Here is a 72,089-nt window from a genome sequence, read left to right as displayed (position 1 = left end):
GCCCAGTCCACTGTTCCACCCTGTCTGAAGTCCGCAACCATAGTCCCCTTGCCCAAAAAACCCCACATTTCCAGCCTCAACGACTACCGGCCAGTCGCACTCACACCAGTGGTGATGAAGTGCTTTGAAAAACTGGTCCGGGGTCATATCACATCACTCCTGCCCCGAAGCTTTGACCCCCACCAGTTTGCGTACAGAGCGAATAGATCTACAGAGGACGCTGTAGCCACAGCTCTCCATGCTGCACTGTCCCACCTGGAGCAGCGGGGGAGCTACGTGCGGATGCTCTTTGTGGACTACAGCTCTGCCTTTAATACCATCCTTCCCCACAAACTGGTGGACAAACTGGGGGACTTGGGACTTCCACACTCCACCTGCATGTGGATAAATAGCTTCCTGTCGGGTCGCAGCCAGAGAGTCAGAGTGGGCCATCACACATCCACGGCCCTCAGCCTCAGTACCGGCTCTCCACAGGGCTGCGTGCTGAGCCCCCTGCTCTACACCATCTACACACATGACTGCACCCCCGCCCACCACAGCAACACCATTGTCAAATTTGCGGATGACACTACGGTGGTGGGACTCATCTCCGGGGGGGACGAGTACGCCTACCGGGATGAGGCGGAGCAGCTGACAGTGTGGTGTGGAGAAAATAACCTGCTCCTCAACACCTTAAAGACAAAGGAAATAATAATAGACTTCAGAAAGAATAAAACGGACATGGTACCATTAATTATCAGAGGGGACTGTGTGGAGAGGGTGGCGGATTTCCGCTTCCTGGGAATCCATATTGAGGAGGACCTGACGTGGAGCGTGAACACCTCTGCGCTGCTGAAAAAGGTCCAGCAGAGACTGCACTTCCTGAGGGTGCTCAGGAAGAATAACATCACTCAGAGACTGCTGCTGTCCTTTTATCGGTGCTCCATTGAGAGCATCCTAACATACTGTGTATGCGTATGGTACACCAGCTGCACAGCGGCTCAGAGGAAAGCGCTCCAGAGGGCCATTGACAACGCCCAGAGGATTGTCGGCTGCCCTCTCCTTACCTTGGAGGACTTACACAGTTCCCGCTGCATCAAAAAATCCCAGAGTATTATAAAGGACATTTCCCACCCCGGACACTCCCTGTTTGAACTGTTACCGTCAGGCAGACGGTACAGATCTACAAGGACAAGGACAAACAGACTTAAAAACAGTTTTTACCCCACTGCTATAAAGGCACTAAATGTAGCCGCCAAGGAACGCAGGGGCGATACATACTAAGAGACTGTGAAATCGACAGAAGGATGTAGGGCTGGGTGTTTATGCGTGCTATTTTCATGATATTTATTTTAGTTGTTTATCTTTTTTTTAATATTTCACCTTGTATGTATCGTTAGCTTTTAGAAATGTTTGAATGGTGCACTGACTGGCTGACATTTTACAATTTCGTTGTACATGGTTCATGTTACAATGACAATAAAGAAACTATTCTGTTCTATTCTATTCTATGAACTGGTTTTCGTCTACAACTCTCCACAATTTCTTGCAGTCTTAATAAAGACGGATGGGCTAATCATACTTTGATACCATCAAAATGAGACATCTGTAGGATTTTACTCTTGTTGTTTAGTTTAGTTTAGTTTGGAGATACAGTGCCGAAACAGGCCCTTTGGCCTACCATGCTGACCAGCGATCCCCGCACACAACACCATCCTAAACACTGTGCACAATTTACAATTTTACCAAGTCAATTAACCTACAAACCTGCACGACTTTGTAGTGTGGGAGGAAACGGAGCTTCCCGGAGAAAACACACGCAGATCACGGGAGGAACGAACAAACTCCGTACAGACGGCACCCCTAGTCAGGATCGAACCTGGGTCTCTGGCGCTGTAAGGCAGTAACTCTACTGCAGCGCCACTGTGCTACTCAGCTCTTATTGCTTTTAAGGAGATTGTTAACACTGGTTTCTGCTTCTTACCTCATACACTTGGCATTGACTAGATGTTGTCAAAAAGCTGGCAACATAACTGGCTCATAACAAGAGGCTCATAATAAAAGCTGGCTCATAACAAGAGGATTTCAGTATAGGGGTAAAGAGGTTCTTCTGCAGTTGTATAGGGCTCTGGTGAGACCACATCTGGAGTATTGTGTACAGTTTTGGTCTCCTAATTTGAGGAAGGATATCCTTGTGATTGAGGCTGTGCAGCGTAGATTCACGAGATTGATCCCTGGGATGGCGGGACTGTCATATGAGGAAAGATTGAAAAGACTAGGCTTGTATTCACTGGAGTTTAGAAGGATGAAGGGGTCTGTTATGGAAACATATAAAATTATAAAAGGACTGGATAAGCTAAATGCAGGAAAAATGTTCCCAATGTTGGGCGAGTCCAGAACCAGGGGCCACAGTCTTAGAATAAAAGGGAGGTAATTTAAGACTGAGGTGAGTAAAAACTTTTTCACCCAGAGAGTTGTGAATATATGGAATTCCCTGCCACAGAGGGCAGTGGAGGCCAAATCACTGGATGGATCTAAGAGAGAGTTAGATAGAGCTCTAGGGGCTAGTGGAGTCAAGGGATATGGGGAGAAGGCAGGCACGGGTTATTGATAGTGGACGATCAGCCATGATCACAATGAATGGCGATGCTGGCTCCAAGGACCGAATGGCCGCCTCCTGCACCTATTTTCTATGTTTCTATGTTTCTAAGGGTTATTGGCCAGACAAATATACTCTCCCTATTGTTTCCAACCATATTATTTTACACAATAACACCTGAGGCAACTACATCGGCAGTGGCAACTCCCGCTTCATAGAGAGGGTCAGCATAGTGTGTCTGGTCTCCCTAAACCATTAATATTAAGATAAATTAAGAAAACAAATGTTTCTACTGCCAATGATAAAGGAGCAACAATCCGTCATGTACTTTACAGTCATCAAGATATTACCTTCTAGAAAGCTCCAACCAAGCCCCTTTCAACTTGTTTTTCTAAAATTTCTTGAAAAACCGGATCAATGCAACACAATTTTAAAATAAATATTGATACCTTGCAAAGAATGATTGTCATCTCTGTAAGCACATGCTTATACTTTGTGAAAATGCAGTATGGAAATTATATCATTATTTTAACTGGTGAATTATGGAGAGCGTCATAGAGTCATACAGCGTGGACTCAGGCCCTTCGGCCCAACTTGTCCACACCGACCAAGATGTCCCATGTATACTTGTCCCACCTGTCTGTGGTTTGTCCATATCCCTCTAAGCATGGACACAAATGCTGGAGTAACTCAGCGGGACAGGCAGCATCTCTGGAGAGAAGGAATGGGTGACGTTTCGGGTTGAGACCCTTCTTCAGACTGATGTCAAGGGAGTAGGCGGTACAGAGGAAAGATGTAGTCAGAGGTAATAAGACTGGTCGGAGAACTGGGAAGGGGAGGGTCTCTACCGGAAATGTCACCCATTCCTTCTCTCCAAAGATGCTGTCTGTCCCGCTGAGTTATTCCAGCATTTTGTGTCCATCTTCGATTTAAACCAGCATCTACAGCTCTTTCCTACACATTCGCTCTATACATGCCCTATCCATGTACCTGTCTAAATGTTTCTTAAACATTGTGATAGTACCTGCCTCAACTACCTCCTCCGGCAGCTCGTTCCATACACACAAAAGTTACCCCTCAGGTTCCGATTAAATCTTTCCCCCCTCACCTTAAACCTGTGCTCTGGTTCTCAACTCCCCAACTGCAAGAGAAACTGTTCATCTACCCGATATATCCCTCTCATGATCTTGTATACCTTGAAAAGATCACTCCTCATCCTCCTGCGCTCCAAGTCGTAGCCTGCTCAACCTCTCCCAATAACTCAGGCCCTCGAGTCCCCACAACGTCCTCGTATATCTTCTCTGCACTCTTTCCAGCTTGACAACATCTTTCCTATAAACTTGGTGCCAACATCCTAGGCAACTGCAACATGATGTCCCAACTTCTACACTCTCTACCCTGACTGATGAATGCAAATGTGCCGAAAGCCTTTTTGACCATCCTACCTGTGATGCCTCTTTCAATGAAATATGTACGTCTACTGCAAGATCCCTGTCCTCCACAACATTCCCCAGAGCCCTACCGATCACTATATAGGTCCTTCCCATGTTAGTGCTCCCAAAATGCAACACCTCATAGTTCTCTGTATTAAATTTTATCAACCATTCCTCAGCCCACCTGGCCAATCGATCAAGATCCTGCTGCAATTTTGACAACCTTGACTATCTTCACTATCTACAAAACCACATGCTTTATTTACCATCTGAAAACTTGCTCATCATGCCAGGTACGTTCTCATCCAAGTCATTGATGTAGATGACAAACAGTAATGGGCCTAGCACCGAACCCTGAGGCACACCACTAGTCACTGGCCTACAGTCTGAGAAGCAACCTTCCACCATCACCCTCTGCTTCCTTCCGTTCAGCTATATCTCCTTGAATCTTGCGGGATCTAACCTACCAGAGGAGCCTACTATGCAGAACAGTTGGATGTTTTTCTTAAATCCATGTGTACAATGTCTACATCATCGACCTTTTTTGTTACATCCTCAAAAAACACAATCAAATGCATGAGACACGACCTCCCGCGTACAAACCATGTTGACTATCCCAAATCAGCCCTTGCCCATCAAGTGCATGGATATCCTATCCCTCAGAATATTCTCTAGTAACTTTCCAACTACAAATGGTAAGTTCACTGACCTATAGTTCCCAGCCTTTTATCTGCAGCCCTTCTTGAATAGAGGCACAACATTTGTCACCCTCCAGTCTTCCGGCACCTCGCCTGTATTTAATGACAATTCGTAAATTTCAACCAGGGCTCCTGCATATTCCTCTCCAGCTTCCCACAGTGTCCACGGATATATCTGATCAGGCCCTGGGGTTTTGTCAGTCTTCATACCCATCAGGACCTTCAGCACCAGTGTGACCATAATACTGACTGCTCTCAAGTTGCTTCCAGTGACTACCCCAAGTTCCTCTGTCCTCCTTCCCTTCTCCACATTAAAAACAGAGTGAGAATACTCGCTGAGGAATTGGCTATAAGATGATCACACTTCTCAAAAATGTCTCAAAGCATTTCCCAAACAATGATTAGTGATTGTTACACAGGATGAAAAACCTGTGTTGTTCCATTCTTTCCTCGTTACTCAGATAGCTGACAGGTGGGATTAATGTCATATTTCTTTGTTATGCCTCCAACACTTGAATGCGCCTGTTATATTTGGCAACCAGTATTGAAGATGCAGTCTGACTGAATAACGACCTAATTTATAATCTATGGTTTCGGCTTTTTAAGTTCGGCTATTTGGCTTTGATACTGTAGTTGCTGCTCATCTTTGGTTCGACATGCTTAACTTTGAGCACTCAGACAGCAGGACTTGCTCTTTCAGAACTGAACTGCAGTCTGGTTTCCTTCCTATGCATTATATTCAAAGTAAGGTGGAGGAAGTGCTTGTGTTCAATCAACTTGTGTAGAATTGTGTGTTTCTATGCTGTAAGATTTAATGTATTCCCAGATACCTGCCATTGTTCTACCCCCATTTAAGTCTTTAGTTTAAGACGAAGATAGACACAAAAAGCTGGAGTAACTCAGCGGGACAGGCAGCATCTTTGGAGAGAAGGAATGGGTAACCTTTCGGGTTGAGACCGTTCTTTAGTTTAGTTTAGTTCAGTTTAGTTTATTGTCATGTGTACGGAGGTACGTTGAAAAGCTTTTGTTGCGTGCTAACCAGCCAGCGGAAAGACAATACGTAATTACAATCAAGCCAATAGACAATAGGTGCAGGAGTAGGCCAATTGGCCCTTCAAACCAGCACCGCCATTCAATGTGATCATGGCTGATCATCCCCAATTAGTACCCTGTTCCTGCCTTTTCCCCATATCCCCCGACTCCACTATCTTTAAGAGCCCTATCTAGCTCTCTCTTGAAAGTATCCAGAGGACCGGCCTCCACTGCCCTCTGAGGCAGAGAATTCCACACTCACAACTCTCTGTCAAAAAGTGTTTCCTCATCTCCGTTCTCAATGGCTTACCCCTTATTCTTAAACTGTGTCCCCTGGTTCTGAACTTCCCCAACATCGGGAACATGTTTCCTGCCTCTAGCGTGTCCAAACCCTTAATAATCTTGTATGTTTCAATAAGATATCCTCTCATCCTTCTAAATTCAAGAGTGTACAAGCCCAGCCGCCCATTCTCTCAGCATATGACAGTCCCGGAAAATAACCGTGTAAACCTACGCTGTACGCCTTCAATAGCAAGAATATCCTTCCTCAAATTTGGAGACCAAAACTGCACACAATACTCCAGGTGTGTTCCCACTAGGGCATTGTAGAACTGCAGAAGGACCTCTTTGCTCCTATACTCAACTCCTCTTGTTATAAAGGCCAACATGCCATTCACTTTCTTCACTGCCTGCTCTACCTGCATGCTTACTTTCATTGACTGACCCCCAGATCCCATTGTACTTCCCCTTTTCCCAACTTGACACAATTTAGATAATAATCTGCCTTCCTGTTTTTGCTACCAAAGTGGATAACCTCACATTTAATATTCAACAAATCAACATTAAACTGCATCTGCCATGCATCTGCCCACTCCCCCAGCCTGTCTAACTCACCCTGCATTCTCATAGCATCCTCTTCACAGTTCACACTGCCATCCAGCTTTGTGTCATCTGCAAATTTGCTAATGTTACTTGTAATCCCTTCATCTAAATCATTAATATATATTGTAAATAGCTGCGGTCCCAGCACCAAGCCTTGTGGTATCCCACTAGTCACTGCCTGCCATTCTGAAAGGGACCCGTTAATCCCTACTCTTTGTTTCCTGTCTGCCAACCAATCTTCTATCCATGTCAGCACTCTACCCCCAATAACATGTGCCCTAATTTTGCTCTTGCGCACCTCACAACTCGAGTGTGGACCAACCCAAAGCTGGCAGTGAAGACATAGATAGCAGTCTACAACGCCTGTGTCATCAGCACGTTGCTAAATGGCAGTGAGACATGGACTACATATGGCAGGCAGGAGAGAAGACTCAACACCTTCCACCTGAGAAGCATCTGCCGTATCCTGGGCATACCCTGGCAAGACAGAGTGTCCAACGCCAAGATCCTGTCTCGCACTGGCCTTCCCAGTATGTACACCCTACTCAGGCAGTGCAGACTGCGGTGGCTGGGCCATGTCCACTGCCTAGAGGATGGCCGTATTCCAAAAGACATCCTCTATGTAGAGCTGACATCTGGGAGGAGAACCATTGGCCGCCCCCAGCTACGTTACAAGGATGTCTGCAAGAGAGATATGAAGGCGCTCGACATTGATGTGGAGTCCTGGGAGAGTCTTGCAGCTGACCGCATGAGGTGGAGAGGTGCCCTGAACCAACATCTCAAAACGGGGGAAGAGAAACTGTTGAACGCAGCGGCAGACAAGCGGGCACGCAGAAAGGAGCGCAGCAACTTCAACAGACCAGAGACCCCACACAAATGTGACCTTTGCCACAGAGACTGTCACTCCCACATTGGTCTCTTCAGCCACAAGCAACGCTGCTCCAGCCGAGGTTTGGAGCAAGCAACTAGGATGCATCACCCATGGTCAGTCATGACCGAGGGGGACCTACAGAAATTTTGCCCACTAATCTCCTATGTGGGATCTTATCAAATGCTTCCTGAAAATTGAGGTACACTACATCCACTGGCTCTCCCTTGTCCATTTTCCGAGTTACATCCTCAAAAAATTCCAGAAGATTGGTCTAGCATGACTTCCCCTTTGTAAATCCATGCTGACTCGGACCGCTCATTGCATTTTTATTTCACTTCCATTGCCATTGCAGTTTCAAGCACAGGGCAGGCCGAACAGCTCATTGCATTTTCATTTCACTTCCATTGCCATTGCAGTTTCAAGCACAGGGCCGGCCGCACAGCTCATTGCACTTTCATTTCACTTCCATTGCCATTGCAGTTTCAAGCACAGGGCAAGCCAAACAACATTTCATTTTCATTAAGGGCTAACAAATCATTTATTGCAAGCACATTGCAGACTCACAGTTCCGTTGATTCACAGCCTAGAATGAGTCGTGTCCTCTCCCTCACGATCTTGCAGAGTGACTGAGGCATGTTCAGGCATCTGGAGTTTTATAGTCCGCCCCCCCCCCCCCCCCCCCCCCCCCCCCCCCGGAAGGGGCGTTACCTTCATCGCAGTGATTGATAGGTGAGAGGATCTCAAGGTTTTTTAAACACTCGTACCTTTTTTATTTTTCATCGATGGGAAAAATCTTCGGGATTAACACTAACACTATCCAAAACACACTAGGGACAATTTACATTCTACCAAGCCAACTAACCTACAAACCTGTACATATATGGGGTGTGGGAGCAAACCGAAGATCTCAGAGAAAACCCACGCAGTCATGGGGAGAACGTACATACCCTGTGCAGACAGCACCAGTAGCCAGGATCGAACCTGGGTCTCTGGTACTGTAAGCTTTGTAAGGCAGCAACTCTACCGCTACGCCACCGTGCCACCCTAATTTCTCCTTAAAATGGCATCCTTCCCTGCCTTGGACATAATCACAGTTTCAGCCTCAACTGCCTTCTCTGGCAGCTCTTTCCACATCCCCACCATGTGTGGAAAAAAATATTTGTCCCTCAGGTTCTTCTTAAATCCTACCCTCTACACCTTAAACATTTTCCCCTCTCACCTTCCATGGAATCCTATTGAAGTCCTTGAAATCGTTCCCCGCTCAGTGCGTTATTTTAAGGATGTTAGGAACTGGATTCAGTCACCATTTCTGTGTCAGCTGTCAAGTGCAGATGTGAACTGACATTGCATTCCATATCTCTGACACATGACAGCGTTCAGACAAGAGCAGTAACATTTGTCAATGTCATCAGTGCGGGGTTTCAGAGACATTCTTTGGCACGCATTCCTGAAATATTAACGCAAGAAGCCTTCTATGAAAGCAAAATTAAACCATGGATTTGTTGTTGTAGCAAAGTGGTAAATAACTTTGAAATTGTTTAATGGTTCCACATGTCTGGCAATGGGTTGTGCTGAGAATTTCACATAACAGTGTGCTGGAACCAACTGCTGGTTGCTCATTCAAAGAGGGGCGGGGGAGGGAGATGTCAGACTAACTTTGTTTCAATAGTTTACATCAAAAAATTGTGTTTATTGAATAACAGCCATTGGAGGATTGCCATTTTTTTCTGCAATTTTAATTATAATATTTGTCCATGCTGACTCTACACTGTCTGCACAGCTTGACAGTAGATCCCAATAACAACGAAACTCTGCAGCCCATTATGGTAATGGGTCCGAACATCATCAAGACTGTAACTTGCTTCCAACTCCCTGCTGCATTCCCGGCACGTTACAAGAGCAAGTCTTCCCTCACCTGTAAATAAACTGTTTTACAAATTCACCTGGACACCTCTCAAAGGATCTTCTCACCCAGAGCAGATCTATTGTGTAGACTCTGTATTATTGTTTCAACCATTCTATCCTCTCATTTTATTTTCTAGATGTTATTTCTCTGGTCTTTACGAGGATGTTGCCAGGCCTAGAGGGTCTAATCTATAGGTAGAGGTTGAGTAGGCTGGGATTCTATTCCTTGGAGCGCAGGAGGATGAGGGGTGATCTTATAGAGATGTATAAAATCATGAGAGGAATAGATCTGGTAGATGCACAGAGTCTCTTGCCCAGAGTAGAGGAATCAAGGACAAGAGGACATAGGTTCAAGGTGAAGGGGAAAAGATTTAATAGGAATCTGAGGGCTAACCTTTTCACACAAAGGGTGGTGGGTGCATGGAACGAGCTTCCAGAGGAGGTAGTTGAGGCAGGACTATCCCAACGTTTAAGAAACAGCTGGAGAGGTACTTGGATAGTACAGGTTTGGAGGGATATGGGCCAAACGAGGTGGGACTAGTGTAGCTACAACATGTTGGGCAAGTTGGGCCGAAGAGCCTGTTTCCACACTATATCACTCAATGACTCTAATACGATTTTATACCATTATTTAAAATGGAATCATAGAATTGTACAGCACAGAAATGGGCCCTTCGTTCCATCACATCCCTGCCAACCTGATTGCACATCTATATTCATCCAAATGGGCCTCACAGGTCTGTATCATTTTATGCATTCTCTATTGTCTTGTTGTGGTTGTCTAAATGTCTCTTGAGCACAGTGGGCAGCACAGTGGTGGAGCAGTAGAGTTGTTGCCTTATGCCCCTGTCCAACTTATGCCCCTGTCCCACTTAGGAAACCTGAACGGAAACCTCTGGAGACTTTGCGCCCCACCCAAGGTTTCCGTGCGGCTCCCGGAGGTTTTTGTCAGTCTCCCTACCTGCTTCCACTACCTGCAACCTCCAGCAACGACCTGCAACCTCTGAGTACCGTACGGAACCCTTGGGTGGGGCGCAAAGTCTCCAGAGGTTTCCAAAGTGGGACAGGGGCATTTACAGGGGTATTACAGCACCCGAGTTTGTTTGTACGTTCTCTCTGTGTACACTGGGGTTTTCTCCGGGTGCTGGACTGTGGTGCCGCATGGCAGAAAGGTCCTTTGGGGAACGGCCACACCCCGGCAGCTGGCCAGACTGGCCAGACTGGCCTGCCGCGTAAACGGGAAGCCCCCCAGGGGAGGGAGGCTGCCGAGCCCGACCCCTGCTCATCCCCGAGGACCAGAGAACCAGGGGGGGTGGTGCAATCGGTCGGCACGGCAGCGGACATAAGGACATAGGATCGGTAAGCAGAACCAGGGTCTCACCTTCCTCGCCCACAAGGTCGGCTGCAGGGGGCACCCCCGGAGCACAAAGGCCGAGTGGTGGCCGGGCGAGGAGAGGGACGACAGTTCGCTGGAAGACCCAGATGGAGGCGAGGACTGTAATTGCCCTTTATGGCCAGCTGCAACTTGGACTTTGAAAATAGCGCCAAAATTGTTGTGCGGCACGGTGGCGTAGCGGTAGAGCTACTGCCTTACAGCACCAAAGACCAGGGTTCGATCCTGACTACAGGTGCTTGTCTGTACAGAGTTTGTACGTTCTCTCCGTGACCTGTGCGGAATTGTTCTGAGATCTTTGGTTTCCTCCCACACTCCAAAGACATACAGGTTTGTAGGTTGACACAAAAAGCTGGAGTAAATCAGCGGGATAGACAGCATCTATGGAGAGAAGTAACGGGGACGTTTCTGCTCGAAACCTTTCTTCAGACTAGGGGACAGGGAAACGAGAGATATCGACGATTATGTAGAGAGATAAAGAACAATGAATGAAAGATGTGCAAAAAAGTAATGATGATAAAGGAATCTGTTGCGACTAGGGGGAGGGAGAGCAAGGACAGAGCTGCGGGGTACCAAGGAGACGCGACTGAGGGCCTCATTTATGATGGTAGAGGGGAACCCCCATTCCCTAAAGAATGAATAAATCTCGGATATCCTGGTATGGAACACCTCATCTTGGGCGCAGATGCGGCATAGACGGAGGAAGGGAGTAGGGGATAGAGTCTTTGCAGGAAGCAAGGTGGGAAGAAGTGTACTCGAGATAGTTGTGGGAGTTGGTGAGTTTTTGAAAGACTGGTGGGATTGAGGGCTGATAAATCCCCAGGGCCTGATGGTCTGCATCCCAGGGTACTTAAGGAAGTGGCTCTAGAAATGGTGGACGCATTGGTGATCATTTTCCAATGTTCTATAGATTCAGGATTGGTTCCTGTGGATTGGAGGGTAGCTAATGTTATCCCACTTTTTAAGAAAAGAGGGAGAGAGAAAACAAGGAATTATAGACCAGTTAACCTGACTCGGTGGTGGGGAAGATGCTGGAGCCAATTATAAAAAATGAAATAGCATTTGAATAGCAGTAACAGGATTGGTCAGAGTCAGCATGGATTTACGAAGGGGAAATCATGCTTGAATAATCTTCTGGAATTTTTTGAGGATGTAACTAGGAAAATGGACAAGTGAGTGCCAGTGGATGTAGTGTACCTGGACTTTCAGAAGGCATTTGATAACGTCCCACATAGAAGATTAGTGGACAAAATTAGGACACATGGTATAACCATATAACCATATAACAATTACAGCACGGAAACAGGCCATCTCGACCCTTCTAGTCCGTGCCGAACACGTATTCTCCCCTAGTCCCATATACCTGCGCTCAGACCATAACCCTCCATTCCCTTCCCGTCCATATAACTATCCAATTTATTTTTAAATGATAAAAACGAACCTGCATCCACCACCTTCACTGGAAGCTCATTCCACACAGCCACCACTCCCTGAATAAAGAAGTTCCCCCTCATGTTACCCCTAAACTTCAGTCCCTTAATTCTCAAGTCATGTCCCCTTGTTTGAATCTTCCCTACTCTCAGTGGGAAAAGCTTATCCACGCCAACTCTGTCTATCCCTCTCATCATTTTAAAGACCTCTACCAAGTCCCCCCTTAACCTTCTGCGCTCCAAAGAATGAAGCCCTAACTTGTTCAACCTTTCTCTGTAACTTAGTTGCTGAAACCCAGGCAACATTCTAGTAAATCTCCTCTGTACTCTCTCTATTTTGTTGACATCCTTCCTATAATTAGGCGACCAAAATTGTACACCATACTCCAGAATTGGCCTCACCAATGCCTTGTACAATTTTAACATTACATCCCAACATATACTCAATGCTCTGATTTATAAAGGCCAGCACACCAAAAGCTTTCTTTACCACCCTATCTACACGAGATTCCACTTTCAGGGAACTGTGCAGAGTTATTCCCAGATCCCTCTGTCCACCTGCATTCTTCAATTCCCTACCATTTACCATGTACGTCCTATTTTGATTTGTCCTGCCAAGATGTAGCACCTCACATTTATCAGCATTAAACTCCATCTGCCATCTTTCAGCCCACTCTTCCAACTGGCATAAATCTCTCTGTAGAATTTGAAAATCTACTTCATTATCCACAAACCCACCTATCTTAGTATCATCTGAATACTTACTAATCCAATTTACCACACCATCATCCAGATCATCGATGTACATGACAAACAACAGTGGACCCAACACAGATCCCTGTGGCACCCCACTAGTCACTGGCCTCCAACCTGACAAACAACCATCCACCATTACTCTCTGGCATCTCCCATTCAGCCACTGTTGAATCCATCTTGCTACTCCACCATTAATACCCAACCATTGAACCTTCTTAACCAACCTTCCATGAGGAACCTTGTCAAAGGCCTTACTGAAGTCCATATATACAACATCCACTGCTTTACCCTCATCAATTTCCCGAGTAACCTCTTCAAAAAATTCAAGAAGATTAGTCAAACATGACCTTCCAGGCACAAATCCATGTTGACTGTTCCTAATCAGACCCTGTTTATCCAGATGCTTATATATATTATCTCTAAGTATCCTTTCCATTAATTTGCCCACCACTGACGTCAAACTAACTGGTCTATCATTGCTAGGTTTACTCTTAGACCCCTTTTTAAACAATGGAACAACATGCGCAGTACGCCAATCCTCCGGCACTATTCCCGTTTCTAATGACATTTGAAATATTTCTGTCATAGCCCCTGCTATTTCTACACTAACTTCCCTCAATGTCCTAGGGAATATCCTGTCCGGACCTGGAGACTTATCCACTTTTATATTTCTCAAAAGTGTCAGTACTTCCTCTTCTTTGAATCTCATAGTTTCCATAGCTACTCTACTTGTTTCCCTTGTATTGGAGGTAGAGTGCTGACATGGATAGAAAATTGGTTGGCAGACAGGAAATAAAGAGTAGGAATAAACGGGTCCCTTTCTGAACGGCAGGCAGTGACTAGTGGGGTACCGCAAAAACAGGAAGGCAGATTACTATCTAAATGGTGTCAAGTTAGGAAAAGGGGAAGTACAACGAGATCTGGGGGTCCTTGTTCATCAGTCACTGAAAGGAAGCATGCAGCAGGCAGCAAGAAAGCTAATGTCATGTTGGACTTCCTAACAAGAATATAGGAGCAAAGAGGACCTTCTGCAGTTGCTCAGGCCCCCAGTGATACCTCATCTGGAGTATTGTGTGCAGTTTTGGTCTCCAAATTTGCAGAACGACATTTGTGCTATTGAGGGAGTGCAGCGTAGGTTCACAAGGTTAATTCCCGGGATGGCGAGACTGTCATATGCTGATAGAATGGAACGGCTGGGCTTGTATATTCTGGAATTTAGAAGGATGAGAGGGAATTAAGGGGTAGGCTATTTAGAATGGAGATGAGGAAAAACATTTTCACGCAGAGAGTTGTGAATCTGCGGAATTCTCTAGTTCTGAATGAGGCTCCAGAGCTTGTTCATTTCCACCCCAATAATAAAACACCCAGGCACTTTAATAAATGGAAATCAATAAAACTGCAAATGCTAGAAACACTCAGGCAACATCTACGGAATGAGAAACCAAATATTCTCAGTTTCAGCTCTTCTTCTATTCAAGTCTGTGTTGCCTCAGGACCTACTTACTAGGGCTTGGACCAGAAATATTCACTTTCTTTTTCCATAGATACTCAAGTCAATTTTATTTGTCACATACACATACAAGATGTGCAGTGAAATGAAAGTGGTAATGCCTGCGGATTGTGCAAAAAACTACAGAACAGACTAGAACAGAATCAGTATTTACATGTTAGAAAATAATTTTTTACAAAAGACACAACACAACAGTAAATTATTACAGTAAATTAGTCCCTGGTGAGGTAAGAGTTTACAGTCCTGATGACTTGTGTGAAGAAACTCCATCTCATCCTCTCTGTTTTTACAGCATGACAGCGGAGGCGCTTGCCTGACCGTAGCAGCTGGAACAGTCCGTTGCTAGGGTGGTAGGGGTCCTTCATTATGTTGCTGGCTCTGGATATGTACCTTCTAATATATAGTTCCTGCAGGGGGGCGAGTGTAGTTCCCATAGTGCGTTCGGCCGAACGTATTACTCTCTGCAGAGCCTTCCTGTCCTGGGCAGAGCTGTTCCCAAACCAGATTGTGATGTTGCCGGACAAGATGCTTTCTATCGCCCCAGAGTAGAAGCACTGAAGAATCCTCAGAGAGTCTCTGAATTTCCTCAGCTACCTGAGGTGGTAAAGGCGCTGCCTTGCCTTACTCACCAGTGCGGCAGCGTGTGATGTCCATGTCAGATCCTCTGTGATGTGGACTCCCAGGTATTTAAAGCAGCTCACCCTATCCACAGTAGTCCCATTTATCTCCAGTGGCGTGTACGTCCTCGGATGTTGTGCCCTTCTAAAGTCCACAATCAGCTCCTTAGTTTTTGTGACATTCAAGAGGAGGCTGTTGTTCTGTCACCAGTGCCAGATCAGCCACCTCCTCCCAGTAGGCCTTCTCATCGTTATCGGAGATCAGGCCCACCACCACAGTGTCATCAGCAAACTTGATGATGGAGTTGGAGCTGAACCTGGCCACACAGTCATGTGTGTACAGAGAGTACAGTAAGGGGCTAAGGACGCAACCCTGGGGCGATCCTGTGTTCAGGATGAGGGGGTTGGATGTATGTCTTCCCATCTTCTCCACCTGGAGCCTGGCGGTGAGAAGTCCAGGAGCCAGGCACACAGGGGAATTAAGCCCCAGTTTCAGCAGCTTCTCAGCCAGTCTGGTGAGGACTATCGTATTGAAAGCTGAGCTGGTCAATGAACAGCATCCTCACATAGCCCCCCTTCTGGCTGTCAAGGTGAGAGAGAGCGGTGTGCAGAACCTGGGAGACTGCATCATCCTAGGAGGAAGAAAGATTCCAAGGGGAGAAAGGGACGACCGTGGCTGACAAGAAGTACAACGTAGCAAAAATGAGCGGGAAGCAAGAGGATTGGGTAATGTTTAAAGAACAACAGAAGATAACCAAAAAGACAATACGGGGTAAAAAGATGAGGTACGAAGGTAAGCTAGCCAAGAATATAAAGCAGGACAGTAAAACCTTCTTTAGGTATGTGAAGAAGAAAAAATTAGTTAAGACCAAAGTTCCACCCTAGAAGACCGATAAAGGTGAATTTATTATGGGGAACAAGGAAATGGCAGATGAGTTGAACAGGTACTTTGGATCTGTCTTCACTAAGGAGGACACAAACAATCTTCCTGATATAGTAGTGGCCTGAGGATCTGGGGACTGACGGAGGAACTGAAGGAAATCCACATTAGGCAGGAAATGGTGTGGATAGACTGATGGGACTGAAGGCTGATAAATCCCCAGGGCCAGATGGTCTGCATCCTAGGTTACTTAAGGAAGTGGCTCTAGAAGTCGTGGATGATTTGATGATAATTTTCCAATGTTCTGTAGACTCAGGATCAGTTCCTGTGGATTGGAGGGTAGCTAATGTTATCCCACTTTTAAAGAAAGGAGGGAGAGAGAAAACAGGGAATTATAGACCAGTTAACCTGACATTGGTGGTGGGGAAGCTGCTGGAGTCAATTATAAAAGATGAGATAGCCGAACATTTGGATAGCAGTAACAGGATTGTCAGAGTCAGCATGGATTTACAAAGGGGAAATCATGCTTGACTAATCTTCTGGAATTTTTTGAAGATGTAACTAGGAAAATGGACAAAGGGAGAGCCAGTGGATGTAGTGTACGTGGACTTTCAGAAAGCATTTGATAAGATCCCACATAAGAGATTAGTGGGCAAAATTAGGGCACATGGTATTGGGGGTAGAGTGCTGACATGGATAGATAAGTGGTTGGCAGACAGGAAACAAAGAGTGGGGATTAACGGGTCCCTTTCAGAATGTCAGGCAGTGACTAGTGGGGTACCGCAAGGCTCGATGCTGGGATCGCAGCTATTTACAATATACATCAATGATTTGGATGAAGGGAATCAAAGTAACAATAGCAAATTTGCAGAAGACACAAAGCTGGGCGGCAGTGTGAACTGTGAGGAGGATGCTATGAGAATGGAGGGTGACTTGGACAGGTTGGGGGAGTGGGCAGATGCATGGCAGATGAAGTTTAATGTGGATAAAAGTGAGGTTACCCACTTTGGTAGCAAAAACAGGAAGGCAGATTACTATCTAAATGACGTCAAATTGGGAAGAGGGGAAGTACAATGAGATCTGAGGGTCCTTGTACATCAGTCTATGAAAGTAAGCATGCAGGTACAGCAGGCAGTGAAGAAAGCGAATGGCATGTTGGCCTTTATAACAAGGGGAATCGAATATAGAAGCATAGAGGTCCTTCTGCAGTTGTACCTCTGTACAACTGCAGAAGTGAGACAACACCTGGAGTATTGTGTGCAGTTTTGGTCCCCTAATTTGAGGGAGGACATTCTTGCTATTGAGGGAGTGCAGCGTAGGTTTACAAGGTTAATTCCGGGGATGGCGAGACTGTCATATGCTGAGAGAATGGAGCAGCTGGGCTTGTACACTCTAGAGTTTAGAAGGATGAGAGGGAATCTCATTGAAACATATAAGATTGTTAAGGGTTTGGACACACTAGAGGCAGGAAACATGTTCCTGATGTTGGGGGAGTCCAGAGCCAGGGGTCACAGTTTAAGAATAAGGAGTAAGCCATTTAGAACGGAGACAAAGATTCATTTTTTCTCACAGAGAGTGGTGAGTCTGTGGAATTCTCTGCCTCAGAAGGCGGTGGAGGCGGGTTCTCTGGATGCTTTCAAGAGAGAGCTAGATAGAGCTCTTAAAAATAGCAGTCAGGGGATATGGTTGAGAAGGCAGGAACGGGGTACTGATTGGGGATGATCAGCCATGATCACATTGAATGGCGATGCTGGTTCGAAGGGCCAAATGGCCTACTCCTGCACCTATTGTCTATTGATCTGTTCGGACGGTATGCGAACTGCAGCGGGTCCATGTTGCGAGGGAGGAAGGCACAGATGTGGTTCTTGATCAGCCAGAATTGCTGCCTGAATTCGCAGCTCACAGAGAGAACGCACTAACTCGGTACAGAGAGCACCCGTAGTCAGGATCAATCCCAGGTCTCTGGCGCTATAAGGCAGTACCTCTACCGCTGCGCCACCGTGTCGCCCCTGTTGTTGTTGTTGGTCTTGTTGTTGTTAAGAGACAGAGAACCAAAGAGATTAATGGCGAGAATTCTAAAGTTTACAAACCCCAGCAAATGTTGAAATGATCACAACGAGGAACACTGCAAGAAGTCTTAAATAGTGGACAGGAGATATCTCAAAGGATGGTTGGGCTGGTTGAGATGGCAGGCATAACAGAAGCAACGCCTTGCAGGGATTTAACAAGAATGAGTATCTGAAACCCGAGGTATTGTTGGACTGTGGATTAGTGTGGGCCGTCAAGAACATTAATATTGACAGAATCAATCTCAGTGCAAGTTATTGCTTGAGTTCATGTCCAGTGGTTCCTCGTTCTTCTGGTTGTCCAGCTCTCTTTCTCTTGTGATACCATTTCAGGCACTCCCAGGCTCCTTTCCCTTACCACAGCCACTGGATATCACAAAAACGGGTCATTCATTTTGGTTGAAGACACGCCCGCAAGGGTGCCGGAGGTTGGCCGAGGAAGGGCCGCCAAGAACAAAGAGGGGCTCGGCGTGGAGGGGCCGCCGAGAGAACAAAGATGGATTATCATCATAGAGTCATAGAGTGATACAGTGTGGAAACAGGCCCCACAGCCCAACTTGCCCACACCAGCCAACATTGTCCCATCTACACTAGTCCCACCTGCCAGCATTTGGTCCATATCCCTCCAAACCTGTCCTATTCATGTACCTGTCTAACTGCTTCTTAAATGTTGGGTTAGTCCCTGCCTCAACTACCTCCTCTCGCAACTTGTTCCATACACGCATCACCCTTTGTGTGAAAAAAATAGCTATGATGACTATATGTGACTATAATGAATACTTTGTAAGTTAGTCGAGCCCTATACTCTTTGCATACTTTGTATATTGTATACAAAACAAAGAGTAGCATCATCAACATCACCGACTCCACGCCGACCATCAACCATCCATTACTGTTCATCTCTAAATTAATTCCAGTTTTACCCTCACCACTTTTCATCTTTTTGTCACCACTTCTATCCTTATCTCACACTTATTGTCGGGATCATGACAGAAACCTCCTCGTGGCGATCCCCGGAAACGACGTGACGCGTCGGGTGACCAATTCTGTCAATATGTTGGACGACAACAGAAGCCAACAGCGAGCCACATGTCGTCTGACACACGAGCGAACGAACTTATTGTCTTTTCATCTCTGGCCTTTGATCAAGTTTTTGGTCAACTATCTTAGCATTTCAATGTCACGCTCCACAAGGTAACCCCACTGTGAGCTACCATGGGGCATTTTACAATGCTACGAAGGCTATGCAAATGGGGGCTGTTGTTAATTGTGCATTGAATTCTAAACCACAGCACAATAATATTTACATAGAAACCTTCAATCCAAGCAGAAAAGGCTGTTCTCGCTCACTACATGCAATGCAAGGCTTATTCTCACCTGGACTCAGCAGCAACTTTTTTAAAGAGTCTATTAAATGTTATGCATTGTCCAAATAGATTTCTTAATGTACTCCAGCTGTTCTTCTCTTGCTGTGCTTGAGTTATGGGATAAAGTCTGTAAATGCTTTCTCACAAAATACAGTACTTGAAAATCCCAACACAGGTTTTTTTTCAAATCCGCAATGTATCAAACCGAATACAAAATGCTGGTTATGCTGGATATCTGAAATTTAAAAAAAAACTGCAGGAAATACTTGGTACATCAACAACACCTGAGAAGGGAGATAAACAGTTAATACACCATGGGGCGGCACGGTTGTGCAGCGGTAGAGTTGCTGCCTTACAGCTCCAGAGACCCGGGTTCGATCCTGACTACGAGTGTTGTCTGTACGGTGTTTGTACTTTCTCCCTATGACTGTGTGGGTTTTCCCCAGGTACCCCAGTTTCCTTTCACACCCCAAAGACGTACAAGTTTGTAGGTTAATTGGCTTTGGTAAAGTTTCTGAGTTGTCCCTAGTGTGTAGGATACACAGTGCCAGTGTATGGGGATCGCTGGTCGGCGTGGACTCCGTGGGCCGAAGGGCTTGTTTTCATGCTTTTTCTCTGAAACTAAAACAACTAATTCAGACCTGTGATTCTTGATCAATATTTTCTTTCCTTAGCAGGTAAGTTGGAAACATTTCAGTCATTTCATGATATTGAGCTAAACAAGCTGCAATTTCTCCCACGTAGTTTGATTGAACAACACGTTTACATTGCAAGGTTATGGGAAAAGAATGGTATACTATATAGTTATGGTATAAATAAAGGTAATACGATTTTTCTTTCCAAGAGACAACTTGTATTTGAGCAGTCTGAAGAAGGGTTTCGGCCCGAAACGTCGCCTATTTCCTTCGCTCCATAGATGCTGCTGCACCCGCTGAGTTTCTCCAGCAATTTTGTGTACCTTCGATCTTCCAGCATCTGCAGTTCCTTCTTGAACAACATGTATTTGAATGTTGAATGTTCCTTTGTAGAATCTTGTCCTGGCAGTAACAAAGTATGCCTTGAATATCGAGAAATATCTACTTTTCCCTTACTTTGATAAACTTTCCATTTTCATTGAAGATATAAAAGTTCTTAGGTTTACCTCAAGCAAGTTCCCAAAGTTTCCTACAATAATTCACCATTACCACAGTATGTTCATTGCACTGGAGTTCTTCCATGGCTCTGTAACCTGGTAATTTCATCTAACCTTACAACCACTGACCTAAACACAAACTGCTCGAGGAACTTACTGGGTCAGATAGCATCTGTAGAAGGAAATAAACAAACAACGTTTCAGGTTAGGAGCCTTCTTCTGACTGATGAAGGCAAGAAATGTCCATTCCCTCCACGGATGCTGCCTGACCTACTGAGCTCCTCCAGCCTGGTGCAGCATGGTTCATTGCAGCAAGGAAATATAGATTGTTCAATGGACATTTTGTAACTTTGTCGGTGCCAGAAACGTGGCGAATTTGTGTACTGCCTAGGTGAGGTCTGCGGGATGTATGCAAAAACAAAGAATTCCACTGTACCTGGGCACATGTGACAATAAAGAATCATAGAATCATTGAATCATTGATTTTGGTTTTGCTTAAGATTCCCAACATCTCTTGTGTCTAAGACAATCACTGAGGTCTCAGCTTTTCCCCAAACCTGCTCTTCAGCCATTCCTGATCTGTTTCATTCCAGTCTTTAAATGCCTTGGCCCTAAGTCCTGGAATCTCTTTCAATCTTATCTGTTCTGTTTGCTCACTCAAGGCTTCCGTTCAAATGCTCTCTGTATTTGGTCTCTTGTCCTTTTGTTGCCCCAGTGTCAATTCCTTTCACCTGTACACACTTCCTGTGACTTTTGTGACATTTATGGGTGGTAAAGGCATTTTATCGAATTTTCAGGAAGGATGTGCAGATGCTGGTTTATGTTGAAGATAGACACAAAGTGCTGGAGCAACTCAGCGGGCCAGATAGTATCTCTTGAGAAAAAACAACAGTTGACGTTTCGGGTTGGTTCTGAATAAGGATTCTGACCCAAAATGACACCTGTCCCTTTTCTCCAGAGATGCTGCCTGACCCACCGAGTTGTTCCAGCACTGCGTCTATTTTACTGTTGTTGTTGGTTAATGCTCCAGATTCATGCAAAAGTTTCCGATGAATTAAATGAATCCAGCTGTGGAAGCACTGAGCCAATGGTGTGGTGCCCCTGACCTATTGAGAAAATTGGAAAAGATGGAATGTTTCCTGTTGCTGACCAATTCAATGATCCCCACCAGATGCAAACTGCATTTGGACATTTCGTAGAAGAAATGTCTCTGATGAATGTGGTTAAATGTGTTTACTTCAGTTTTTTTCAGTTTAGAGATACAGCACGGAAACAGGCCCTGTGACCCACCGAGTCTGCACCAACCAGCGATCCCCGCACATTAACACTATCCCACACACACTAGGGACAATTTACAAATATACCAAGCCAATTGACCTACAAACCCCTGTCTTTGGAGTGTGGGAGGAAACCGGAGATCTTGGAGGAAAACTCACGTAGGTCACGGGGAGAACGTACAAGCTCCGTACAGACAGCACCCGCAGTCTGGATCGAACCCGGGTCTCTGGCGCTGTATGGCAGTAGCTCTACTGCTGCACCACCATGCCGCCGCGCCACTGTTTGTGAAGTGTTTCCTCTACTGTTAATATTTCAAACAAATTCTGACAGAATGAGATAGAAATTCATCCCAGTTCTGAGGAAGGTGGTTTGGTTGGGAAGGGATGAGTGAACCAAAACATTGTGGAGGGAGTGGTCTCTGCAGAAAGGGGAGTCATCTGGACTACACCTCCTCTCACCCTGCCTCCTCTTGAACAGACGCCTCCTACTCCACTGCATTTCCTCCCAAGATGAGGCTTTCGACTCTTGGATAGCCGAGATGTCCTCTTTATTTATTTATTTAATTCTTTATTTCGAACAGAATAAAAGAATAAAAAGCAAATGTGAAACAGCATACAAAAAACAAAACAAGAATATTTATAAAGTGTCTACACTTAATAAACAATATCTATAAATAAATGAAATCATATGTGTCCGAAAAGGAGCAGGAAGAAGCCAAAGCTTATTAATTCCCACCACTTATTCAACTGCTTATAATTATCTTATACAAATTTAGCAGCTATATGTACACCATATGTACACCAGCAGCTAAATGTACACCAAATTATTTACACTAATCAAATATTTACAAAGCCATACAAAAAAGAGAGAAAAAAAAAGAAAAACAAAAAGAAAAAACCCTCATATACTATACAGTATCTTAGTCATATATACAACCCATCACCCTATAATCACCCTTCCCAATATAATCAGTATAACAAATATCCCACTCACAATCACCTATCCTCATCCCAATATCCTTTTTAAAAAGTTTTTAAAATATCTTTCTTTAGTAAACATGGTTTCCCTCCTGCTATTATAGAAGAATCCCTCAATCATGTCCCCTTTGCACCCCATCTGTGTCTCTTCTGTGTCTCTTCTGTGCCCCAGCTGGTTTCACCACATTTCTCCCACTATCCCATCCCCCTTTCACCAATATCTCTTCCACTGGCCTCATCTTTCACAACTCTTCTATTTATCCCAAAGCCTTTTGTCTCCTTATCATCTCTGGCCTTGTCCACCCATCTGTCCACCCCTCACCTGAATTCACTATATCTTGTCTGGCTTTTTCCTGACCTCACCTCTCTTCCAGCTTTCTTCTCTCCACTGGTATCAGTCCAAAGAAGGGTCCCGACACAAAATGTTGCACATCCATGTCCTCCAGAGATGCTGTCTGACTGCAGAGTTCCTCCCGGACTTTGTGTTTTCTGTCAGAGGAAGTAGTTAACACATGTACAATAACAACATTTAAAACACAGTATAGAAACTGTAGAAGCTAGACACAAAATGCTGTAGTAACTCAGCGGGTGAGACAGCATCTCTGGAGAGAGGGAATGGGTGCCGTTTCGGGTCGAGACCCTTCTTCAGACTGATGTCAGGGGAGTAGGCGAGACAGAGATAGAATGTAGTCAGAGACAGTAAGACTGGTGGGAGAACTGGGAAGGGGGAGGGGATTGAGAGAGAGGGAAAGCAAAGGCTATTTGAAGTTAGAGAAGCCAATGTTCATACCGCTGGGGTGTATGCTACCCAAGCAAAATATGAGGTGCTGTTCCTAACTGTAGACACAGGTTTATCCCAAAGATAGGCACAAAGTGCTGGAGTATCTCTGAGGGTCAGGCAGCATGTCTGGAGAAAAAGAATGGGTGGCATTTCGGGTCGGAACGCATCTTCAGTCTAAAAAAGAGACCCGACCTGAAACATCACCCATGCTGCCTGACTTGCTGAGTTACTCCAGTACTTTGTATGGAACAATTAAAACACATTTGGCCAATTACATGGTCATAAAATGTTTAGAGGGATATGGACAATACAAGAGTGAATGGGATTAGATTAGATGGGACATTTTTGGTTGGTATGGACAAGTTGGGACAAAGGCCCTGATTCCATGCTGTATGACATTATGACTCATTGCAGAACGATAACTTTGGGCAGCGTGGTGGCGCAGCGGTAGCGTTGCTGCCTTACAGCGCCAGAGACCCGGGTTCGATCCTGCCTATGTGTGCTGTCTGGAAGGAGTTTGCACGTTCTCCCCGTGAATGTGTGTTTTCCCTGGGTGCTTCGGTTTTCTCCCACACTCCAAAGACATACAGGTTCTTGCTTAATTAGCTTTGGTAAAAATTGGAAATTGTCCCAGTGTGTAGGTTAGTGTTAGTTTGTGTGTGGTATCGCTGGTTAGCACGGTCTCAGTGGGCCGAGGAACCCGTTTCCGTGCTGTAACTCTAAAATAAACTAAATTAAAGTAACAATAAAAACTGCGCAACATCAGGGAAGCAATCCTGTAAAACTGAAAGTGACTGTGAGGCACTTGGAAAGAATGTGTGTGCAGCATATTGAACCAAATGCCACATGATACATAAGCCTTCCTATGAAGATTAAATGTCTGACTCCAACAAGAAAATGACAGGCTAAATAAGTTTTTGCTAAATAACTGCCCCACAGATCCTGCTCCATCTGGGGATAAAATCTGATCTGAATATAGTGATAGTTATTGACTGTCCAATGCCAGATATTCTTTCTTTTTGGGGACCAGTAAGGAGATCGGAGGGTGGAGTTATAATGGGCAAAGAATTCATGAATGGACCGATCTTCTTTTCAGATTGATATGCTATAATTACAAAAGGAATAACAGAATGAAAGGTTTACTCAAAACACTTGCTGTCAGATGTAACAGGTCATCCATCTACAGTTTAAGGAATGTTATCAGCAAACCACAAACACATTAGAAAGAATAGGCTTCATATTGTTTCAATGGCTCTCCACTCTGCCCTGGACCATCTGACAAACAGGAAGACATACGTCAAGTTACAGGTCGGCAGCCAACACTGTCAACCGCTCCCATCTCCTCACCAAGCTCCAAGATCCGAGGCTCTGTACCACCCTTTGCAACTGATTCCTTTGTTTCCTCATTGGCAGACCGCAATCAGGCAGATGGTAAACAAAATATAGACACAAAATGCTGGAGTAACTCAACGGGACAGGCAGAATCTCTGGAGAGAAGGTATGGGCGACGTTATATGTCGAGACCCTTCTTCAGTCTGAAGGTGACTCGCTGACCCACTGTTACTCCAGCTTTTTGTGTCTATCTTCGGTTTAAACCAGCATCTACAGTTCCTTCCTACACAGATGGTAAAGAACATCCCCACTCACCATCAAATTGTTCAAGAAGGAACTGCAGATGCTGGAAAATCAAAGGTAGACAAAAGTGCTGGAGAAACTCAGCGGGTGAGGCAGCATCTATGGCAGTTACCCTGCAGAACCTATTTTACTTCGGAGTCACGTGAGTGACTACGTGAAGACCCCGTCCAGTACGCAAGCATGTCCATATCGTCTTTCGCATTGCGTGACGACTGGCAGGGTGAAGTGATTCTCCTGCCAACAACAGACCTGAGGTAAGTTTTTAAAATACTTTCAGGTTAAATCTTCTTGCAGGAACCTCTACTTAGAGGTCCTGCTTAAAGTCCGGGGCTAAGTCGGGACGGAGGGGAAACCCCAGTCTCGAACTTCAGGGAACCCCGGTCACGGGGAATCCCGCCCACGGACCTAGACGCTCGAACCGCGGAATGCGGGTAGCGAGCGGCGGTAAATTCACCATTGAGCCGCTGGCAGCAAACCAACGGCATCATGTGGTGGAGAACCCGCTCGGGAGACCGCGGGACGCGGGGAACGGACGGCGGGGATTCGCCTTCGAGCCGCTGGCTGTGGAGCCAGCGGCTTCATATTGGTGCCGGGGAAGGCACCTGCATAGCCGCTCCGGAGACCGCGGGGAGCGGACGGCGGCGGATTCACCTACATAGCCGCCCCGGAGACCGCAGGGAGTGGACGGCGGCGGATTCGCCTTCGAGCCGCTGGCTGCGGAGCCAGTGGCTTCATATAATAATAATAATAATAATATCTTTTATTGTCATTGCACGTCAGTGCAACGAGATTTAGTATGCAGCTCCAACCGATGGAAAAGAAAAGTAAAATAAATAAATAAGCTGTGTGTCGTGACCATCCGAGGGAGACAGTCCAGGGGGTTGGGGGGCACTCAGCAGGGCCAGTTCAGAGCCGCTATAGCTCTTGGAATAAAGCTGTTTCTGAGTCTGGAGGTACGGGCGTAGAAGGCCTTGTAACGTCTGCCGGAGGGAAATAGTTCAAACAGTCCGTTACAGGGGTGTGATGAGTCTTTATGGATGCTGACGGCCTTCCTGAGGCACCGTGTGTGGTAGATGCCCACCAAGGCTGGTAGCTCTGTCCCAATGATAATCTGCGCTCTGTGGATGACGCGCCGGGGAGGGCACCTGCATAGCCGCTCCGGAGACCGCGGGGAGCGGACGGCGGCAGATTCGCCTTCGAGCCGCTGGCTGCGGAGCCAGCGGCTTCATATTGGTGCAGGGGACACCTGCATAGCCGCTCTGGAGACCGCGGGAAACGGGGAGCGGACGGCGGTGGATTCACCTTTGAGCCGCTGGCAGTGGTGCCAGCGGCTTCATATTCGTGCCGGGGACACCGGGACAGCCGCTCCAGAGACCGTAGAATACGGGGAGCGACCGAGAACCCGCTCTGTAGACTGCGGGATGCGAGGAGCAGATGGCAGTAAGTATACCCCCCCCCCCCCCGAAGCAGGATAAACCCCTCCCCCGACTTTGTAAATTGCGGCTATCCCTTTGATAGGGACCGCGGGGATATCCCGGCTGCAGTTACCACGGGTATACCCAGATGGGGGGGGGGGGGGAAGAAAGCCCCAGCTGGAGAACACCGTGGAGAAGCCCTGTTATAAGGGACCGCGGAGAAAAAGCTGGAGGGGGGAGAAATAACCCGCAATGGAGTGTTTCTACAAGGACCACAGAGGAACCCCACCTGTAACAAACCACGACCACGAGACCAGGCTCGGGAGGAGTGTTGCCCCGCAGCAGAAGGTTTTAAAAGGACATGCAGGTAAATTCCTTACTCGAAGGTCGTTGTGTGCTGTTTTGTGAGAATATGTTACAGGAATGGACGCCGGCGGGAGCAACTGTGATCGCATATCCCGCATGGAGCGGTTGATGGATCAGAAGCTCCAATGTGACATGGAGCCTAGTCATCAGGGGGTCCTTGGACGCCCATAGCAGCACCTTATTGAGGGCTGCATAATGCAACTCCCTCGACAGATATTAGGAGTCACTTCTGGGCTGACTCTGAAGACAGGGGTTTGGCTGAAGAAACCACAAGTGTGCAGGGGGTGCAGGAACAACACTACCAGCAGCAGGAGCTCGACGAGTGGCGTCGAGTTCAGGAAGGCCACCTCACATCTTCAACGGAAGCACCCCTACGCACCCACCAGCAAACCAAGATGAACTGAAGCTGGTGAAAGCTTGAAGGCCGTACAACCAGGACAAAGGTCTTTTTTAGGCCACAGCCCAGAACGGCCTTCGTTGGAAGATGCACCAACCTCGTACGCGAGCTCCTCTACCTCCAGGAGCAGATGTAATCATGCACACATGTTTGAGGCAGCTCCTGGTCGGGTTGCATAAGTCCTCCCATTCGGATAAAGGTATGGAACCTCATCGATGATGTCTCCAGTCACAGATACAAGTTGGTAATATTAAACTGGTTTGAATATTTACACTGGTTTGGGATAACACTATGTTAGTTTATACTGCACACAGGTATGGTTGGAGTTGCCTTTCAAGACAAGGCTCACAAGAATGGGATGTGGACTGATCATTGTCAACAGCCTCAAACCGCATGTGCAATATAGACGTTTCTGAATAAATTCCATGTGATCATTTCCACTCACAGGGTTGAAGATATTTGAAATTTAACTGGATGAGGCAACGATTCACTCAGTAGCGTTACAATGGGCTAACTCCAGTTTCCAGATTATTTACCAAATCACTACTATCAGTGCTTCGACTGCACAGAGCTAACAAATAAGTAGCATGGCCAATCTGGATGATATTTAACATACTGTATTTTACTAAATTAGCCTTATCAGCCACATAGCTATATTTGAGGAATTGGTTCACACCCATCCAGTTAAATTTAAATTAAGTTGATACCAACTGAAACTATTGATTGTTGGGATACAATCATCCATTTATTGGTCTGGGATCAACTCTGAGATAAGAATTAGACCTGTGCTATTTTTAGCTGAAACAATCAAAGTCACAATGATGGACAGCTTTGCTCCACTAAAACCTCTTATCCGTAAATCTTCAGTCATTTCCAAACTGATGCTATTGCCCAAAGATGGGTAATTTACTAATACCATCTCTAGTTACGGAGGCAGATGGGATTAGCATGAGTTATCAAGTGTTCAGTCATGGTATCAACTGCCAATGGACACCAGGTGCATTCTGGGCATTAAAGAGTGTGTAGATATGCATATAAGGCATGCACAAGTCCAAGGTGATACACTTTGGAGGTGGTATATATTAATCACAAAGGTACAATCAAATCAAAGTATCTGGTGATAGTTTTACCAAACCACATTTAGCACTGGTGTATTATTATGCAAAATCAATGACAACACAGAATGAATGTGTGATCACAAAGTATTTAATGACAATGTGGATTGATAGAACACTAACTATTGAGTTGCTTGCATCCAGTTTCAATCAACAGAGAACGAGGCATACAGTGGCGAAGGGTGCATTCTCGCTACACTAGGAAGGAATGTTCTTTTATGTCTTCCTCCATTTGGCCTCAATAGACGGGTTTTGCAAAATTCAGCAAGATTCCGGATTCCGGGTTTTCATAGTGCCTGCCTGGGTTATATACCTATGGCTCCTGCTGAGGCGAAGAATGAACATAAAACCTTACATGGTTAATTCTGGATAAAAAGATGCTGGTTCAGTTGTGATGTTGAAACCATCCTCTGCATGATATAATCAATCATAGACTCACAGACTCTGAGAGATCGTTTCTGCGGCTTGGGTTGTCAAACCATGAGCGTTAGAGTGCTCACTACAGATTGCAGGGATAGCACCACATAGCAGCAATCTGCATAGGAGATGGGAAGCATTGTTTATGCTTCCTTACGTTTAACACGGCACGGATGACTGACACATTAAAATTCAGTTTTATGGGATTATAACATTAAGTTACTATTCCATTACTGTGCCTTAAGTACCTCCTAATCATTTGGCTGATGAGTACATAAACCACTCTGTCCGGTTCTCACCCTCTGATATCCAGAGAATAATAATAATAATAATGCATTTTATTTGCTGGCGCCTTTCTGGACACCCAAGGACACCTTACAGGACATAAAACACAATACATTTATCAATATTAAAATCAAGTTGATTAAAAATCAAGTTGATTAAAAACAAAAACAAAAAAAACAACAACAAAAAATACACAAAACATTTTAAGTCATTAAAATCAGGGTGAACATGGTGGAAGTTATGTCGGGTACGCTAATCTAAACAGGTGTGTTTTGAGTTGTGATTTGAATTGATCGATAGTGTCCAGGTGACGGATGGGAGGTGGGAGAGTGTTCCAGAGACGTGGGGTAGAGCAGCTGAAGGCTCTGGCACCCATGGTGCTGAGTCTAAATGTGGGGACAGTTAAAATTGCAGCTGAGGAGGAACGAAGTGACCGGGAAGGAGTGTATGGTAGCAGCAGGTCAGAGAGGTATTGGGGAACAAGGTGGTTTAGGGCTTTGAAGGTCAGCAGTAAAATCTTGTAGTTAATCCGGTGGTGCACAGGGAGCCAGTGGAGCTGAGTGAGGATGGGTGTGATGTGGTCCGATGATCTGGTACCGTCAGCTTAAAACCTCCCAGGTTTAGGGACGCAGAGATATGGGTTGTTAACATTGTACTACATCACTTCACTGATGGGCATCAGCAACATCCCAGCCCATGGTCATACTCACGTACCAGTAATTACGCCATGACACTGAATACAGCGCTACGGGTCCAGTCATTGCAACACTGGATAGGATGATCATATCTGCGGGCTATTATAACATGTTTGTTTATGATTAATCAAGCAGATTAGACAGGGACATAAGACCAAACTAGAGTTGCATACCCCATGGACCTGGAGTTGCGTGTGATCACGCATTTACACCAGTATGCCAAGGTTCCTAAGAGCTTTATAGACTGACAGCAATATTATAAGTTACGTAAAATCTTGTTAGAAGGTATCACTACGAACCTTCTCCAGATGGTTATATGGGTCTGGCATATACAGGAGTGTACATTGACATTGAGTCTCACTCCACCAGGACCGCTATATCTCAGCAGCAGGGATGACGACATCCTAGCGGTTGCAGGATGGTCAAACTATTGATCTATCCAAATGTTCAGAATAAACCTATTGCCAGATCAGGGGTATTTGCCAACTCTATGTTAGGTATGGTTCATACTTCCTCCAGGTTGAGGGAGGTTACTATTGCCACTATTATTCATTTATAGCATCAACATGTCTATATCTATGTCATGTCTGAATGCAGGGAGGATCCGGAGGAGGCGCTGTCCTGAACGGCTGCCTGTCCTGCAGCTGCCCGTTTTTTTTCACTTCTTTTTTATTATTTTTAGTATGTCAAAGCGCGTAGTCAGGGGGTCTAATCTTTTTATGAGTGGGGGGTGCTGGGGGGGAAGGTGGAAACTGCTTTTCAAGTCCCTACCTGGTCGGAGGGGCTGCCTTCCTCCGAGCAGAGCCTTCGACCTGTCCTCGCGGCCTACCAGCGGGTCCTGGAGCGACGTTTCTCTGAGGGGACCTGGCCAGAACCTCGGCTTTGGCGGCGGCGCAGCGCTGGAGCGCTGTTGCGGAGCGGGCGATGCCCTTCCTGGGTCGCCGCGCTGGAACTCCAGTATGCTGGGATCGCCGATAAGAACATTGTGGAGCCGCGGTTCTGTGGAGCGGCCAGCTGCGGCGCTGAACTTTACATCCAGGAGCCTGGGATCTCTCACCGAGATCGCCAGTGTGTGGAGCTCCGTCCGGTGCGGTCTGTTGGCTTGGAAGCCGCGGTCACCGGTGGGAAGGTGGTCGTTCCTGGCACCCCAAGCCGCTGGGGGTTCTCCCGACGTCGGAGTATCATCACCCGGCAAGAACATCGGGCGCCGTGGCGGCGACTGTGGAGGCCTCAATAGGCCCGACTTTGGGTGGACATGGGGATGGGGACTGGACTTTGTGCCTTTGTGTATCTGATGTTTTTGTGTTTTGGTGTTGAATTTCTTGAATGCTATGTTGTATTTTTATTAGTGTGCTGCAAGGATATCTGAATTTCCCCTGAATAAGGGGATTAATAAAGTCTAATCTAATCTAATCTAATTCTTAATGCTCACTCATCATTGGCCTACTGATGCAGTGTATGATGCCTGGACTTGGTTCCACGGCATGAAATCACAGAGCTTTAAAATCTTCACGTAGTGACTCACGTGACTCCGAAGTAAAATAGTAAGATTAAACGAGAATTTACCAGTTTGAAGTTTGATCTTTATTTTATGAGGAGTAACGTTGAGGGATTACGTGCCCTCCGCTCCCAGCCCTCTATCATAAAGTTCAACTGGTATTATGGTTCTCTTATCTTACTATGTTCATTTCAACAACTGTTTTCTGTGATTTCACACCGCTACTTTGAAGGTTGACACGCATGCGTACTGGACGGGGTCGTCACGTAATCCCTCAACGTTACTCCTCATAAAATAAAGATCAAACTTCAAACTGGTAAGTTCTCGTTTAATCTTACTATTTCCTTCGCTCCATAGATGCTGCCTCACCCTTTGAGTTTCTCCCGCACTTTTGTCTACCCACTCACCATCAACACTGGGGCGCCTCATTGGCGCAGCAGTACAGTTGCTGCCTTATAGCACCAGAGACCCCGGTTCGATCTTAACTATGGGTGCTGTCTGTACGGAGTTTCTACGTTCTCCCAGTGACTTTGCCTGGCAGGGTTTTCTCCGAGATCTTCGGTTTCCTGCCGCACTCCAAAGATGTACAGGTTTGTCGATTAATTGGCTTGGTATAATTGTAAATTGTCCCTAGTGTGTGTAGGATGGTGTTAGTGTGTGGAGATCGCTGGTCGGTGTGGACTCAATGGGCCGAAGGCATGTTTCCGCGCTGTGCCTCTAAACTAAACTAATCTAAACAGATGCACCTCAACACAGAGAGCTTAGCCCCCTGCTCTCCTCTCTTTACACATGACTGTGTGGCTAGGCATAGCTCCAAAGCCATCTACAAATCCTGACTACGGGTGCTGTCTGTAAGGAGTTTGTACGTTCTCCCCGTGACTGTGTGGGTTTTCCATGGGTGCTTCGGTTTTCTCCCACACTCCAAAGACATCCAGGTTCGTGGATGTTGGTAAAAATTGGCTTTGGTAAAAATTGGAATGTCCCCAGTGAGTAGGATAGTGTTAGTTAGTGTGTGGGATCACTAGTTAGCGCGGAGGGGCAGCACAGCAGCACAGCAGCACAGCGGTAGAGTTGCTGCCTTACAGCACCAGAGACCCGGGTTCGATCCTGACTATGGGTGCTGTCTGTGTGCAGTTTGTATATTCTCCCTGTGGCCATATGGGTTTTCTCCAGGTGATCCAGTTTCCTCCCACAATCCAAAGATGCACAAGTTGTAGGTTAATTGGCTTCTGTAAAATTGTCCCTAGTGTGCAGGATAGAACTAATGTATGGGTATCGCTGGTTGGTGTGGACTCAGTGGGCCGAAGGGCCTGTTTCCATGCTGTATCTCTAAAGTCTAAGATCTAAATGTAACATCTCCAAGTTTGCGGATGACACAAAACTGGGTAGCTGTGTGAGCTGCGAGGAGGATGCTATGAGGCTGCACGGTGACTTCGATAGGTTGGGTGAATGGGGAAAGATGCATGGCAGATGCAACGAGACCAGGTCTCGTTGCAGGGGAAGCTGCAACGAGACCTGGGTGTCCTTGTACATGCATTCTGAGTATAGAAGTTGGGATGTAATGTTAAAATTGTACAAGGCATTGGTGAGGCCAATTCTGGAGTATGGTGTACAATTTTGGTCGCCTAATTATAGGAAGGATGTCAACAAAATAGAGAGAGTACAGAGGAGATTTACTAGAATGTTGCCTGGGTTTCAGCAACTAAGTTACAGAGAAAGGTTGAACAAGTTAGGGCTGTATTCTTTGGAGCGCAGAAGGTTAAGGGGGGACTTGATAGAGGTCTTTAAAATGATGAGAGGGATAGACAGAGTTGACGTGGAAAAGCTTTTCCCACTGAGAGTAGGGAAGATTCAAACAAGGGGACATGACTTGAGAATTAAGGGACTGATGTTTAGGGGTAACATGAGGGGGAACTTCTTTACTCAGAGAGTGGTAGCTGTGTGGAATGAGCTTCCAGTGAAGGTGGTGGAGGCAGGTTCGTTTTTATCATTTAAAAATAAATTGGATAGTTATATGGATGGGAAAGGAATGGAGGGTTATGGTCTGAGCGCAGGTATATGGGACTAGGGGAGAATACGTGTTCGGCACGGACTAGAAGGGTCGAGATGGCCTGTTTCCGTGCTGTAATTGTTATATGGTTATATGGTTATATGGTTATATGCAGTATAATGTAGATAAATGTGAGGTCATCCACTTTGGTGGCATGAACGAGAAGGTAGATGATTATCTGAATGGTGTCAGATTAGGAAAGGGGAAGCTGCAACGAGACCTGGGTGTCCTTGTACATCATTCACTGAAAGTAAGCATGCAGGTACAGCAGGCAGTGAAGAAAGCAAAAGGCATGTTGGCCTTCATTGTGAGAGAATTTGAATATAGGAGCAAGGAGGTCCTACTGCTGTTGTACAGGGCCCTGGTAAGACCGCACCTGGAGTATTGTGTGCAGTTTTGGTCTCCTAATTTGAGGACGGATAGTATTGCTATTGAGGGAGTGCAGCGTATGTTCACCAGGTTAATTCCCGGGATGGCGGGACTGACGTATGATGAAAGAATGGGTCGACTGGGCTTGTATTCACTGGAAGTTAGAAGGATGAGAGGGGATCTTATAGAAACATATAAAATTCTTAAGGGATTGGAGAGGCTAGATGCAGGAAAAATGTTCCTGGTGTTGGGGGAGTCCAGAACCAGGGGTCACAGTTTAAAACCTTTTCACCCAGAGAGTTATGAGTGTGGAATTCTCTGCCACAGAAGGCATTGGAGGCCAATTCACTGGATGTTTTCAAGAGAGAGTTAGATTTAGCTCTTGGGCTAACAGAATCAAGATATATGGGGAGAAAGCAGGAATGGAGTACTGATTTTAGATGATCAGCCATGATCATATTGAATGGCAGTGCTGGCTCGAAGGGCCGAATGGCCTACTCCTGCACTTATTTTCCTGTTTCTTTGTTTCTATGTCGAAAACTCCTAATTATTAGCAGCATGAATCGTGGTTCCCTCTCGTGTACTCCACCATAGCTACTACATCATACTCTGCATCTCTATCTACTGCCAGAATGTCTTTACCCCATGCCTATCAAGTATGCCTTAAGATCTATGTCTATCTATCTATCTATCTATCTATCTATCTATCTATCTATCTATCTATCTATCTATCTATCTATCTATCTATCTATCTATCTATCTATCTATCTATCTATCTATCTATCTATCTCTGCCTTAAGATGGTCAAGGACTCTCCTTCCATCACTCTTTGAGGGAGAGAGTTCCAAACACTCATGGCCTTCTGAGAGAAAAAAAATAATCTTTATCCTAAACGGAGTATCCCTTCGTTGGTCTCTTGGTGAGACCACACCTGGAGTATTGCATACAGTTTTGGTCTCCTAATCTGAGGAAGGACATTCTTGCCATAGAGGGAGTACAGAGAAGGTTCACCAGACTGATTCCTGGGATGTCAGGACTTTCACATGAAGAAAGACTGGATGGACTCGGCTTGAACTTGCTAGAATTTAGAAGAATGAGGGGGGATTTTATAGAAACTTACAAAATTCTTAAGGGGTTCGACAGGCTAGATGCAGGAAGATTGTTCCCGATGTTGGGGAAGTCCAGAACAAGTGGTCACAGTTTAAGGATAAGGGGAAAGTCTTTTAGGACTGAGATGAGAAAAACATTTTTTACACAGAGAGTGGTGAATCTGTGGAATTCTCTGCCACAGAAGGTAGTTGAGGCCAGTTCATTGGCTATATTTAAGAGGGAGTTAGATGTGGCCCTTGTGGCTAAAGGGATCAGGGGGTATGGAGAGAAGGCAGGTACAGGATACTGAGTTGGATGATCAGCCATGATCATATTGAATGGCGGTGCAGGCTCGAAGGGCCGAATGGCCTACTCCTGCACCTATTTTCTATGTTTCTATGTTTCTATGTAAACATTGACCCCTACTTCTAGCTTCAAGGTCAAGGTCATGGAGCTCCTGAATCGGCCTCGTCTTACCAGAGACCGCGGGCTTCACGATGTTAAAGTCCCGCAGACTCCCTGCGGCTTGGAGCTGCAGGTAAGTCTGCAGGAAAGGCCGCCAACTCCACGATGTTAGGCCGCAGTGGGGACGGTTACGATACAGAAATAAATTGCATCTCCGTCGAGGTAAGAGATTTTAAAAAGTTTCCCCCAACACCCCCCCCCCCTCCCCCCCACATAATACAAACTAAGGAACACTAAAACATACTGTTAACACATACAAAAAAAACTAAAAATAACAAAAAAGAAGAAAGGACGGACAGACTGTTGGCAAGGCAGCCACGTCTGGTGGCGCCACCCACCGTTGTAGACATCCCCCACATCCATCCTTTCAAGACATCTCAAGATTTTATGTTTCATTCAGATCGCCTCACATTCTTATCCCTTTGGTTCTCTTCTTCCTTTCTACATTGCTCCCATCCCCTTCTTCCGACTGGTTGCATCGGCCCATCATCCCCATCATCCCCTCTCCATCTGAATCCACCTATAACTTACCATGCTCTACATATGCTATATACTGGTAATCTTTCCTCTTCCTTCTCCGGCCTGATGCAGAGTGCTGACCCAAAATGTCAAATAACTTCCTGAAGATGGGTCCCGACCTGAAACGCCACGTGTCCATTTCCTACCCAGATTCTGGGTGTAGGAAGGAACTGCAATTGCTGGTTTATACTGAAGATTGACACAAAGTGCGGGAGTAATTTAGCGAGTCAGGCAGAATCTCTGGAGAAAAAGGATGTGTGACCTTTCGGGTTGGATTTCGACCCGAAACGTCATCCATTGATTTTCTCCAGAGGTGCTGCCCGACCCACTGAGTTACTCCAGCAATTTGTGTCTACCTCCCCAGACTCTGTCTTACGCACTGAGTTCCTTCACCGCTTTGTCTTTTATGTCAACTTATTTTTTATCTCTAGTGCATCAGAGTCTAAGGAGCAAGGTGATCGAAGTATATAAAATGTTGCAAGGAATAAACAGTGGAGACAGGGTAGAAATAACACACATAGGTTTGACAGAGGTGAGAGGAAGAATGTTTAAAGAAGATTTGTAAGACTTTTTTTTACACAGAGAGTGGTGGATGCCTGGAATACGCTGACAGGAGAGGGGGGCATGGATTTTAGGGGAAAGCGGAAACCTTTAAAGGATTGTGAGATGCGTTTTTATACAGGTGCCTGGAATGTACTGTCAAGGGAGGAGGAGGAACTTCAAATTCCTGGGCGTGCATATTTCCAAAGATCTTTCCTGGACCCAGCACATTGATGCAATTATAAAGAAGGCACATCAGCGCCTCTACTGCCTGAGAAGATTACGGAGATTCGGTAAGTCAAAGAGGATTCTCTTGAACTTCTACAGGTGCGCAGTAGAGAGCATATTGACTGGTTGCATCATGGCTTGGTTCGGCAACTTGAATGTCCAGGAGCGGAAAAGACTGCAAAAAGTTGTGAACGCTGCCCAGTCCATCACCGGCTCAGACCTCCCCACCATCGAACGGATTTAAAAGGCAGCCAACATCATCAGAGACCCACACCATCCTGGCCACGCACTCATTTTACCATTGCCATCAGGAAGAAGGTACAGGAGCCTGAAAACTGTAACATCCAGGTTCAGGAACTGCTTCTTCCCTACAGCCATCGGGCTATTAAACACGACAACAAATAATCTCTGAACTACAAGACTATTATTATTATTATTGCACTATATTTGTTTGGTTACTGAGTATGTGTGTATGTGTATATATACACACACAGAACCTTTTTTCTCCCGTTATGTATTATGTTTACATATTCTGTTGTGCTGCAGCAAGTAAGAATCTCATTGTTCTATCTGGGACACAATACAATAGAACATTCTTGACTCTTGACTCTTGACATATCAAAGCAATGGTTAAGAAGCATGACGGCAGATACAGGGAATAGAAGGATGAGGACCATCGCAAGCAAATGGAACTTGTTCAGATTGACAACAAAACTAGCACCGGCGGAAGTATCTGTTCCTGTGCTCTGCTGTTGCATATCTTATGTTTTACATCATTTTGCCTCCACAGATGCTGCTTGACTCAGGATATGAACTAAAAATACTTGTTGATGCAACTTTTTTCAAAATCTTTCAGAAAGTTTTAATGACAAAGAACAGTAAGAAGATATGGAAACAAGGAACTGCATGTGCTGGTTTACAAAAGAAGACACAGAGTGCTGGTTTAGCTCAGCGGGTCAAGCAGCATCACAGGAGAACAGAGATTGGCAGCGTTTTGGGTCGGGACTAAGGAAGGGTTCAGAACCCTCCATGAGAATGTCTGTAACATCTTCTGGCCCTCATCTCACCACTACAATAGACAATAGACAATAGGTGCAGGAGTAGGCCATTCGGCCTTTCGAGCCAGCACCGCCATTCAATGGGATCATGGCTGATCATCCCCAATCAGTACCCCGTTCCTGCCTTATCCCCATATCCCCTGATAGCATATCCGCTAATTTTAAGAGCCCTATCTAGCTCTCTCGTGAAAGCATCCAGAGAACCTGCCTCCACCGCCCTCTGAAGCAGAGAATTCCACAGACTCACCACTCTCTGTGAGAAAAAAGTGTTTCCTCATCTCCGTTCTAAATGGCTTACTCCTTATTCTTAAAGTGTGGCCCCTGGTTCTGGACACCTCAAACATCGGGAACATGTTTCCTGCCTCTAGCGTGTCCAAACCCTTAACAATCTTATATGTTTCAATGAGATACCCTCTCATCCTTCTAAACTCCAGAGTGTACAAGCCCAGCTGCTCCATTCCCTCAGCATATGGCAGTCCCACCATCCCAGGAATTAAACTTGTAAACATACGCTGCATTCCCTCAATAGCAAGAATGTCCTTCCTCAAATTAGGGGACCAAAACTGCACACAATACTCCAGGTGTGGTCTCACTAGGGCCCTGTACAACTGCAGAAGGACCTCTTTGCTCCTACATTCTTCATACTCCTCTAATCCTGGTCCTAATTTCTTTTATACTTGGTCAGTGGGAAGAGTGGGGAATGAAGAGGTCTGATGATATTTTGCAGATAGGCGAGCAAATAATTTCTTGGAGCACAGGAGGCTGAGGGGTGATCTTATAGAGGTGTATCAAATCATGAGAGAATTTGATAGGGTGAATGCACAGAGTCTTACCCAGGGTAGGGGAATCTAATAAAAACATTGGAACTAAGTAATATTTGCAAGCAGCTTTAGTAGTTTTAATTCATGTAATTCTCCCACAATCTACACTCCAAAAGATAGCAATACATCTATACATTCTGGAGGTAAAAGGCAGTACATTATTCCTTTGCACTGAATTAATGTGTTTATTTGATTCCAGCAACCGATTTTCCCCTTGCTTGAGACAATTTTAAGTGCTACATCAATTAAAACAAGTGTGGATGTTGGAAACTTTATTCCTCGTATTCTACCTCTCGTCATTTTACATAAGTTCATGTTATAAGTTGTAGGAGCAGAATTAGGCCATTCGGCTCATCAAGTCTACTCCGCCATTCAATGATGGCTGGTCTATCTTTCCCTCTCAACCCCATTTTCCTGCCTTCTCCCCATAACTCTTGATACCCTTACTAATCATGAACCTCTCAATCTCCACCTTAAAATGTCAAATGTTTTGGCCTCCACAGCCTTCTGTGGCATTGAGTTCCAGAGATTCACCATCCTCTGGCTAAAGAAATTCTTCCTCATCTCCTTTCTAAAGGTTTTTCCTCTGGTCCTCCGGTCCTCGACTCTCCCACTAGTGGAAACATTCTCCCTACATCCATTCTATCCAGGCCTTTCACTATTAGGTAAGTTTCAATGAGGTCCCTCCTCATCCTAAATTTCGGAATCGAACAGGTCCAGCACCAAACGCTCATCAATGATAACCCAATCACCCCTGGGATTATTCTCGTAAACCTCCTCTGAACATCTCCATTGCCAGTATATCCTTCCTCAGATATGAAGCCCAAAACTGCTCACTATGCTACAAATGCGGTCTGACCAGTGCCTTATAAAGCCTCGGCATTACATCCCTGTTTATGTATTCTAGCCCTCTTGAAATAAATGTTAACATTGCATTCACCTTCCTTACTACCGATTTAACTTGCAAATTAACTTTTTGGGGATCCTGCACCAGCACTCCCAAGTCTCTTTGCACCTCATTTTGGCTGAGCAATTTATTTTGAATGTGATTTGACCCAATTGGTGGTGCCATCCCTTCCAAATGCCAATATGTTTAGATAGTGACTTGGCCAACATTCCCTCTTAACCAAAAACAGATCCAGTTATAATTTCCTTGATTAGACTCACAGAAAATCATGCCAATTTTCACACCAAATCTCACAAGAATCTCAGAGTTAGTGTTGGAATGTAAAAACGTGACAATAAGGATAGGTTCTGGCACAATGCAGGTAAGGAAAGCAAAATTCATCACATAAAACAAGGGGTTTTTATATTGAAAGTGGAAGGGAAATTTAAACCCCTTTTGGTGGATGTATGAGAGAAAATAAGGGAAAACAAATAGGGTTTAAAAGCACATAAGCCCAGAACGTATATTGCTTAAATGTTTTTTTACAGTATGATGCAATTGATTTTTGTTCAGTGTAGTTCACAATAGGAGGCATTTCAAGGTCAATTCATGTTCCTCAGATACTTTGACCAGTCACTTTTAGTCTGTTGGTACACAAAATTGCTGGGGAAATTCAGCGGGTGCAGCAGCATCTATGGAGCGAAGGAAATAGGCGACGTTTCGGGCCGAAACCCTTCTTCAGTCTGTTACCCAGTTGTGAACAAGGGCACATGAGATGACCTCTCCTGCCTTGTAATGCTCCTTTTGAGGCATGAGGTTTAGCTTTATAATTCACATGAGAAATGAGATACAGTGAAAAGCTTTGTTTTGCATGCTTTCCAATCTGATCAGATAGATTACATGTAAAACAATTCAGTCAAACTCAAGTAGAATAGATAGAGCAAAGGTTAAGATACAGGGTGCAGACTATAGTTCTCAGCATTGCAAGGTAACAGTTCTAGTCAAAATCCAATGTCCCCAATGAGGTAGAGATGAATCAGACAGTACCTTAGAAACATAGAAACATAGAAATTAGGTGCAGGAGTAGGCCATTCGGCCCTTCGAGCCTGCACCGCCATTCAATATGATCATGGCTGATCATCCAACTCAGTATCCCGTACCTGCCTTCTCTCCATACCCTCTGATCCCCTTAGCCACAAGGGCCACATCTAACTCCCTCTTAAATATAGCCAATGAACTGGCCTCGACTACCCTCTGTGGCAGAGAGTTCCAGAGATTCACCACTCTCTGTGTGAAAAAAGTTCTTCTCATCTCGGTTTTAAAGGATTTCCCCCTTATCCTTAAGCTGTGACCCCTTGTCCTGGACTTCCCCAACATCGGGAGCAATCTTCCTGCATCTAGCCTGTCCAACCCCTTAAGAATTTTATAAGTTTCTATAAGATCCCCTCTCAATCTCCTAAATTCTAGAGAGTATAAACCAAGTCTATCCAGTCTTTCTTCATAAGACAGTCCTGACATCCCAGGAATCAGTCTGGTGAACCTTCTCTGCACTCCCTCTATGGCAATAATGTCCTTCCTCAGATTTGGAGACCAAAACTGTACGCAATACTCCAGGTGTGGTCTCACCAAGACCCTGTACAACTGCAGTAGAACCTCCCTGCTCCTATACTCAAATCCTTTTGCTATGAAAGCTAACATACCATTCGCTTTCTTCACTGCCTGCTGCACCTGCATGCCTACTTTCAATGACTGGTGTACCATGACACCCAGATCTCGCTGCATCTCCCCTTTTCCTAGTCGGCCACCATTTAGATAATAGTCTGCTTTCCTGTTTTTGCCACCAAAATGGATAACCTCACATTTATCCACATTATACTGCATCTGCCAAACATTTGCCCACTCACCCAGCCTATCCAAGTCACCTTGCAGTCTCCTAGCATCCTCCTCACAGCTAACACTGCCCCCCAGCTTAGTGTCATCCGCAAACTTGGAGATATTGCCTTCAATTCCCTCATCCAGATCATTAATATATAGCTTATGGGCGGACCATTCAGAAGCCCGATAACATAGAAACATAGAAAATAGGTGCAGGAGTAAGCCATTCAGCCCTTCGAGTCATTCAATATGATAATGGCTGATCATCCAATGTCAGTACCCCGTTCCTGCTATTTCCCCATATCACTTGATTCCTTTAGCACTAAGAGCTCAATCTCTCTCTTGAAAACATCCAGTAAATTGGCCTCCACTGCCTTCTGTGGCAGAGAATTCCACAGATTCACAACTCTCTGGGTGAAAACGTTTTTCCTCATCTCAGTCCCAAATGGCCTACCCTTATTCTTAAACTGTGACTCCTGGTTCTGGATTCCCCCAACATGGTGAACATGTTTCCTGCATCTAGCCTGTCCAATCCCTTAAGAATTTTATATGTTTCTATGATATCCTCTCATCCTACTAAATTCCAGTGAATACATGCCCACTCGACCCATTCTTTCATCGTATGTCAGTCTTGCCATCCTGGGAATGAACCTGGTGAACCTATGCTGCACTCCCTCAATAGCAATAATGTCCTTCCTCAAATTAGCACACAATACTCCAGGTGCGGTCTCACCAGGGCCCGGTAAAACTGCAGTAGGACCTCCTTGTTCCTAAAGTCAAAACCTCTCGCAATGAAGGGCAACATGCCATTAGCTTTCTTCACTGCCTGCTGTGCCTGCATGCTTACTTTCAGTGACTGATGTACAAGGACACCCAGTAACAGTGGGGAAGAAACTGTTCCTGAGTCTGGTGGTGCATTCTTTCAAGATTTTCCACCTTCTGCTGGGAGGGAGCAGAGAGAAGAAGGAATGAGAAGGAAGGGTGAGATATGTCTTTGATTAGGTTGGCTACTTTTTTTTGAGCTAGCATGCAATGTATTTAGAGTCAATGGTGGGAAGACTGGTCTGTGTGGTGGACTGGACTACATCTACTACTCTCTGCAATTTATTGCACTCCTGGGTAAAGCTGTTCACAAACCAAGCATTAATGCACTGTATGCATTTTACAAGTCATTGACAATGTGCAGAAATTCCTCAGCCTCCTCAGGAGGTAGAGGTGTTGATGTCCCATTCTTTCATCATATGTCAGTCTTGCCAACCCTGGAATTAACCTGTTGATGTGCCATCTTGTCACATCAATGTGCTTTATGTACGACAGGTCGTTGGTAATATTAACTCCAAGGAACTTTAAGCTGTCAACCATTTCCACTTTGGCACCATTGCTGCTGCCTGGGGCGTATACTCCCCCATGCTTCCGCTAATCGATAACTAGCACCTTCATCATGCTGACATCGAGGGAGTTTTTACTTTAGAGATACAGCATGAAAACAGGCCCATCGGCCCACCAAGTCCACGCCGACCAGTAATCACCCCATACACTAGCCCAATCCTACACATTAGGGACAATTTATAATGTTACCGAAGCCAATTAACCTACAAATCTGCACGACTTTGAAGTGTGGGAGGAAACCGGACGACCTGGAGAAAACCCATGCGGCCACAGGGAAAACTCTGTACGGACAGCACCCGTAGTCAGGATTGAACCCATGTCTCTGGCGCTGCAAGGCCGCAATTCTAAGGTTGCACCACCGTGCCACCGTTTCGTCCTGACACCATGTTACTAGTTTCTAGTCATGGTACACCAGTCATTGAAAGTAGGCATGCAGGTGCAGCAGGCAGTGAAGAAAGCGAATGGTATGTTAGCTTTCATAGCAAAAGGATTTGAGTATAGGAGCAGGGAGGTTCTACTGCAGTTGTACTGGGTCTTGGTGAGACCACACCTGGAGTATTGCGTACAGTTTTGGTCTCCAAATCTGAGGAAGGACATTATTGCCCTAGAGGGAGTACAGAGAAGGTTCACCAGACTGATTCCTGGGATGTCAGGACTGTCTTATGAAGAAAGACTGGATAGACTTGGTTTATGCTCTCTAGAATTTAGGAGATTGAGAGGGGATCTTATAGAAACTTATAAAATTCTTAAGCGGTTGGACAGGCTAGATGCAGGAAGATTGCTCCCGATGTTGGGGAAGTCCAGGACAAGGGGTCACAGCTTAAGGATAAGGGGGAAATCCTTTAAAACCGAGATGAGAAGAACTTTTTTCACACAGAGAGTGGTGAATCTCTGGAACTCTCTGCCACAGAGGGTAGTCGAGGCCAGTTCATTGGCTATATTTAAGAGGGAGTTAGATGTGGCCCTTGTGGCTAAGGGGATCAGAGGGTATGGAGAGAAGGCAGGTATGGGATACTGAGTTGGATGATCAGCCATGATCATATTGAATGGCGGTGCAGGCTCGAAGGGCCGAATGGCCTACTCCTGCACCTAATTTCTATGTTTCTATGTTTCTATGGTTCTCTATCTCCTTCCTGTACTCTGTCTTATCATTGTTTGTGATTTGGCCCACCAAGGTGGTGTCATCTGCAAACTTGTAGATGGAGTTAGAGGCAAAGTTGGCCGTACAGTTATGATCGTACAATTCACCTACTGCCACAACAGGTACATGAAGGATGCCACCTCCCCTTCTTCCCGGCCCCACACTCATCCCTGGTACATGTCAATAACATGGATACATGCACCAGATCTCTACTTAATGGCTATAGGTCCACCTTCAACACCATAACCAACCCAATTCATCTCCAAGCTCCTGGACATAATACTCAGCACACCCAACCCTCCTCCCCACCCCACCCTGTCCACCTCTACCCTTTGCAACTGGATCCTTGACTTGCTGAAACTATGACTGCAATCAATGTGGTAGGTGACAACACATCCTGCACCATGATTTTCAACATCTTAGTGTTCCATAAGGCTGCATTCTCAGCCTATTTAATACTCCCTATATACGCACAACTATGGGGCCAAATTCTGAAGAAGGGTTCCGACCCGATATATCACCTTTTCCTTTTTTCCAGAGATGCTGTCTGACCCACTAACTTACTCCAGCACTTTGCGTTGATCTGCCTACACATTTTACCTGTTCTATCTCCATTTACAAGTTACCACTGAAGACAATGGCCTCACTCGCAGTATGAGCAAGACAAAGAAGATGATCATCGACTGTGAGGAGGATGCTATGAGAATGCAGGGTGACTTGGACAGGTTGGATGAGTGGGCAGATGCATGGCAGATGAAGTTTAATGCGGAGAAATGTGAGGTTATTCACTTTGGCGGCAAAAACAGGAAAGCAAATTATTATCTGAATGGTGTCAAGTTGGGAAAGGGGGAAGTACAATGAGATCTGGGGGTCCTTGTTCATCAATCACTGAAAGTAAGCAGGTAGACAACACTTCTTCCCACCCTGTTTCCTGTAAGGACACTATCCCCTACTCCCAATTCCTCCGTCTATGCCGCATCTGTGCCCAGGATGAAGTGGTCCATACTAGATCATCGGAGATGTCGTCATTCTTTAGGAAACGGGGGCTCCCCTCTTCCATTATAGATGAGGCTCTCACCAGGACCTCCTCTATATCCCACTCCACTCCACTCTTCCTTCTCTTCCCCTATTCGTAGCAAGGAAAGAGTCCCCCTTGTCCTCACCTTCCACCCCATCAGCCATCGCATACAACATGTTTCTGCAGAGACCACTCCCTCTGTAACTCCCTGGTCAATTTGTCCTTCCCACCCTAACCACACCCTTCCCGGGTATTTTCCCCTGCAACCGCAGGAAATGCAACACTAGTCCCTACACCTCCCCCCTCGACTCCATCCAAGGACCCAATCCATCTTTCCAGGTGAGGCAGAGGTTCACTTGCACCTCCTCCAACCTCATTTACTGCATCCGCTGTTCAAAGTGTCAACTTCTCTACATCGGCGAGACCAAGTGCAGGTTCAACGATCGCTTCGCTGAACACCTCCGCACAGTCCGTGTTAACCAAGCTGATCGCCCGGTTGCTCAACACTTTAACTCCCACTCCCATTCCCATTCTGACCTTCCTGTCCTGGGCCTCCTCCATTACCAGAGTCAGGCCCAGCGAAAATTGGAGAAACAGCACCTCATATTTTGCTTGGGTAACTTAGGTTTGAACATTGACCTCTAATTTTAGATTTCTCACTCCTTCCCCTCCCCCTTCCCAATTTTCCAACAAGTCCTACGGTCTCCGCCCACTTTCTTTCTTTTTCCTGCCCCGACATCAGTCTGAAGAAGGGTCTCGACCCGAAACGTCACCTATTCCCTCTCTCAATGGATGTTGCCTCACCCGCTGAGTTTCTCCAGCATTTTTTGTCTACCTTTGTCTACCTTCGATTGTTCCAGCACCTGCAGATCTTTCTTCAACTGAAAGTAAATTGCATGCAGGTACAGCAGGCAGTGAAGAAAGCTAATGGCATGTTGGCCTTCATAACATGAGGAGTTGATAGGAGCAAAGAGGTCTTTCTGCAGTTGTGAAGGGGCCTTGTGCGACCACACCTGGAATATTGTGTGCAGTTTTGGTCCCCTAATTTGAGGAAATACATTCTTGCTATTGAAGGAGTGCAGCGTAGGTTCACAAGGTTAATTCCCGGGATGGCGGGGCTGTCATATGTTGATAGAATGGAGCCGCTTGGCGTGTACACTCTGGAATTTAGAAGGATGAGATGGAATGAGATTGAAACATATAAGATTGTTAAGGGTTTGGACACGCTGGAGGCAGGAAACTCTGTGGATGCTTTCAAGAGAGAGTTAGTTAGAGCTCTTAAAGATAGCAGAGTCAGGGGATATGGCGAGAAGGCAGGGACGGGGTACTGATTGGGGATGATCAGCCATGATCACATTGAATGGCGGCTGGCTTGAACAGTCGAATGGCCTAAACCGGCACCTATTGTCTATTTTCGATTGACTTCAAGAAGTGGCATGATGTGCATGCTCCAGTCTGCATCATTGATTCTTGAATTTTACTTTGGAGTCACGTGTGTGACTACGTGAAGAACCCCGCCAGGACACATGCGTGTCATATATCGCTTTCACGCTTGCGAAACGACAGGCGGGGTGGAGCGTTCCCCCGCAGCGGTAAGTTTGAAACCGCGACCTGCAGGTAAGTGATTTACTCTGCGGTAGTTTTTGTCCCCGCGCTGTTTTTACACGGGGGGGGAAGCTGGACAAAATAGTGTCCACAAGTGCTGCAAGTGAAGCTGGCTGGGGAGGACCGCGAAGTTGCGGGAGCCAGCAGCAGCTGAAGGCACAAGCCCCGTAAGGGATCAGCTGTGCCGACTTTTGGTCCCGCGCCGGCCAGAACACCACGGCCGGGCGGGAGACTATTCAGATGGGGTCGTCGATTTTTGACAAGTCGAAAACGGCAGGAGGCGGGGTGGAACGACGTTCCCCCGTAGCGACAATTTAAACCAGGACCTGCAGGTAAGAGCTGCGGTCTTTTTGTGTTTTCCCATGCTGATTACAGGTGGAGAAACCAACGGGCTGCGACAAAGCTGGTGGGCTAGCAGCGGCCAGCGGCACTTGAATCACCTATAATGGGATCAGCTGTGCCCGATGTCGCCTCCGCACCGGCCAGATCCACTCCGCAGCCGGGCGGTAAGGCAAGACAAAAAACCATCAAAGTCGTGGACTCAGAGGAGTCCGACTTTGAGCAGCCGCGGGCGGCCAGCGACCGTGAGCGCTGGAGCCGGATGGAGCGGTGTGTGGAGCATTTGCTCCAACGTGACAGGCTCCGGGAGATGGAGTCGAGTCACTGTGGGCTCTATGTAAAACCCACAGCAGCACCTCTTGTAGGGCTGCACAGTGCTTCTCCCTCGTCAGAGGGGAGTACTGGGGTTCAGTTCTGGGCTGATCCTGAAGAGGGGTTTGCAGAACAGAAATCAAGTGTGCAGGGGGTGCAGGAACGTGAAAATCTACTGGACATGGTGTCCAACTTCATACAGCCAGACCAGACTGGCCAAAACCTGGAGGACACCTGACACCGGGTAACTGTATATCCGGAATGTTTCCTGTAGTAAATAATTGTATATGGAAACTCCTAAACAGCGGGGATAACAGCTTTCACCCGCACAGTGGATGAGAAGGACATGTCGCAGGACCAACAGGATGCACTGGCACTGCTTTGCAACACACGGCCATAGACAGCACCCTTACGCACCCACCAGTAGAACAAGACCGACTGGTGAAAGCTCGAAGGTCCGGTACACCAAACATGAGTCTTTCTTAGGCCATGGCCCAGACTGGCCTTCTTGGAAGATACGCAAACCTCCAACATCAACCAAACCACAAACCCAGACACCGCGCCTCAACATCAACGAAGGATTTACAAAAATAAGTAAACCTGCCACTGGTAACTATGGAGGTAGGTGGGTCTGGTTCCCTACAAATTGCAGGGAGCATGGAGGTTGGGGGGGGGGAGATTACTCTCCTTTCTGGATGCATGGAGTATGTTAACTGCTGATACTTATATTTAAGCAGTATCCAGGGATATACAATAGAATTATACACAAGTACAGCCCTCCAGTTCAACATATACCGAACCGAATGTTCGTACTTTCCGGTAAAGAAAAATCAGAAGCGCAGGCTGAACTGGAGCGGCCTTACGCAAAAGGGGTAAATGAAAAATCCCAACATGAACCGCTAGAATTCGTGTCCAATATCTTTACCAAAATCAAAAAAGATGGTGGTTGTCGCATCATCATAGATCTGACCAAATTGAATACATTTGTACAATATATTCATTTTTAAATGGAAACCTTTGTTACTGCTAAACAATTGATTTCCAAAGGTTACTTCATGGCTAGCATCGATTAAAAAATGCTTACTATTCAGTGCCTATACGAGGTGACCACAGATGTTACTTAAAATTCAAATGGACGGGACAGCCATGGCAATATAGAGCGCTGCCAAATGGGTTAACATCAGCCCCCAGGCTGTTCACTAAAATTTTGAAACCAGCCCTAGCGTTTCTACGGAAAACGAAAACACATGGTCATGGCATATCTAGATGACATACTTATTGTGGGCAAAACTTTGGAATTGGCCAAACAAACTGTAACAGCCACAAAACAGTTATTTGAAAAACTGGGGTTTATTATCCATCCAGTTAAATCTAAATTAACGCCTTCCACTACTATGGACTATTTGGGGTTCACCATTGACTCAGTTCACATGTCAGTGACTTTGCCAAAGGGAAAGGCTATAGACTTAATAGAGGCTTGCAATAACCTCATTGACATCAGTAACCGTCCATCAGATTGGTAGCAAAAGTAATTGGCAAAATGGTGGCTGCTTTTCCAGCCACACAATTTGGACCTTTACATTACCAACATTTACAGAGAGCAAAAATAAAGCACTCAAAATTAATGCTGGTCATTTTGACAGACCAATGAAGCTACCAATCAAAGCTATAATGGAACTAAAATGGTGGATAGATAACATTTGGCTTTGTTTCAATCCAATCATTATCAGCAACCCTTCTATGGTGCTACAAACCGATGCCAGTGCACTTGGTTGGGGTGCCACCAATTCCATCTCCAGCTGTGGAGGTAGATGGACTGCTCAGGAGGCATCATTATTACTAACACTGGGCATAAACTACCTGGAAATGTTGGGTGCATTCTATGGCCTAAAGTCATATTGTACTGGGTCATATCACCAGCATGTTAGACTACAGATTGATAATACCACCGTGGTAGCATATATCAACCACATGGGTGGAAACAATTCAACATCATGTGACAATCTGGCTAATACAATTTGGCAGTGGTGTATCCAGAGAAATATTTGGATATCAGCTACTTACCTACCAGGTAAACTAAATTTAGTGGCAGACACCAGGTCACGCAAATTTAATGAAAACACCGAATGGATGTTGAATAAAAAGTATTTGCTGATATTACAGCACGATATGGAACATCAGATATCGATCTATTCGCATCCAGGCTTAATCACCAGTTATCAAATTATGTTTCATGGGAACCAGACCCTGGGGCAGCGGCGACAGATGCATTTTCGCTGCATTGGGGGGAAATTGTTTATTTATGCATTCCCTCCTTTCTGCCTCATCAGTCGGGTATTAAGGAAAATACAGCAGGACTCTGCGTCTGGTATTTTGGTAGTACCCGATTGGCCTACTCAACCATGGTTCCCAGTGATAATGAACATGGTATTAGAACCATGTATCACCATCCCGAATAGACCAGACTTGTTGGTTCATCCCGTAACAAGGGATAGCCACCCATGCCATAACTATTTGAATTTATTAATTTGTAGAGTTTAAAAATACCTATACTACAGCTGGGACTGACTGACCGAACAGTGAATATGATTTCGGTGGCCCAAAGACAGTCCATCAAAAAACAGTATCTGGTCTATATCAGGAAGTGGGAGATGTATTGTAACAAAAACAGCATCACCTACAGAGATATGAACTTCCCGTCTGTTCTGGAATACCTGGCAGGCCTCCATTATGATGAGGGGCTCAGTTATAGTGCCATCAACTGCGCCAGAAGTGCCTTATCGCCTTATCTATGGCAAGGAACAGAGCATCACTCTGTTGGAACTCACCCACTGGTAACAAAACTTATGAGTGGAATTTTTAATACCAATCCCCCAAGAACCAGGTACTCCCAAATATGGGATGTGAGTATTGTCCTGAAGATGCTCAGGAATTGGTCTCCAGCAACAGCTCTGTCCCTACATAGACTGACATTAAAAACAGTCATGCTAATGGCATTGGTCACGGCACAAAGGGTACAGTCATTACATAAATTAAGACTGGACAACATGACTTCTTCATCTGAAAACATTACGTTTCATATTTATGAATTAGTGAAACAGAACAGACAGGGATCAGCGGGCCTCAATATCGAATTTAGGTCTTACCTAACAGATGATCGTCTCTGTATAGTAAAACATTTGTCGTTATATATGGAGAAAACGAAAATCATCAGAGGCAATGAGAAGGCACTTTTAGTCAGCCATAAGCAACCACACAAAAAGTGTCGGTCGAGACCATCTCAAGATGGCTGAAACAGGCTCTAACACAGGCTGGGGTGGATACTAATATTTTAAATCTCATTCCACCAGGGCTGCAGCTACATCGGCAGCTATGCAGTTGGATGTACCAATGGACCAAATCCTCAAGGCAGCAGGATGGTCAGGGGAAAAAACATTCCAACTATTTTATCATAAACCAGTCATTAAACCTGGAACATTTGCAGAAACAATTTAAGTTCTGTCATTTAATTACCCCATAAATAGGGGCAATAATTTGTGTTAATCAATTCATGAATTTCAATGTCGGATTTATGTCTAAAATATGTTGACACAATTCCTCTTACCGTCATTAAGGCAGATGTGATGCAAGGACTCGTTTCCCTGGCATGAAATCACAGAGCTTTGAAATCTTCACGTAGTCACTCACGTGACACCGAAGTAAAATAGTAAGATTAAACGAGAACTTACCAGTTCGAAGTTTGATCATTATTTTATGAGGGGTACGTTGAGGGAATACGTGCCCTCCGCTCCCACCCATGATCATATACTCAACTGGTATTTCTTTCTCTAATCTTACTATGTTTAAGTCATTACAGTTATCTGTGATTTCACACCGCTGCTTTGAAGAATGACACGCATGCGTCCTGGCGGGGTTCTTCACGTATTCCCTCAACGTACTCCTCATAAAATAATGATCAAACTTCGACATGGTAAGTTCTCGTTTAATTTTACTATTAACCACTCATAATTTGATCTTCCAATCTACCTTGATACGGCCTTTACAATTATTTTTATCAGCACTTTCTCTGTTGTTGTAACATTGTTTTTTACATTTTATTTTCTCTTCTACAGCACCTGATGAACTCATGCATGGTATCATATGACTGATTAACATGTAAGGCAAATACGATACGATAAGATCCAATAGAACTTTATTTATCCCAGGAGGGAAATTAAGGTCATAAGTTTATAAATGATAGGAGTAGAATTAGGCCATTCGGCCCATCAAGTTTACTTGGCCATTCAAACATGGCTGATCTATCTCTCCCGCCCAACCTCATTCTCCTTCCTTCTCCCAATAATCTCTGACACCAGTACTAATCAAAAATCAATCTATCTCTGCCTTAAAAATATTCACTGACTTGGCCTCTACAGCCTTCTGTGGCAAAGAATTCCACAGATTCACCACCCTCTGATTAAACAAACTTCTCCTAATCTCCTTCCTAAAAGAACGTCCTTTAATTCTGAGGCTATGACCTCTAGTCCTAGACTCTCCCACTAGTGGAAACATCCTCTCCACATCCACTCAATTCAAGCCTTTCACTATTCTGTTTGTGTCAATGAGGTTCCCCCTCATTCTTCTAAACTCCACGAGTACAGGCCCAGTGCTGACAAATGCTCAACATAGATTAATCTACTAATTCCTGCGATCATTCTTGTAATCCTCCTCTGGGCCCTCTCCAGAGCCGGCACATCTTTCCTCAGATATCGTGCCCAAAATTGCTCGCAATATTCCAAATGCGGACTTACCAGCACCACAGCATTACATTTCTGTTTTTGTATACAAGCCCTCTTAAAATAATTTATAGCATTGAGTTTGCTTTCTTTACTACCGATTCGACTTGCAGATTCATTTTTTGGGAATTCTGTACCAGCACTCCTAATTTCCTTTGCACCTCTGATATCTGGATTCTCTCTCCATTTAGAAAATAGTCTATGCCTTTATTCCTACTACCAAAATGCATGATTCCATACTTTGCTACTCTATATTCCATCTGCCACTTCTCTGCCCACTCTCCCAACCTGTCCAAGTCCTTCTGCAAAGTCCCTGCTTTCTCCACACTACCTGCCCTCCCACCTATTTTCGTATCGTCCGCAAACTTGGCCACAAATCCTTCAATCCCCTTGTCCAAATCATTAATATCCACGTGAAGAATAGTGGCAGAAATTGATCTGCCGACAGTCATAAAACACAAGATAGATGAAACATTAAATTACAGTGACGAGTGGAAGTGCAAAGATTGGGGGGGATTCACGAGGAATAAAGTCTACCCCATGATAGAAGGTGGAGGAGTTGTGCAGTTTGATAGCCACAAGGTAAAATTATCTCCTGTGGGGTTCTGTCCTGCATCTTGGTGGAACCCAGTCTGTAGCAGAAGCTACTCCTCAGGGTGACCAGTGTGTCATGGAGGGGGTGAACTGCATTGTCCAGGATGCTCCGCAGTTTGAGGAGCATCCACCCCTCCAAGACCACCTACCTTGAATCCAACCCCGCTCCCAGGACGGATCCTGCCTTCCTGATGAGTTTGTTCATCCTTTTGGCGTCCGCGGCCTTCGCCCTCCTGCCCCGGCACATGACAGTGAAGAAGCTGGCACTGGCTACCACCGATTGGTAAAACATCAGCAGCATCTTACTGCAGATGTTGAAGGAGTGGGGCCTTCTAAAAAAGTACATCTGTCTCTGTCCCTTCTTGTACCTAGACCAGTCCAGTTTACTGTCCAGGTAAATTCCAAGGCATTTGTGCTGTCTGGTAAACTGCGCATCCGCTCCATTGATGGAGACCAGGGCCAGGGGTGTTTCTCTCCTCCTAAAGTCCACCACTAATGGCCCTGTCCCACTGTACGAGTTCATTCAAGAGCTCTCCCGAGTTTAAAAAAAAATCAAACTCGTGGTAAGCATGGAGAATGAACGTAGCGGGTACGTCGAAGCTCGGGGACGTCTCTTAGCGGCTCGTAACGCTGACGACAGGTACTCGGGAAGACTCGCTAATGGCAGGTAAGCTCGGGAAGACTCATGAAGATTTTTCAACATGTTGAAAAATGTCCACGAGAGCCCCGAGTACCGACGAGCGGCCGTTACCGTAAATCTCCGAGTTTGAATCAGGACAAACTCAGGAGAGCTCTTGGAATGAACTCGTACAGTGGGACAGGGCTTTTACTCCTCAGTCTTGCCAGTGTTGATCTGCAGGTGATTCAGCCCACACCATTCAACAAAGTTGTTGACTACATCTCTGTATTCAGCTTCCCTCCCTTCACTGATACAGCCCACAATTGCAGAGTCATCCATGAACTTCTGCATGTGGCAGGAGACCGAGTTGTTTCTGAAGTCCACGGCCCATCTTGGTTCAACGATAAACCAATATCACCTTAAAACTTTCTGTTTCGCTAACCTTTGACGAAATATGAACAATGTGAAATATTACCTTTGTTGAATTCTCCATTCAATGCAGAGAATTTCCAGCATTTTCTGTTTTAAGCTCAGATTTCCAAGACCTGCGGAATTTTGCTTTGGGCTTCTAGTCAAGGTTTCAAGGTCAGTTTATTATCACATGTACCAATTAAGGTACAGTGAAATTTGAGTTATCATACAGCCATACTAAGTGTTAAGCAACAAGACACACAACCACATAATGGTTAACATAAACATCCACCATGGTGGGTTCCACATTCCTCACTGAGGGAATTGAAGAATGTAGGTGAACAGAGGGATCTGGGAATAACTGTGCACAGTTCCCTGAAAGTGGAATCTCATGTAGATAGGGTGGTAAAGAAAGCTTTTGGTGAGCTGGCCTTTATAAATCAGAGCATTGAGTATAGAAGTTGGGATGTAATGTTAAAATTGTACAAGGCATTGGTGAGACCAAATCTGGAGTATGGCGTACAATTTTGGTCGCCCAATTATAGGAAGGATGTCAACAAAATAGAGAGAGTACAGAGGAGATTTACTAGAATGTTGCCTGGGTTTCAGCAACTAAGTTACAGAGAAAGGTTGAACAAGTTAGGTCTTTATTCTTTGGAGCGCAGAAGGTTAAGGGGGGACTTGATAGAGGTCTTTAAAATGATGAGAGGGATAGACAGAGTTGACGTGGATAAGCTTTTCCCATTGAGAGTAGGGAAGATTCAAACAAGGGGACATGACTTGAGAATTAAGGGACTGAAGTTTAGGGGTAACATGAGGGGGAACTTCTTTACTCAGAGAGTGGTAGCTGTGTGGAATGAGCTTCCAGTGAAGGTGGTGGAGGCAGGTTCGTTTTTATCATTTAAAAATAAATTGGATAGTTATATGGATGGGAAAGGAATGGAGGGTTATGGTCTGAGCGCAGGTAGATGGGACTAGGGGAGATTATGTGTTCGGCACGGACTAGAAGGGTCGAGATGGCCTGTTTCCGTGCTGTAATTGTTATATGGTTATATGGTTATATGGTGATGGAAGGCTATAAAGTTCAATCTTTTTCCTCTTTGTTCATTCTTTAGTAACTTGTCAGTTTCTTTGTTGAACTAAATTAAGGCGCATGTTGCAATCAAAAGCGCTTGAGCAATTGGTTGGGAAGAAAGCCAAACTGTAAGAAAGACGACTGCGCCTCCTTTTCAAGAGCAGCCAGCTCTTCAGGGAAGTCAAACCATCCATAGTCAGGCCGATCAAAGTTCCCGCAGCCAACGATCGAAGCCTCTGTCGGGGTGATTGAAACTCCCGCGTCAGAGCAGTTGAAACTCTCTCCACGGCATGGAGCTCCCGAATCGGCCTCTTCTTACCAGAGACCGCGGGCTCCACAATGTTAAAGTCCACAGGCCCTGCGGTTGGAGCTTGGATCCCCGGCAAAGGGATCACAAGCTTCGCGATGTTAAAGTCTCACAGACTCCCACGGCTTGGAGCGCCCGTCGGTCTCCAGGAAAGGCCGGCAACTCCACGATGTTAGGCCGCAGTGGGGATGGAGATACGATACGGAAATAAATCGCATCTCCGTTGAGGTAAGAGATTGAAAATAAGTTTCCCCCAACCCCCCCAAACCCCCACCCCCCCTCCACCCCCCACATAAAACAAACCAAGGAACACTAAATGGGTCTGAAGAAGGGTCTCGACCCGAAACGTTGCCTATTTCCTTCGCTCCATAGATGCTGCCTCACCCGCTGAGTTTCTCCAGCATTTTTGTCTACCTTCGATTTTCCAGCATCTGTAGTTCCTTCTTAAACAAGGAACACTAAAACATACTTTTTAACACATACTAAAAATAACAAAAAGAAAAGAGGACAGACATACTATTTGTGAAGCAGTGAACAATGGTCCTAGAGTCATACAGCACGGAGGCAGTTCTTTCGATGCCACCTGTCCATGACAACCAAGATGCTCCATCTAATCTAGTCCAATTTGCACGCGTTTAGCCCATATCCCTCTAAACCTTCCTTGTCCATGTACCTGTACAAGAGTTTTCTAAATGTTCCTCTGGCAGCTCAATTCATATACCCATCACTCTCTGAGTTTAAAAAATCCCCTCCGTTTCATATTAAATCTTTCCTCTCTCACTTTGAACATATGTCCTCTTGTTTTTGATTCTCCTCCCCTGGGTAAAAGACCTTGTACATTCACCGTAAAATCCTCTCATGATTTTAGTTACATCTATAAGTTCACCCCTCAGTCTCCTGCACTCCAAGGAATAAAGTCCTAGCCTGCCCAACCTCTCCCCACCACCCCCTCAAATCCTGGCACCATCCTCATAAATCCTCTCTGCACTCTTTCCAGCTTAATATTGGTGCCGTTAAGGGCCTGTCACACTTGGACGACCTAATCCACAAGTTTAGAAGACCCTAGACGAGTTGAAAAAAATGTCAAGGTCGTGTAGACTCGCCAAAGTAAGGGACCTCCTTCGACTACGTCTACGACCTCCTACAACCCCCCTCGACCTCAGACTTCCACACCTAAGACCAACTACGACTAGCTACGAGTGGAAAATTATTTCATGATAAAATGATGTCATGTTTGCATTTTTTTTCTCGGGCCAGTTACCGACCTACGACTACCTACGACCGCCTACAATTACCTACGACTACCATCACGACCTACTATGACCTACCTACGACCTACCTACGAGTAAAAAGTATCAATTTTTTCCATGCCGACCTTTTTTATACTCGTGGACTTTTTTTATCAGGTTGGAAAAATGCCGCGACCTACTTGAGACCACGAGTCCGCGGAGACCACTCACGAGCATGAGGAAGAGTTACGAAGACCTCCTACAACCTCCTATGACCTCGTGGCGACCATGCTGTGAGTATGAGTCAAGGGCAAACTCGGCAGAGGTCGCCAATTAGATTGTGAAAGTGGGACAGGTGCTTGAATTGCACACATTTTTTATTCGACACATATGCGAACAAAACCTATTTGCAGAGAAATTCTCTAATCTTCTCTGAGTTTTGTAGTTTAACTCAGAATGTACGACTGGAGAATGGAACAAATTCAATGGCATTTTCTGAATTGTTTGGGAGTTTGAAGCTTGAATAAAAGCTCTGAACCAGTTCTCTAAAGATTAGAGATGGTGCCACTCTGGAAGCCAGGGACAGAATAAGATTTTTCAAGTACTGCAATTTCTATAACTCTGCATTGCTGTTGGTGCACTCGAGACTTCAGGCTTTTATTTTGTTTTACATTAATATTATTCTTTTTAACTTTCTGAACTTTGTTTTGTTTGTTCATGATGTTATCTATTGACTTCTGCATTTACAGACTCGTTACACTGCAGCAGGTTAGAATTTAATTGCTCCATTTCGGAACATATGACAATAAAACACTCTTCATTAGTTCATGTTCATATGTCCTGGGAGCAGAATAAGGCCATTCGGCCTATCTAGTCTACTCTGCCATTCAATCATGGCTGACCTACCTTTCCGTCTCAACCCCATTCTTCTGATTTCGCCCCATAACCCCTGACGTCCGTACTAATCAAAAATCTGTCAATCTCCGTGTTAAAAATATCCATTGACTTGGCCTCCACAGCCTTCTGTGGCAATGAATTCCACAGATTCACCTCCCTCCGACTCTTGACTCTTGCAGAACCTGGAAATGTTGCTCCACTTGCCGTGGATTCACAACGTTACAAGTTCATCTTTCAGAGCTCTCTAATGTTTGAATTAGTTTTCATTTCTCAGCAAATATTACCGCTCTGTGACTGATGTTTCTCATCACCATTAGGAAAGTGTGCAGTTGGATGCGCGAGACATTTCCATTTTGTTCATGGTCCTAATTCTGAAGTGTACAATTCTTGTACGGTTCCCCAACAGACCAAGTATTTTGTAACGTTCAACCATAATTATTTTTTAAATGAAATTGATCTGACGTGTAACCCTGTTTTTAATGGTTTGCGTGTCACATTTATATATGAGATGACTATTAAACTGCATTATTTTACTAATACGGAGGTCTAACTGTTGATTTTATAGAATAATTATGCACATGGTATGGTAGAATAAGTAAGAATGCAGTGAGGCATTCCCAAGGGGCTGAGCTATTAGGAATAATCAAGCTCCTATGCAGCTGGGAACAGTTCTGTTTTACACCATCTGTTTTTATTGGCCTCAGCTCATTCCGTCTTCATAATCTGGCAGAATGGCTGCTGCATTTCTCTGAAAATAATTAGGATTCTCGAGGCTCGGATAATTTTTATTTCCACAGCGCCAGACATATCTTGGAGGGCACTTCTATACAATTATGCACTTAGTATGCAGTTGATTTTGAGGAACATCAACACCAGATTATTGATTAGGAGCGGCACAGTGGCGCAGCGGGTTGAGTTGCTGCTTTGCAGCGTCAGAGACCCAGGTTCGATCCTGACTACGGGTGCCGTCTGTGTGAAGTTTGTACGTTCTCCTCATGACCTGCTTGGGTTTTCTCCAGGCGCTCCGGTTTCCTCCCACACTCCAAAGACGTACAGGTTAGTACGTTAATTAGCTTCACCTGTCCAGGTTTGTAGGTTAAGTGTAGGAGCGAGCGAGTGTAGGCGTGATTTATCCTATGCACTAGGGACATAGTGTATGGGTGATTGCTGGTCAGCGCGGACTTGGTGGCCCGAAGGACCTGTGTTGTATCCCTAAACTAAACACATCACAGTGAGGAAATCTCTCCCTCTCTCAGGGTCGAACCTACCAAACTGGGTAAAGAGCAGCACGGTGGCACAAAGGTAGAGTTGCAGCCATACAGTGCCAGAGAGACCCGGGTTAGATCCTGACTATGGGTGTTGTCTGTACTGTACGTTCACCCTGTGACCTGCGTGGATTTTCTCCAAGAAGCTCCGTTTCATCCCACACTCCAAAGACGTACAGGTTTGTAGGCTAATTGGCTTGATATAAATGTAAATTGTCCCTAGTGTGTGTGGAATAATATTAAGGGTCTGTCCCACCTGGCCGTCATTTGCGCCTCACGCAGATGGAGAGCGAAGATTTTGTACATCACAAAATCCTGCGACGCCGCACGCGGTCGCCTGTCACTGCTTATGTCATCGCGCACCATGCGCGTGTAATGTGCACCATGCACGTATCAAGTGCGTGTAACAACGCGCGCGTCATGCGTTGTGACGCGTAAATTATGTTGCGTAAATTACGCGCAAATGACGGCCAATTGGGAAAGGCCCTTTAGTGTGCGGAGATCACTGGTCGGAGCAGACTCGGTGGACAGAAGATTCTGTGTCAGCGCTGTGACTCTAAACTAATCTAACTAAACTGATAAGGGAAGGAAATGTCAACTGGGCAATAGTGAAATCAGCCTGGTTTCAAATTAAAAGACTTCCAGTTTCCATTCTCATGAAGACATGGGAAAAGAGGTAATTAAATAGAGAGACAAGGAAGTGCCAATGTTGGAATCTTGAGCAAAACACAATGAGCTGGAGGAACCCAGTGGACAGGCAGCATCGGTGGAGGGAATTCACAGGCAATGTTTTTCAAGTCAGGACCTTTCTTCAGGCTGAGCCAATGCAACTCCAAAGAGTTCGTACTCCAGTTACTCCAACACTTTGAGTCGTTTTTTGGTAAACCAGCATCTGCAGTTCCTTGTGTCTACATCTGAGTTTAATTGAAAATATTATCGGTGCACTACAGATGCTGAAAATCTGACACAAAAACAGAAAATATTGAAAATGCTCAGTGGGTCAGGCAGCATCTGTAGAGAGAACACTGTTATTAATAGAACATAGATCATAGAATATAGAACAGTACAGCGTAAGAATAGGGCCTTCAACACACAATGTCTGTGCTGAACATGATTCCAAAACCAATTATCAGCTTGCACATAATCAATATCTCTCCATTCCCTGCATATCCACACGCCTCACTAAAAGTCTCTTAAATGCCATATCTTAAATATCACATCTGCTTCCACCACCACCCCAGGGAAAGCATTCTAGACACTAATTGTCTTCTGTGTAAAAAAAAAGCCTGTTCCACACATCTCGTTTAATTTTTTCCCCTCTCACCTTAAAACTATGCACACTAATATTTTATTTTTCTATCTTGGGAAAAAAGTTCCGATTGTCCATCCTGTTTCAAGTCAATGAACTTCCATCACATGTAATCATAGGGAATGATCCTTTTAGTTGGGTTAAGGATTCTGAATCATGAAAGAATGAGCGTGTTGGACTCTCGAGCAAAATAACAAACCACTCAAGGAGCTCAGTGGCTCAAGCAGATTCTGTGTGCGGCATAAAAAAAACCTTTGGTGGAACTGATACAGGGTTTCGACCTGAAATGTCAACCATACCTTTCCCCTCTACAAATACTGCTTGACACGCTGAGTTCCTTGAGCAGTTTGATTTTTGCTGAGTGAAGAATTACTTTGGGCATTGTGATTGTAATGGCAATTTTCCCACGGTCCAACTTTCCTTTGCCATTACTCCACGGGTAGGTGGGAGTGATCTTACGCTGCAAGGAAAAACGGATCTTCCAGTCGTTATTTCCAACTTAATTAATTTTTTATTGAAGTAGTTGTACAGACAAAAAAGTGGACATATCAGATCCTCGTTATTCTGTACAAATTGTAGCTTTCCGTTCTTACTATCTGGTAAGAACTGTTTTCTCTCCAAATCCCGTGGCTGGTCTGATCTAGTCAGTCACTCTCCCTCTATCATATATGTCACGCCCATCTACCCACCTCCATAATACTTCTAGAAATATCTAGACAAAATAATATAATATGCTAACAGTATCTAGCCCTGAGCATGAATGGCTCCTCCAGTGATATTGTACGTTCTGGAGATGGGGCATCTTGGTCAGCACGGGCATGTTGGGCTGAAGGCCGTTTCCAAGCTGAATGACTATTACTAATGGTGCATCTTTCATAGAAACATAGAAAATAGATGCAGGAGGAGGCCATTTGGCCCTTCGAGCTAGCACCGCCATTCATTGTGATCATGGCTGATTATCCACAATCAGTAACCCATGCCTGCCTTCTCCCCATATCCCTTGATTCCAGTAGCCCCTAGAGCTCCATCTAACTCTCTTTTAAATCCATCCAGTGAATTGGCCTCTATTGCCTTCTGTGGCAGAGAATTGCACAAATTCTCAACTCTCTGGGTGAAAAAGTTTTTTCTCATCTCAGCTTTAAATGACCTTCCCTTTATTCTTAGACTGTGGCCCCTGGTTCTGGACGTCCCCAACATTAGGAACATTGTTCCTGCATCTAGCTTGTCCAGTCCTTTTATAATCTTATATGTTTCTATAAGATCTCCTCTCATCCTTTAAATTCCAGTGAATACAAGCCCAGTCTTGCCAATCTTTCATCATATGACAGTCCTGCCATCCCGGCGATTAACCTCGTGAACCTACGCTGCACTGCCTCAATAGCAAGAATGTCCTTCCTCAAATTAGGAGACCAAAACTGCACACAATACCCCAGATGTGGTCTCACCAGGGCCCTGTACAACTGCGGAAGGATCTCTTTACTCCTATACTCAAAACTTCTCGTTATGAAGCACAACATGTCATTAGCTTTCTCCACTGCCTGCTACACCTGAATGTTTACTTTCAGTGACTGATGTACAAGGACACCCAGGTCTCGTTGCACTTCCCTTTTTCCTAATCTGACACCATTGAGATAATAATCTGCCTCCTTGTTCTTGCCGCCAAAGTGAATAACCTCACATTTATCTATATTATACTGCATTTGCCATGCATCTGCCCACTCACTCAACCTGTCCAAGTCACCCTGCAACCTCCTAGCAACCTCTTCGCAATTCCCACTGCCACCCAGCTTCATGTCATCTGCAAATTTGCTAGTGTTACTTTTAATTCCATCATCTAAATCACTAATATATATTGTAAATAGTTGCGGCCCCAGCACTGAGCCATGCGGCACTCCACTCGCCACTGCCTGCCTGGATTCTGAAAGTCCAGATACACTACATCCACTGGCTCTCCTTCATCCATTTTACTTGTCACATCCTCAAAAAATTCCAGAAGATTATTCAAGCAGGATTTCCCCTTCATAAATCCATGCTGACTTAGACCAATCCTTTTACTGCTATCCAAATGTGGCAAATCCAATTATCTTTAATAATTGACTCCAGCATCTTTCCCAACACCGATGTCAGGCTAACTGGTCTATAATTCCCCGTTTTCTCTTTCGCTCCTTTCTTGAAAAGTGGGATAACATTTACTACCCTCCAATCCACAGGAACTGATCCTGAATCTATAGAACATTGGAAAATGATCACCAATGATTCCATGATTTCTAGAGCCACGTTCTTCAGTACCCTGGGAAACAGACCATCAGGCCCTGTGGATTTATCAGCCTTCAGTCCCATCAGTTTACCCAATATTATTTCTCGCCTAATGCAAATTTCTTTCAGTTCCTCTGATTCCCTAGATCCTCTGTCCTCTAGTACATCTGGGAGATTGTTTGTGTCTTCCTTAGTGAAGACAGAACAAAAGTACCTGTTCAACTCTTCTGCCATTTCCTTGTTCCCCATAATAATTTCATCTGTTTCTGTCTTCAAGGGACCCACAGAAGGCAGAAACAGTCAGTGGATATTTTTAAGACAGAGATGGATATATTCTTGATTAGTACAGGTGTCAGAAGTTATGGGGAGAAGGCAAGAGAATGGGGTTAGGAGGGAGAGATAGATCAGCCATGATTGAGTGGCAGAGTTGACTTAATGGGCTGAATGGCCGAATTCGACTCCTATTCCTTATAACCTTATTACCTTATAACCATATAACCATATAACAATTACAGCACGGAAACAGGCCATCTCGGCCCTACAAGTCCGTGCCGAACAACTTTTTTCCCTTAGTCCCACCTGCCTGCACTCATACCATAACCCTCCATTCCCTTCTCATCCATATGCCTATCCAATTTATTTTTAAATGATACCAACAAACCTGCCGCCACCACTTCCACTGGAAGCTCATTCTACACCGCTACCACTCTCTGAGTAAAGAAGTTCCCCCTCATGTTACCCCTAAACTTCTGTCCCTTAATTCTGAAGTCATGTCCTCTTGTTTGAATCTTCCCTATTCTCAAAGGGAAAAGCTTGATCACATCAACTCTGTCTATCCCTCTCATCATTTTAAAGACCTCTATCAAGTCCCCCCTTAACCTTCTGCGCTCCAGAGAATAAAGACCTAACTTATTCAACCTATCTCTGTAACTTAGTTGTTGAAACCCAGGCAACATTCTAGTAAATCTCCTCTGTACTCTCTCTATTTTGTTGACATCCTTCCTATAATTGGGCGACCAAAATTGTACACCATACTCCAGATTTGGTCTCACCAATGCCTTGTACAATTTTAACATTACATCCCAGCTTCTATACTCAACTCTTTGATCTTTGGTTTACCACATCATTCTCTTTCAAAGCTCCTCTTCTGTTTTCCACTTGGTGGCAATTCTGTTTAGGTTTAGGTTTATTATTGTCATGTGTTTCGAGGTACAGTTTAAAGTATTTGCTTTGTATGCTCTTCAATCAAATCAGATAACACTAAACATGAATACAATGAACCCAAACCAAGTACAATAGGTAGAGTGAAGAGAAAATGCCAGGGTGCAGACCACAGGTAATTGCAGATAATTGTGGACGTATGTCCCAGACCATCACACAAACTAACTTCCCTTCCATTGATTCCATCTACACCATGCTGCCCCAGCAAGACCACCAGCATAATCAAGGACCAGTCACCGCGATCACTCCCTCCTCTTCCCTCTGCCATCAAACAAAAAGTATAGAAGTTTGAAAATACACACGTCTAGATTCAAAGACAGTTTCATCCCAGCTATTATCAGGCAACTGAACCGTCCTCTCACCAACTAGAGTGCAGTCCTCAGCTATCGTCTACATCATTGGAGACTTTTGAGTTGTCTTTAATCGGACTTTACCTTGAACTAAATGGTGCTTTATCTGTACATTGTGGACAGCTTGGTTGTATTCATGGAGGTCTTTTCTTTGACTGATAGCACACTACAAAAGCATTTCACTGTACCTCGGTAAACATTAAATTAATAAACTAAACTGAACCAAACAACATTGTAGCATAACAGTTCCATAGAAAAAGTCCACTATCCCCATTGAGGTAGGTTTGAAAATCGGGACTTACCCTAGCTTATGGAAGGACTGTTCAGAAGCCTGATTGCAGAGGAGAAGAATCTGTTCCTGAGTCTGGTGCTAGGTACTTTCAAGCTTCTGTACCTTCAGTCTTTCTGTATTTTGCTTTACTCCTTTATGACACACCTCAATGAACACATTTTAGTCACTCCATCTAATGCATTTCCCTCATTACTTATATAAATTTTCTCTCAATGTTTTGAGCCCAATTCCTTGCCGTAAGATGTTCAAGAAGGAACTGCAGATGCTGGAAAATCGAAGGAGGACAACTACCTTGCCGTAAGATGTTGTACATGCCCTTTCAAATAATTAAGATTCATGTTGCCTGTATTATTTATGCCAAATAAATACAAGGAATGATATACTTCTATTAAGAGTTCAGATCAATCATAGAAAAGTTAATTTTACAAACCATCATCTCAGACAAGAATAACATGAGGTTGGTTGATAACAGCTGGTACCTCAGCTTGTCTCAGATGTCTGAAATAGCTCAGACATACATAAAAGACCTCAGCAAGCTAGTCAGATGCTGGTGTTTTTAAACTCCTGCTCACCACCTGACTCTCCATGGAGCCAAGCAGCAAAGCACAAGTATAGATTAGATTAAAGAAGGTTAGATCACATGGGATCCAAGGAGAGATAGCTGAATGGATATAAAATTGGCTTCATGCAAAGGAAGCAGAGGGTGATGGTGGATGGTTGCTTTTCGGGCTGGAGGCCTGTGACTAGTGGTGTGCCTCAGGGTTCGGTGCTGGGCCCGCTACTGTTTGTCATCTACATCAATGATTTGGATGAGAACATACAAGACAGGATTAGAAAGTTTGATGATGATACAAAAGTGGATTGTTTTGCAGATAGTGAAGATGGTTGTGAACGATTGCAGCAGGATCTGGATCGATTGGGCCGGTGGGCTGAGGAATGGGTGATGGAATTTAATATACAGAAATGTGAGGTGTTGCGTTTTGGGACATCTCAAAAGGGCATGACCTACACAGTAAATGCTAAGTCTCTGGGGAGTGTTGTAGAGCAGAGGGATCTAGCTGTGCAGATGGTTCCTTGAAGGTCGAGTCACAGGTAGATTGGCCTTCATCAGTCAGAGTATTGAGCATGGAGGCTGGGAAGATTTAGTTTTAGTTTTTAGTTTTAGTTTTAGAGATACAGCGTGGAAACAGGCCCTTCGGCCTACCTGGTCAGTGCCGACCAGCGATCCCCGCATATTAACTATCCTACACACACTAGGGATCATTTTTACATTTACCAAGCCAATTATCCTACAAATCTGTAGGCCTTTGGAGTGTGGGAGGAAACCGATGATCTCGGAGAAAACCCACGCAGGTCACAGGAAGAACGTACAAACCTGATACAGACAGCACCCGTAGTCGGGATCGAACCCAGGTCTCCGGCGCTGCATTCACTGTAAGGCAACAACTCCAGTGCTGCGCCACCATGCCGCCCTCATGTTGCAGTTGTATAAGACATTGGTGAGACTACATTTAGAATATTGTATTCAGCTCTGGGCACCATGTTATGGGAAAGATAATGTCAAACTTCAAAGCGTTCAGAGAAGATTTACGAGGATGTTGCCAGGACTAGAGGGTGTGAGCTATAGGGAGTGGTTGAGTAGGGTAGGACTCTATTCCATTGAGCGCAGGAGGATGAGGGGTGTTCTAAATCACATTTCTAAAATCATGGGAGGAATAGATCAGGTAGATGCACAGAATCTATTGCCCAGAGTGGGGGAATCGAGGACCAGAGGATATAGGTTCAAGGTGAAGGGGAAAAGATTTAATAGGAATCTGAGGGGTAACTTATTCACACAAAGGGTGGTGGATGTATGGAACAAGCTGCCAGAGGAGGTAGTTGAGGCTAGGACTATCCCAACGTTTAAGAAACAGTCAGACAGGTACATGGATAGAAGGTACACAAAAATGCTGGAGAAACTCAGCGGGTGCAGCAGCATCTATGGAGCGAAGGAAATAGGCGACGTTTCGGGCCGAAACCCTTCTTCAGACTGATCTTCGTGTACCTTTGATCTTCCAGCATCTGCAGTTCCTTCTTGAACACAGGTACATGGATAGGACATGTTTAGAAGGATATGGACCAAGCGCAAGCAAGTAATGTAGCTAGACCGGTTTGGGCATGTTGGGCCGAAGGGCCTGTTTCCACACTGTATCACTCTATGACTGTGACTATGACTCTATGACTCGATACCTTTTGCATTTAATTCAAGGTTGGACACATAGAATCGTAGGGTCTTATATGGGTATAGTGAAGTATGGTAGACACTAAACGCTGGAGTAACTCAGTGGGACAGGCAGCATCTAGAAAGAATGGGTGAAGTTTCGGGTTGAGACCCTTCTTCAGACTCAGTATGATACATTGGCTGTATGATATATTAACTGTAACATGTCTAAAAGAGGGACAAGTGTGCTAACAATATTTCTGTTTACTCCTAGTTAGAGAGTGGGATTATAAAAGCTGAGGTGGCAATACTAACTGGATCAAAGCAACACAATTTTTAATAAATGTTGATACGAATAAATTGCAAAGAATGATTATCATCTCTGTAAACACATGCTTATACTTTGTGAATATGCGCAATGTGAAAATTATATTATTATTTTAACTGATAATATAATTTCAGAGTGTCATAGAGTCACAACATAGGAAATTCCACTCCCTGTTAACAGAGGCAAAACAAAATCACTTTGCACACATAGAAAAAGTGTGAAAAAGTGCGTTAAGCATGAATTGGATAAATTAAATAACAAGCACTTTGATTCAGATAGAATATAGCTTCGTCGTCAAGGAATTGAAGGAGGTGAGCAATGTTTACATATTCTGTTGTGCTGCCGCAAGTAGGAATTTCATTGTTCTATCTGGGACACATGACAATAAAACACTCTTAACTCTCTTGATTTAATGACCGATATTCCTCAGATGAATGTAGTTGAATTTTTTATTGTAAGATATTGCAAATTTAAACAGCTTAGAGTCATAGTCATAGTGGAAACAGACCCTTCAGCCAAACTTGCCCACACCGACCAACTTGTTCCTTCTGCACTAGTCCCAGCTGCCTGTGTTTGATCCATATCCCTCCAAACCTGTTATATCCATAATCCTGTCTGTTCCTTAAAAGTTGTGATAGTACCTGCTATTCAAGAGTGTTTAATTATCATATGTGCTGAAGCTGAACGATGAAATTCTTACTTGCAGCAGCACAACAGATTTATAAACACAGTACTCAATACATCACATAATATACAAACATAATAAAAGTCCAATAAATAGCAAAAGGATTTGAATATAGGAGCAGGGAGGTTCTACTGCAGTTGTACAGGGTCTTGGTGAGACCACACCTGGAGTATTGCGTACAATTTTGGTCTCCATTCTTGCCATAGAGGGAGTACAGAGAGGTTCACCAGACTGATTCCTGGGATGTCAGGACTTTCATATGAAGAAAGACTGGATAGACTCGGCTTGTACTCGCTAGAATTAGAAGATTGAGGGGGGATCTTATAGAAACGTACAAAATTCTTAAGGGGTTGGACAGGTTAGATGCAGGAAGATTTTTCCCGATGTTGGGGAGTCCAGGACAAGGGGTCACAGTTTAAGGATAAAGGGGAAATCCTTTAGGACTGAGATGAGAAAAACATTTTTCACACAGAGGGTGGTGAATCTCTGGAACTCTCTGCCACAGAAGGTAGTTGAGGCCAGTTCATTGGCTATGTTTAAGAGGGAGTTAGATGTGGCCCTTGTGGCTAAAGGGATCAGGGGGTATGGAGAGAAGGCAGGTACAGGATACTGAGTTGGATGATCAGCCATGATCATATTGAATGGCGGTGCAGGCTCGAAGGGCCGAATGGCCTACTCCTGCACCTATTTTCTATGTTTCTATGTTTCTAAATAAAAAAAACTGTTTAGTCCAAAACAAAGCAAAGGCCAAAGTTCCTGATGCAACAAAGACAACCATGACCAAAAATCTTTGTTGTTTGGTGATGAGCATTTCCGTCATTTTGTAATCAGAACATTTGAAGAAGAGGCTATTCAACTCCTAAGCCAAAAATATATTGCTTCAAGTAAAATGGTAAATTTTACATCGGAGTCATGTGAGTGACTACGTGAAGAACCCGTTCAGCACGCATGCGCGACATGAGCGATCACGCAGTGCAACAGCGACGAACGGGAGTACAGGCGCTCCCGCTAGAAGTTTAAAAAGACGGACCGTCAGGTAAGTACTTACTCTGAGGTCGTAATTTCCTTTACTTTGTTCTGCTTTGTGCACTCCAGAAAAATGAACAAGGCTAAACAAGGAAAGAAGGTCGCTCCCCGTTTTATTCAAAAAAATATGCCACCAGTTCTGCATGCACCCCAAAGGGCATTTACCTTCTCAGTTTAGGGAAAACGAGAGGGTCAAGCAGAACTGGTGAGGTTACTTACAAAAGGTATCATTGAGAAAACTAAACATGAACCTTTGGAATTTGTTTCAAATATATTTACCAAAAACAAAAAAGATGGTGGATGTCGCATCATCATTGACTTGATTACACTAAATACTTTTGTTAAGTATATACATTTCAAAATGGAAACATTTGTAACTGCCAAACAACTGATTTCCAAAAGATACTTTATGGCAAGCATCGATTTAAAAGATGCCTACTATTCAGTACCCATTCAAAAGGATCATCGTAGATACCTGAAATTTACCTGGATGGGGCAACTATGGCAGTTGCCTAATGGCTTAACATCAGCCCCAAGACTATTTACCAATATATTAAAACCAGCCTTGGCAATATTAAGAAAACCAAAACATATTGTCATGGCATGTCTTGATGATATTTTAATAATAGGCAAAACCATGGAATTAGCTAAATCAGCTGTGTTAGCTACCAAACAATTGTTTGAAACCTTGGGATTTGTCTTACATACAGATAAATCTAAGTTGATGCCATCCACAACCATGGACTATCTGGGATTCACAATTAACTCAGTCCACATATCTGTAACATTGCCAAAAGATAAATCAGCAGAGTTGGCACAGACATGTAACAATTTAATGGTCAGTAAACGACCAACCATCCGACAAGTGGCAAGAGTAATTGGCAAAATAGTTGTGGCATTTCCAGCTACACAATTTGGACCTTTGCACTATCAAAATTTACAAAGAGCAAAAGTGCAAGCGTTAAAACGACATGCAGGTCACTTTGACCGAACCATGAAATTACCCATTGAATCAATATCAGAGTTACAATGGTGGATAGAGAACATTTGGCATAGTTCCAGTCCAATCATCATCAAAAACCCAACGTTAACTATACAAACAGATGCCAGTGCTCAAGGCTGGGGAGCAACTAATACCATATCCAGCACAGGAGGTAGATGGACTAACCTAGAATCATCACTACTACAGACACTGGGCATAAACTATTTAGAAATGTTGGGTGCATTTTATGGTTTAAAAGCATTCTCCACAAATATGCACCACTTGCATGTTCGTTTACAGATTCATAATACCACGGTGGTTGCCTATATTAACCATATGGGCGGGATAAATTCGATATCGTGTGACAATCTGGTCAACATAATCTGGCAATGGTGTGTTGATAGACATATTTGGCTATCAGCAACTTACCTACCGGGTAAGCTAAATACAGTGGCAGACACCAGGTCACGCAAATTCAATGATAACACCGAATGGATTTAAAATCCTAAATATTTGCTGAAATCACAAAGCAATATGGCACACCGGATATCGATCTCTTTGCATCCCGACTAAATCACCAGGTACCAATGATATCGCTTGGGAACCAGACCCTGAGGCAGCAGCGATAGATGCATTCGTGGTGGACTGGGGGAACTATTTCTTCTATGCCTTTCCCCCCTTCTGCCTCATCAGTCGGGTACTATGCAAAATACAGATGGACTCTGCTTCAGGCATTTTGGTAGTACCCGACTGGCCTACACAGCCATGGTTCCCAATGGTCCTCGACAGGGTCATTGAAACTCCAATGACCATTCCCAGTAGCCCAGAACTATTGACTCACCCGGTGTCAGGCATAAGTCATCCATGCCATGACAGAATTAACCTACTGGGTTGCAGATTCTGAAAAGACCACTGCTGGGCCTGGGATTGTCAAACAGGACCATGAACACGATGACAGCGTCCCACCGTATGTCCACCAGGAAACAATACCTATTGAGCATAAGGAAGTGGGAAACATACTGCTCGAGAACAGGGACATCATATTCATCGACAACCGTAACTAATGTACTGGAGTTCCTGGCCGGCCTTCACCATAATGAAGGACTGAGTTATAGCGCCATCAATAGCACCAGAAGTGCTCTGTCAGCCTACTTAAAACAGGCAGCAGGACAACAATCCATAGGGAGTCATCCGCTGGTGATCAAACTTATGAGAGGGATATTCAATTCCAATCCCCCAAGACCTCGGTACACCAAGATCGGAGATGTCAGTGTGGTCCTGACATACCTAAGGGGATGGTCACCAGCCAGATCTCTCACCCTGGAACAGCTAACCCTGAAAACGATCATGCTGATGGCACTAGTCTCAGCACAAAGGGTCCAGTCTCTCCATTTACTTTGGTGGATAACATGGTTATAACACCAGACCGTATCACATTCACTATTCAGGAGCTGGTAAAGCAGAGCAGACCAGGAACTTCAGGCCTAGTTATGGATTTCCGGGCGTACCCACCTGACCCTCGGTTATGTGTCATGACTCATTTACTTGTTTACATCAACACAACATGAGATTCCCGAGGGAGAGAGAAAGCTTTATGGGTCAGCCACAAAAAACCTCATGCTCGGGTGTCAAGCCAAACCATCTCCAGATGGCTCAAGCAGGTACTGGGAGCTGCTGGAGTAGATACTGACGTGTATACATCTCACTCCACCAGGGCAGCATCCACATCGGCGGCCAAAAGGATGGACGTGCCATTGGACCACATCCTGGCTACAGCGGGGTGGTCCATGGAGAAAACATTCCAAACGTTTTACAACAGGCTGCTAGCAGAACCTGCTTTATTTGCAGAAAGAGTTTTAGAATCTGCAAACATGTAATTTAAGCCTGGGGGAGCATTATTTTCTTTTTATTATTGTTAAATAAATACCATTATTGTTTTACAAACAGATTCATGGTTGATTTCGATAACATACTTCCTCCCTTGGATGACTTCGGCAGCGAGTGAAGTATTAACTGTTACATGGTTTGAAATCACAGAGCTTTAAAATCTTCACGTAGTCACTCACGTGACTCTGAAGTAAAATAGTAAGATTAAACGAGAACTTACCAGTTTGAAGTTTGATCTGTATTTTATGAGGAGTTACGATGAGGGATTACGTGCCCTCCGCTCCCGCCCTCAATTATAGAGATCAACTGGTAACTTAGTTCTCCTTGTCTTTACTATGTTTATTTCAATTATTGTGTTGTTTCTGTGATTCCACACCGCTGCTTTGAAGTATGTCGCGCATGCGTGCTGGACGGGTTCTTCACGTGATCCCTCATCGTAACTCCTCATAAAATACAGATCAAACTTCAAACTGGTAAGTTCTCGTTTAATCTTACTATTAAAATGTCAGCTGAGTTTTGAAAGTTGCAATTCAGCCTCAATATCACTGCGAGAGATTTTTCTCTCCAAAAAATCTGTGAGCTTCATGGATCAAGCTTGAACTTTACAAAGCATTGATGAGGTGCCACTGGTTCACATTGATTTTTGTGGAGATTACCCAGTTCTGCAGGAACTGTATCAGAACCACAACATTCTCTCCCTCTGTGCAATGACTGCCATAATTTTAATTCCTTACTTGCAGGTTAAAAAAAAGCTTTGCCACAAGCTCAATATTGCTTTAACTCGGGCTTGAGTCCCTTCGAGGTGGAAACACTATTGTGCAGACTAATTTTCATTTTTAACATTCCTTCTCATGGAGACCCTTAACTCTGCATTGGTTCACCTCCTGCTGTTTAACCAATGGAGAACTGTACTGTTGGAAAAACAGTGGGAAGACTTTAGTCTCCTGACTTGTTCCAATAATGGGACTCGACTGTAAAAGTGACAAACCACTGACTGAGCAAAGTTTATGCACAACCCGTGCTCAGAGTTTAAGATTCAGCAGAAAGTTTTCAACACTCAGAACTGTAGAAATCTATACTATAACTAAAACTCTCATCTTGACCACTTCTGGTCTGTGTTGTTTTTAAATTTGCGCAAAAATGGCACCCTATGTCGCTAGGATTTTTTCGCCACCTTACTCACTGTTCTACTCTGCTCCAAGTGCACCAAGGTTTGTTTCGATCGGTGGAATATTAGAAAAGATATGAAGGTTTAAATAAACGTAAGA

This window comes from Amblyraja radiata, chromosome 1, assembly GCF_010909765.2.
Source record: "Amblyraja radiata isolate CabotCenter1 chromosome 1, sAmbRad1.1.pri, whole genome shotgun sequence".
Classification (NCBI taxonomy): domain Eukaryota; kingdom Metazoa; phylum Chordata; class Chondrichthyes; order Rajiformes; family Rajidae; genus Amblyraja; species Amblyraja radiata.
The sequence above is the reverse complement of the archived record's forward strand: the minus strand, read 5'-3'. Positions refer to the sequence as shown.